This window comes from Citrus clementina, unplaced genomic scaffold (assembly GCF_000493195.1).
Source record: "Citrus clementina cultivar Clemenules unplaced genomic scaffold, Citrus_clementina_v1.0 scaffold_5, whole genome shotgun sequence".
Lineage (NCBI taxonomy): Eukaryota > Viridiplantae > Streptophyta > Magnoliopsida > Sapindales > Rutaceae > Citrus > Citrus x clementina.
Window position 1 is genome coordinate 8,887,947 of NW_006262201.1, and position 68,322 is coordinate 8,956,268.

The 68,322-nt window shown below is 32.1% G+C and overlaps 3 protein-coding genes, 1 long non-coding RNA gene, 1 other non-coding gene and 1 pseudogene across 7 annotated transcripts; 3 read left to right on the plus strand and 3 right to left on the minus strand.

The window, feature by feature from the left end:
* Positions 1-265: 265 nt before the first annotated feature.
* On the minus strand, positions 266-845 carry LOC112097856 (annotated as a pseudogene).
* Positions 846-23,000: 22,155 nt separating this feature from the next.
* On the plus strand, positions 23,001-24,620 carry LOC18040529 (BAHD acyltransferase BIA1). Its single transcript, XM_006431775.1, has 2 exons — positions 23,001-23,023; positions 23,154-24,620. The coding sequence occupies exon 2, from the start codon at positions 23,204-23,206 to the stop codon at positions 24,539-24,541; it is 1,338 nt and encodes a 445-aa protein (XP_006431838.1). The 5' UTR covers positions 23,001-23,023; positions 23,154-23,203; the 3' UTR covers positions 24,542-24,620.
* Positions 24,621-28,953: 4,333 nt separating this feature from the next.
* LOC112097651 lies at positions 28,954-32,308 on the minus strand. Of its 3 annotated transcripts, XR_002905118.1 has the most exons (4): positions 31,121-32,308; positions 30,000-30,100; positions 29,566-29,624; positions 28,954-29,082 (listed from the first exon to the last, which is right to left on the minus strand). It is a non-coding gene; the product is annotated as an uncharacterized LOC112097651 (long non-coding RNA). The 3 variants fall into 3 exon arrangements; XR_002905116.1 differs by having other exon boundaries at positions 29,566-30,100; XR_002905117.1 differs by lacking the exon at positions 28,954-29,082 and having other exon boundaries at positions 29,216-29,624.
* Positions 32,309-47,115: 14,807 nt separating this feature from the next.
* On the plus strand, positions 47,116-48,021 carry LOC112097857. Its single transcript, XM_024183449.1, has one exon. The coding sequence runs from the start codon at positions 47,116-47,118 to the stop codon at positions 48,019-48,021; it is 906 nt and encodes a 301-aa protein (XP_024039217.1).
* Positions 48,022-54,294: 6,273 nt separating this feature from the next.
* LOC112098723 lies at positions 54,295-54,401 on the minus strand. The gene has a single exon (XR_002905832.1). It is a non-coding gene; the product is annotated as a small nucleolar RNA R71 (small nucleolar RNA).
* Positions 54,402-55,553: 1,152 nt separating this feature from the next.
* Positions 55,554-56,770, plus strand: LOC112097858. The gene is made up of 3 exons (XM_024183450.1): positions 55,554-55,693; positions 55,966-56,134; positions 56,255-56,770. Exons 1-3 carry the CDS (start codon positions 55,554-55,556, stop codon positions 56,768-56,770), a joined length of 825 nt encoding a protein of 274 aa, XP_024039218.1.
* Positions 56,771-68,322: the final 11,552 nt, after the last annotated feature.

Here is a 68,322-nt window from a genome sequence, read left to right on the forward strand (position 1 = left end):
GGTAAAACTTTGAAAATTGGGGATCAATTAATGAAATATTAAAAAGATTACAACAATAGGAAAAGTCAGACATAAATCCCAAGGTAAAACTTCTGAAAAATTGATCAATTAATGAATATTAAAAAAGTCATGCTTCAGATCTGGGAGGTACCAAACGTTTAAAATTTATAAAATTGGGATTTAAACTAGAATTAGGGTTGGACAACGCTGTATACAACTTAATTCTAATTCAAATTTAGAAAATTTAGATGTCTGGACCTGAGCATCATTTATATTTATATATAACTTGTCTATTTTCAACATCACAAATCTGGTTTAAGACCGTCAGAAAAAGTGTTCATCAGTAATTTGAGGACAATGGCCTGAAATATATGTCCAGAAGAACCGGTGTTATTCAATCAATCATTTTCATGTACGTAGTTTGGAACTTTTATTAATTCTCTGTTCGTACTTGTTAAGTCATATTTACCTTCAATATTTCAATGAAAAATCTTGGGTCAAATCAGCAAGACCTTGCACAGGAAGTAAAGAAACTGATACACTCCCAAAAACCTGTAAAAACAAAATTCGAATCTCATTTCTGCGAGTCTAAAATGGATTAAATAAAATGAAAAAACTTCATATCATTCATTGTTCTGTATAAGAAGCAACTCACAATGTTAACCCAAGTGTACGAACCAACTAGATGGTTGATTGCAATGAGCTTCTTCTTGAAAACTTACAAAAAAGCTTGGAGCTGCAGCTGCTGTATTATCATCCTCAGGTTGTAATGCATAGGCATCTTGTAGCGCCGAAGGAACGAGCTGTTTGTTCAATAGTTTTTGTATCCTTCTAATTTTTTTCATATTTCTCAAATTACCCTCGTTCAAATCACAATTAATTTTATTATTTTAAATATCATTAATAATAATAATAATAATAATAAATTTTATTAACTTTATCATTTTAGTTATTATTATTAATTATTATTATTATTAACAATAAAAATAATGATAAAATAATAATTAATAAAAATAATTAATTTATCATTATTAACAATATTATCACTATTATTATTGTTGTTGTTGTTGTTGTTGTTATTATTATTATTATTATTATTATTAAAAATAATATTAACAATAATTAATAATAACTAAAATAATAAAGTTAATAAAATTTAATAGAAGGAAATAGGATCGAAGGATGGATGTGCTTTCGTTAGGTCTCAATATTAAAAACTTTAAATAAACCAATTAATGGATCGGCTTTTCCAAATTTTATAAAAAAAATAAATTACCAGCTTTGATTATGGAATTCTTTGGATCATACAATGTTCAAACAAATTTGAACGCGGTTAGTCAATTTTAATAACTAATTGATACGTGGCGTTGTTAAACCAGATCGATGCTACACAGAGTGAAGCCTTTGGACCCAGATCTGACTTAGAACAGATCAATAGCCCGCACGTTCGGGTTTCCAGCCGATATACCAAATCAGTTTTAGTTTACCAAATAAAGTTAAGTTGCTTTAAACGTGGTTGATTCTTTTTATTGGGCTATTATCAGATTTAGATTAGGTTCTTTTAAAGGTTTGGGTACATACACAGTACCAGATCCGGATCCCGGAAATGGTGCTCTGAATGAATGGAGGGAGAAGAGAAGATTTACAACTGAGGATCGAGATCCGGTCTCTTTGCCTCAGAGGAATGTAGAATTTATATGGCAGATCTGATACAGATCAGTCTGCAAGCATGCTTTGAAAAGAAAAGTGCTTTGAAAATAAATTGCTGGAATTTAAATGTGCATAAAATTAAATTGCAGAAAAGTAAATGCTTTAAAGTAAATTGCGAAAATTTAAATTACATTAAACTTTAAAAATTTAAAGAACTGAATTTAAACATACATCTTTGCTTTCTGGCTTTACAAATTTTCAAATCTTTCCAGAATGGAAGATTGAAAAACGGGAAGATTGAAGGTAAAGAATTAGTCTGATCACCCAAAGCTCTTGTGATAGAACTATTGTGTAAGCAGAAAACTTCTTTGGAACCCTTCGGAGAGAGAGAGAGGTTTTTGAGAGAAGGAAGAGAAGAAGAGAGAGAAGCTTTTTAAGAGAGAAATGAAAAACCTGAGGAGTCTAAGTCTTCCTCTCGGTTTATATACAAAATCTTTAAACTGTTCACTGTAGCGGGATTTTAAGTGCACAGTAAACTCTGGAAAGTTGCACTGTTCACTGTAGCGGGATTTTAAGTGCACAGTAACAATTGGGTCGTAGCTTTGAATAGTAGACTCTTTGTAGAAAAATACAATACGGGTGAAGAGACATGTGCGCTCTCACTTGTGTCCAGGGGACCACCCGAAAATACATCTCTTTTTTTTTTTTTTTTTTTTTAAGTAAATAATCAAATAATTATTTACAATGCTTTATCGGAGAGAAAATGCCGAAACAGTCATCTTCATTATCGTCTCCGAGAGAAATGAAAGGCTCTTCATCATCATCAACATCTTCATCTTCATCTTCAGAGGAATCTGCAGCTGAGGACTTTGATCGAGAGGCGAGGAGCTGTTCCATGGCTTTGAAATACTCATCTTCCGTTTTGGCGCTTGCCAAAAGAGACTGGGCTTTGGATTTTTGGGTTAGGAAGGTCTGTTGGGCTTTAGAGGCTTCCAGGGTTGGTTGTAGGAGGTTTTTAGAGGAGAGCCAATCTTTGATCATGTTGACAGTCAATTTGGACTGTTCATCAAATTTTGACCACCATTTGACTTTAAAGGTTCTTTGAAGGATGACTTGGGAATCTTGGTTGTGGAAACGTAGGTTCCACGAACAAACCCAAGGAAGAAAGAAATTTGCACAAAAGCAAAGAAAGGGGGGAAATCTTTTTTCTGAGACAGAGGGTAAATAATGGGCTTTGAAGAGGTTTAGGCAATTTGTAGCGTTTGGTGATAAGATTTGTGGAATTGGGCCAAAATGATTCCACCAATGCTGAAACCAATTTGGAAGGCTTTGAACGGTTATCTTTGTGTTGAAGAAAAATAACCAAGAATGGGATTTTTTAGGGTTTTGGATAAAAAAGGTGTTATACCATGCTTGTTGGTAATCCCAGTAGGAAAAAGTCCGACAATGTGGTAAACGGGTTTCAAAATTTAGAGGGAAGGTTTTAAAATTGTGGAGTAGGTCACCCCACTGATTTGGGCTCAATACTTTGAGGATTGTGGCCGTGGAATAAGCCGGTTCTGGATGGGCTTTGTCAAGAAAGAAATGTTTGAATTTAACTGATTCAGTTATTTCCAAAATGCTTTGATAATAAGACTGGGGTTTTGTCAAATCCCATGGTTTGAAAAACCAGCCTTTGGGGAAAAACTTTGAAATGCTTTGAAAAGGATCAGAATGGTAAAATCCATCTTCTAGAGAAAGAATGTTTTGAAAATGGGTTTTATCAAACCAATCGGAGGTTTTCTTTGAAGGTGTTGGCTGAGAAAGCACAATTTGGGAGGATGAGCTTTCAGCAGAGACAACAACATTTTGGGAAGAGGGTTTTGTAATTTCAATTTCTTTTTGGGGAGAAATTTGGCTTTGAGAAAGGTTTTGGAGGGCGAGCATGAGCTCAGGTGATTTTGTAATGGAACTCATCCATTGCTTTACTTGGTCATCAGAAGAAATAGATTTGTATTGGGCTCCATGTTCTTCAACCATTTCAATCCAAGATTTAATGGGCATGGCAGAAGAAAGTAATTTTTCTTTAGAAGGGGTTGACTGGGGTTCTTTGGAAGGTTCTTGGGAACCAGTGTCTTTGAGAACTGCTTTACCTTTATTCTTCTTTGGCGGCATTATCTGTTTTGAAGAAATTCCCGAGTTAGAAAATCAGGAACAGAATTTTTGTCACCTTTAATAAATTCAATATCAAAATCAAAAACACTTAAAATAGCTTGCCAACGTGCAAAAATTTGTTTTGATGCAATGTTTTGAACATCTTTTTCTAAAACATGTTTTGCAGCTTTGCAGTCAATTCTAAGTAAAAATTTTTGATTTAATAAATCACTTTGAAATTTTGTAATGCATAAAACAATGGAAAGGATTTCTTTTTTGATAGTAGAATAGTTTTTCTGGCAGTCATTCCAATGAGCAGAAACATATTGAACTATCTGTTCTTTATCATTATCCCTTTGTTTCAAAATTCCTCCATAACCTATGTCAGATGCATCGGTTTCAACAATTTTAGGTAATGCAGGATTTGCAAGAAATAAACAAGGAATGTTTTTTACAGATTGCTTTATTAATCTAACCACTTTGGTATGTTCTTCTGTCCATGCAACAGGATTCTTTTTTAACCTATCATGCAAAGGTTTAGACATCCTATTGATATTAGGGCAGAAATCAAGAACATAATTTAAACTACCAAGAAATCTTTGTAATTGGGTTTTGTCAAGAATTTTGTCTGGGAATTTATCCGCAAACAAAAGTGATCTCTCAATAGGGGTAATAGTGCCTTTGGAAATATGGTGACCAAGGAACCTGACTTTTGTTTGAAATAATGAAATCTTTGTACTTGAAAGAGCCAGGCCAGCCTTTTTTGTAACAAGATGAAAAGTCTTTAAATGTTTGAAGTGTTGATCAATACTTTGAGAAAAAATCAACACATCATCAATATAAACTATACAAAACTCGGAGTAGGGGTTATAAATGTCATTCATGATTCTTTGAAATTCCGAGGGTGCATTTTTTAAACCAAAGGGCATAACAGTCCATTCGTACTGTCCAAATGGAACAGTAAAAGCAGTTTTATAACGGTCTTTTGGATGAATTTGAATTTGCCAAAAACCAGACTTCATGTCAAATTTTGAAAAAATAAGAGCAGAACACAATTTTTGGAGCAAATCTTTTTTATTAGGTATGGGGTACCTAATCCATTTTAAGGCTTTATTTAAGGGCTTATAATTTATCACAAGTCTAGGTACACCTCTTTCAATTTCAGAATTTTTATTTACATAAAAAGCGGCGCAAGACCATGGGGACCTTGACTTGACAATGAGTCCCTTTGACTCCAAATCATTGATTTCTTTTTTGCAATGTTCCTCCAATTCCATGTTCATTTGGATTGGACGTGCTCTGGTGGGTATTTGTTTTTCATCAAAAGAACTTTCATAAGGCAAATCTACTAAATGCTGTTTTCGATTCCAAAAAGCAGAAGGTAAATCGGCGCATATTTCTTTTTCAATAAGGCTTTTAAAATCGGAAATTTTTCTTTGAATAAAATTATTTTGTAATTGACTCTCAATTCTTTGGAAGTTTAAATCCTTTTTTAAACAAAACAAATCATCTTGTTTGGATTTAAGAATGGCATTGATTTTGTGCTGATAAACAGAACAAGCTTTAACAATGTTTAGATTCCTCGTTTTTGGTTTTTCAATAAATGGGAAAACCAGTTCTTTAGATTTTGCTTTGAAATATATACCATCATAGTTGACAGCATAAGGAGTTATGAGATTTATAAAAGGAGTGCCTAAAATGATAGCATGATGAATATCATTTGTAAGGACAAAAGAAGTTTTAAATTCAATTTGATTATTATAAATCGAGGCTTCAACTTTGGAGCTAACATTCAATTTCGAATTATTAGCGGCAGAAAGTTTTTCTTTTGTTTTTTCATGAAATCTTTTGGGGACAATATCTTCTCTAATGCAATTTAAATCGGCGCCAGTATCAAAAAGGGCAATGGCGTCCATAGCAAAATCATCAGAAAAGATGAGAGTGACTTTAATCAAATACTTTCTTGTGGTGATTTGTTTTAAAACAAACAGAAAATCATTGGGTACAGACTCAATATTTTCTACTTTAATATCATCACCATCATCATCAGGATTAGATTCATTGTCTGAATTATCCTGTAACTGTTTTTGTAAAAGGAGTTGAATAGTATCAGAATCACTTTTTTGTTTTTCTTTTAAATCCTTGATTTCAAGCTTAATCTGCTTGATTTCATTTTGAAGATCTTGGATAGTGGGTGTTGACTTTTTTGTTTTCTTTTTGTCCAAAATCTGAGTAAGATCATAAGAATTCTTTTTAACAATTGGGACTTTAGAAGTCTCGGCTTTGTTAAAATCCAGAGTTTTCAAAAGTTTATCAAGATATTCTTTTTGAAGATTTGGATCAGAAATATGCTTTACAAGTTCAAGAAAAGTTTCTTGGTCTTTGGTCAAAACATTGATTTTCTTTAAAAATGAATCGGATTCAGATTCACTACTGCTAGATGCAGAGTCATCTGAGTCAAAAAGCTCATCAACTTGGTAAGGATCATTATCTCCCGACATGGAAGATTCAGAATCAGAAGATTCAACAAGGAGGGGAGCTAATTTGGAAAGAATGTCTTCATCGAGGTCAAGCTCATGAAGCCTTTTGCTCATTCTGCAAAATTTTGCAGTATGACCTTTCATGCCACATTTGAAACATGTAGCATCTTTGAAATTGAATGGGGTTCTAGGTTTGGCTTTAAGTTCTTTCTTTTTAGAGAAACTTTGTTTCTTATAAGGCCTCGAAGGTTTCTTATAAGGAAGTTTTCTAAAATCACGAAAAGGTTTTCTAAAGTGTTTAGATTTGTAATGTTTCCTGCGAGGTTTAGAAGAACACTCACCATTACAATCTTTGGAAATAGAAGTTTTAAAGGGGTCATAATTGAATTGTTTACAGAAACCGCCTAATTCTTGTTTAGACTTCTTAAGCTCCCACTTAAGTCGTTTCTGTAATTTCAAATCTTGACAAATCTTTAAACCTTCTTTGTTGACAAAACTGACAAGTTCACCATAGGTGAGCTCATCATACGGAATACGGTTATCATAAAGGGCTTTGATAGAATTTCTTACCTTTTCACCTAAAAGGGTAGGTAATCCAGCAAGAAATTTTTCTTTCCAAGTAGTATGATTTGCATCATCTCTTAGAAATAATCTGGTGAAAAAGGAGGTTTTGTAGCTTTGGAATTCACTAAGTTTCCTACATCTCAAGTTATGTAGTAGCTCAGCGTTTTTATCACGGAGGTGAGAAGGGTCACCAATGAAATGGAGGGAAATGGTCAAAATGAGAGTTGCAACAGCATCCTGGATTGGATTGTTGAACTCATCAAGAATAGGAGCTCCATTCTCATCGGTTTGGATAGAATTTAGGATGTCTAGTTGTTGCCGATTAGTGAGAAGATGATCCCACCAACCTTTCAATTGACCAGTAAAACCGGCAATGAGGATTTCCGATATAGCACGATCAGAAGTTCCTGCTTGGGTTTTATAGGCATTGGCTGCCATTGTCATTTGTTGCAACAATCCTAGGATATTATATTCAGACATGCCATCGATATTCCACTCATAGACTGAAGATGCATTATATCGGGATTGATTTAATGCACTTGGCCTATTATCTATTGCTAGATCAGGTGGAGTCTTGACAGTGGGAAGGGCTAATTCCCAATGGATTTTGTTTGCTTTAGGAGTGGATTCTTCTTGGAAGGCTTCAACATCCGAAGAGGCTATAGAAGTTTGGTCATCTTTTTCTAATACTCCAATTTTGCTAGATTGAGGAGTATCAGGAGCTATCTGGGCTTTGCTAGATGAGGAAGAAGCAGCTTCTATCCTATCTAGTTGTTCTCTAATGGCTTTAGCAAAATCTGATTTTGATTCTTGAACAAGCTTTTGGCTAGTTTTCGAAACCTGAAAAGGTTTGAAAATAGGTTCCTTAAGCTTTTTATCAGAATCTGGTTTTGAAGGAATGGGCTTTTGACTAGGAGAAACAGATATGGTTGACTGTTGGAATTGGTTTTCTATTCTAGTCAACTGTTTTCCTATAGTATTTAAGTTAGTATTACAGAAATTATTCTGTTGAATAATACTACTTAAATTACTATCAGTATCATTTGGTTTGGGGATTTTGTAAGGTGAAGCTCTGATTTCTACAGGAGGTTCGCCGTGGTCAACGGTTACGCTCCGGAGGGGTGGATGCTCAGAATCGACTGTTCTATTACTTTCGGAGAGTTTCCACTCAGTGGTCTTTTTCCTAATAGTAATAGGATTTGACTCTTTGAAGGGGTAAGAGATGTTGTTATTAGAGGAATATAAGTGGAAATTTTTATTATTATTATAAATGGCAAATTCAAAATGCAATGCATGTGATTCTGAGCACGTTCCCAATAGACTCTTGTTTAAAAAATGTTTGAAAAACCAAAGTCTTTTTTCTTTGTTTAAATCAGAATAAAAATCATTATGCAGAAGAGTTTTATCTAATTCAAATTCTTTTTCAATGACACTAATGACATTTTCTGTAACAGCAGAAAACGTAGGAGATGTTGGAGGAGAAGGTTCCTTCTCTTCCTGACTTTGAATATGTTGATTACTAGTGTAGATCGGATGAGGAACACTAGTGGTATAATCAACTGATCGGATGGAGGTACTAGGAATATCTGAAGTAGAAAACCTAGGTTGACTTTGAAAAGGAAGATTTATAACAGAAGGGACTTTTGTGAATTTCCTTTCTAATGAAGGAATACTTGAGCACGATGCTTTATCAGAAAATCTGGATGAGGTGGATCTTCTGAACGATAGTTTGACTTTACCATCTGAATACTGAGTTACGTTTTGTAACTCTGTATTTGGCTCAAGTTGTTTTGGAATCGCTGGTGGAGCGGCTCCTTCAAGAATCCATTCTTCTGGAAGATGGACATCTTTCCATTGAATAGGTTTTGGAATAACTGTGTTGGCTCTAGACAAATCAGTCTGCAAGAGAAGAGTCTCATCTCTTTTTGACTGGAATTTATGTTGCGTACTAAATGCAGTGATCATTGCCTTATATGAGATTTTAAAAATTAAGGCAACTGGGATAGATCCCTCAATCATATTATAATTGTGAGTTTTGATTTGTAAAATCATGCTTTTCAAAATATTTTTGTCTTTAAGGGAAATTGTTATATTTGGATAACAATCAAAAGATATGGGACCTTTACAAAGACTAGATTCGATGCTGCTTAGCAAAGAATCATCAAAAGAGATGAATCGCCCATCTCTTAGGATAGCAAGGATAGAAGTATCCAAGCCTTCTTTGGTTAAGGGTTTTATTCCTACTTGAATAAGACCGATGTGAATATAATTAAAATTCTTTTCTTTTAATTTCTTTAAAGAATGCTCAGAAAATAAGTGAATTGTTTCAAAAGGTTTTGAAAGAGTTATGTCACGTTCTTCAGTCTTTATAATATAATCATTCTTTAAAAAATCAAGCTTTTTTGTTTTGTAAATCTTTTCTTTAGAAATTTTTGGAAGTTCCCAACAATCAATTGCTTTATCAAAGTTCTCAATAAAGAATTCCTCTGAACTCACAACATGCTTTGAATCACTAGTCTTCCCGGAAGAAGAGCTAGAAAAGGATGATGTTCTACAGTGTATAGGATCCATGGTTAAAACCGTATGGTTAATCTTTGGTTTGGTCAAAATGGCTACAGGTATGGGTTTACAGCCCTCAGCGGAAAACTTATCCTTTAACGGGACTTACTACCAGTAAATATTCACCACAAAACAAAACTTCAAAATTAAACACAAGGCTTTAAAACAAGGAAACTTTAAACGATAAAACACTTATAATTAAATTTTATTAACTTTATTATTTTAGTTATTATTAATTATTGTTAATATTATTTTTATTAATATTTTCATTATTAACATTAATTATTATTATTATTATGATGATGATGATGATGATGATGATGATTATGATTATTATTATTATTATTATTATTATTATTATTATTATTATATTTTATTAGCTTTATTATTTTAGTTATTATTAATTACTGTTAATATTATTTTATTAATATTATCATTATTAACATTTATTATTATTATTATTATTAATTTTATTATTTTAGTTATTATTAATTATTTTTATTATTATTTTTATTAATGTTATCATTATTAACATTTATTATTAATAATATTATTATTATGATATTTTATTAACTTTATTATTTTAGTTATTATTAATTACTGTTAATATTATTTTATTAATATTATCATTATTAACATTTATTATTATTATTATTAATTTTATTATTTTAGTTATTATTAATTATTTTTATTATTATTTTTATTAATGTTATCATTATTAACATTTATTATTAATAATATTATTATTATGATATTTTATTAACTTTATTATTTTAGTTATTATTAATTACTGTTAATATTGTTTTTATTAATATTATCATTATTAACATTTATTATTATTATTAAATTTTATTAATATTATTATTATTATTATATTTTATTAACTTTATTATTTTAGTTATTATTAATTATTATTGTTATTATTATTTTTATTAATATTTATTATTTTTATTATTTTTATTAATATTTATTATTATTATTAAATTTTGTTAATATTATTCTTATTATTATTATATTTTATTAACTTTATTATTTTAGTTATTATTAATTACTGTTAATATTATTTTTATCAATATTATCAATATTAACATTTATTATTATTATTCTTATTAGTATTATTAATTTTATTTTTTAATTAATATCATTTTTATAATAATATTTATACATGTATCTATATAATGAAAATTACATTATTTAATATTATGGGTATTTTGGTAAATCGATTCTCATTCTCATTTCTCGTTTCCATTTATTTTGCCAAGTACACACATCAGTAGCATTCCAACACATTCTCATTCTCATTCCAGCTCATTCTCATTCCATGAAATAAACCCACCATTAATTCTTATCGGGATTTGGGATCCTGACTCATTTAGGATAGGGATGGTAATGGGGTAGGTTGGGGGTGGGGATGGAGAATCTCCATGTAGGGAATGATTTCTCTATCCTCACTTGATTCCCTCTTTACTTATTTTATAGTAGGTATATATAAATGAAGTAAATTAAAAGTTAGAGACTTAGGTGGCGTTTGTTTTTTTAACTTAATAACTTAAAGTGACTTAACTTAATTAATTAAGTTAATTAGAGGTGTTTGTTTTTATAACTTAATGAGACTTTTTAGATAATTTTGACTTAATAAAAGAAGCCAATTTTTTTGGCGTTTTACTTAATGAAGAAATCTGAATTAAGTCAATTACTTACTAATGTCAAAAATATCCCTGCTTTATAATTTATTTTTCATATCTATCCCAAAACTCACCCATAGATATTTACCCCACATAAAAATATCCATGTTTTTTCTTTCTTATATTATATACGATAAAATTTGAAATTTATGGTATTTTATATATTAAAATTCTAAAATAATTATGTATTCACTTGAATATAGTTTTACTTATAAATGTTAAAATATTGTGGTATTTAATATATTATTTATTTGACATTCAAATTTAATAAGGATACAAATGTAAAAGTACTTCTTTTCATCTTTTTAAGTTGAAAAAAACGAACAACTTAATACTTATTTTCCAAGATTCAGACAAAAAAATAAACATATTATTCAAATTCAGACATTTAGATCTATTCAGAATTCAGACTAATTTAGATCTATTCAGATTTCAGACAAAAAAACAAACGCCACCTTAAATAAGATCATTAAAATATCATAAATTAAAAGTTAGAGACTTAAATAAGATCATTAAAATATCATAAAGTATTTAAATTATTTAAAAAGATCTCCAAAAAGTTGAAACAATATCTTAAAATGATATCAAAACTAAAAAATATTTGAAGAGAGTAGCACCTTAAGAGAGAAATGAAAACATAATAATGTTTTAGAGTTAAATATATAATAATGTAGGGTTTTCTTTTAGTTATAACTTATTTATATTAGGTAAAAATAAAATTAAAGTTTATTAACCAATGTTGTAATTGATAAAATAAAAATTAATAAAATATTCATATATAATGGGGATGGGGATATGGATAGGGTGGAGAGTACAAAACCAAACCCCGCCTCATTAAGAATTTGAGGATTATTTTTCTCCATTCCTCACCCAATTTCCCAAAAATTATTTAAAATTCACCGCATTTAGTGTGGGACCCCATGGGGCTCCAAACTCTTAGAAAATTTTGTCATCCCTAATTCAAGATGAGATTCAGCACAAAATTATGTTTCTGATTTATTATTTAGGTTGAGATTTGAAACTCAAATTTATCCCGATCAATTGTTTGGGATGAGATTTGCGATTTTTTAAAATCTCGATCAAGATCCCAAGTGTCCTAAAATCCGAATTTTTAGAAACTCATGACAAATCAATTTGATAAATCACACATATATGACATCTCGGTAATATATGTATGACAAGTTGTTTTGATGAATAATATATATGACATTTCGATTATAAGAGTGTGACATGTTGGCTATAATAAAATCTGCAAAATATGATAAAAAGCACATGTCATCCAGAACAATTTGGGATCTCGATTGGGTCAAAATCGAAGTACATTTTTATCTTAATTTATTGTTCTGGATGATACTCGGCACACATTTTTGTCCCGTTTGATGATCACGATTGACAAATCTAGGCCCATTAGATTCCATTGCCAACACTACTAATCAATACTTAATCCGTCTTCAAGACTATTTAATAAAAAATAATGTAAAGATTTTAAATAAATATTCCTCCTCGAGTTTCAATAGATATTGCTGATATTTGTAACTGATGCATCATGTTATTCACGTTTATTAATTTTTCCGTAATTTATAATTTCATTCGTGCATGCATTTACAAATCCTTTCCACGATAACACTGTACGGCTGCAAAGTTTGACCCTATAATCTTTAAATAGAAATCCAAATTTGCCTCCATTGCCACTTGCCCTATTTCGGATTTTCGGCTGTTCATCCATGCAGCCAAGTCGGACTCAAAAGTCCAAGTAATGGAAATTTGCGACGTAAGCCGTCGATTTTCAACTGCCCACATTTAATCACGTGTATTTATATGAGTAATAAATGTCGGCGTTCGCATCATAAAATAATGAACAGAACGCAGATATTTGACTCCATTTTCAATTCATTTTGGCGCCATTGTCTTTTATCTTTTCTTGGACAGTACCACTAAATTTCCCTTAATATCTCGGATTTAGACCAGCTACTCTGACACTTGTTAGTGTATGTATTTAAAATAAATTGATGCCATAAAAAATTATATAAATATTTTTATGCACATTATATTGGCAACTTACGTGGCATGACAAGCCATTATTCATGTCATGTATCACTGTTTTCAAATTACGATTGTATCCATAATGTTACTTTAATAAAGGTTACGTCAGAGATTTACCCATCCCACTTTCCCAAAGAACATGTCAGGCCCATTCAGAGTATTTGGCCGCCCCATCCGCCGTTCCAAAGTACAATTGGAGCATATCCTTTTTGGAAAATCACTATCAAATTTTTTTCAAGTCATTATCTCGACTATCTCATAACACCTACTTTATTATTATTTTATGAGAGGCCAATTTAGAATACTTGGCTTAGTTGGCTACCGCATTGCCAATGAAAATAAATAAAGCAGGCCTACCACCAGACAGCTAATGCAACCAATACATATATAAATAAGACTTCTAATTATATATCCTTCACAAAATTTTGAAAAATTGATAATACTACTAATTATATGAAAAATAGTTATGTATATGATTCGCATGATCCCAAATCATCACACGATCCTGAAATTATAAATTGTAATAGCAACTCTTCAGAGAATTAAAATATCATAGCTAATCTTGAGAAATTATCCTCAACCTTTGAAATTGGTTCTTCAGAAAATTCTACAAGTCAACTAACCAATTTTCTTTTTGTCGGAAATGATAAAAGGACTAAATGTTGACAAAAATAGTGTATACACTGATCAAGATTTTTGTATTAATAATTAAAACCGGCCATGATTACACCATTTTTATTATCTTTTTATCTAATTTTTTGTTTGAGTATCAAAATAAACTAAACTAATCCCACAACAAGTATTACACTATAATCTCAAAACGATAATGATGTACTTAGTTGGGATATAAACTTTGTATCCCAATTAATGTAGCAAATGACGTGTTACTATCTGATTGGTTTAAGTAATAGATAAGTATTAAGTCTTATAATTATTAATTCTAATTGTTAATTTTTATAGATGACACGTTAGTTGAGAACAAATTGAGATTCCAATTAAGAAAGCATAACATCACTCGTCTTAAAATTCTAAATACCATGCAACTCAACAACCGTGTTATCAAGTAACATTAACAGAACAAAATGTATGGAAGGTACAAAACATAAGCCAATTACTTCATAAATTAAGGGAAGCATCAAGCCTTTCTTTAAAGCTGAGTTTTGCCTTGCTATGAGCATCTGTAAGAAGTACGTACTGAACTAAGCTCTGCATTTTCGTGAAATTCCAAAGAGAATAACATAATTAATAGTAAGGTGTCTGAATTAAGTAAATACCTAACTCAAAATATAAAAACTTAATGAGTATTTACCCCTATAAATAATCTGGAGGACGACAGTTTGATTCACCATATGATATGCTGCCTTCAAATTTTGTTACACCCTGCAAATTAGCAATGATAAAATTGTATATTAAAAATTAAATAAACAGCGTTGCAGGACAATGTCATTCACCATTGCGGAAAATATCAAATACTATACAAACAAATTTGACATATATTCCTAAACAATGGCATCAAGCCTTCTATGCATAAAAAAGCATACTCATCAGTACGTACAAAATTAACATATCACTAAACAACGGTATCGTCACAACAACATACAAAAGCAAGCAGGGAGTTGACACACCCCATGTTTCACTTGAATTATTTATGAACATATAATATTTTGAATGAGTCTTTAATTTTATTAAATTAATAGTTATTCACGTACGTCTTTAATTTTTTTTTAAATTTCTTCAAAAAAGAAAAAGAAAGATATTTTAAAATATTTCATGTTTATCTCTAATCTTGTCGGTCGGCCCAATGGTTAAAAAAATTTTGCTCTTTTAATAATTCAAATCTTTGGTTACTCGTAAAAATTTTTTAATTAAATTTGTTCCTTCAAGACGTTTAATAGAGACGCCATCCTAGCTCATTCTTCGAAACTGATTCCTTTCGCCCGTAGAACGAATTAGAAATTGAACAATTTGAAATAAGTTTGGACTCTTCATTGCCCACTTGCTCGTGACAGTATCTTTAAGAGAAATTATCAGCTATGCACTCATAAAAAATTATCATATTATTAAAAATGTTACAAAAGCTTAAATTTATTCAATTTTTCACTCATTATTCACAATATACATCAACTGATGTAGCGGGTATTGAAAGCATATTGATAACATAAATTTATAAATATTAGATATCGTTCTAGTACCAAACTAAACCAATGCGATTACTTTATGCTCTAACTAAAGCATAATTAGATCTCATTCGAATCTAAATGACTGAATGAGATTCTGCTACTAACTTTTTACAGCAAGATTAGATGATGTTTTAATTCAAACGGATCTACAAGATATATTTTAATAAATAATGTTAAAGGAAATTATAAAAAAAAAACTTTTTATTCAATAATTGAACTTAATTTATAATAACTAGACCTCCTATTTATAATAGGTAAATCTATTTCCTCAAATTAACTTAAAAAGAAAACTAAATCATAATTATATTGAAAATAAATGACTAAATATATACCATAATTAACTCTAATTAAAAATAATAAATATCAAATCACCTAAATTAATAAAATCCTAAAGCGACTTAATAATTTCCTACATCATTCTTCCCTTATTAAAACAAGACCTAGTCCTTGAATTTACCGGGAGGATGAAACTTGTATTGGAGAAGCAAAGCATCTTGGAACTTGAACTTATAGCCTTTCTTATCAAGATTTCTCAAAACTCGAAAATCTCCTTACTTCATCTTCTTCTTAATTTTGCTAGTCACTCCATGAAAAGGTGAAGTCTTGTGGGAGTGAACAATTCCCAAGCCTCTCATGTATTTTACCTAACTCACTCAATATTCTCGCCAATTGATTTTGTATTCGCAGCTATATCGTTTTCAAGAATAACCTTCTTTTCTTCAATGGGAATAAGCAAAACCATTTCAATCATTTTGTCTATAAAAAACTACTGGGTTTTTCGCAACTGGAATAGCCTGTACAATCTCAATCATGTCAGTAATTGCAACAAACGAATAATGGATAGTTCATATCTGTCTTGTGGCATCTCAAACGAATCTTTTTCCTCAAGATTAGGTGAACTCATTGGCAAATCTTCAGTCACTATCTCAATGTCATTTGATTTCTTTCATGTATCTTTAAATAATGTAAAGCGTATATAGTGTATGTAGGCATTTACATTTTTAATATGAAAACTTTTCTCTTTTAAAAATCTCGTATATGTATGCTCCTTAGGCTCATAATAATATTTGCATCCACAAAATTGATTAAACTCAGAAGCATAATCAGAATTAGATCCGTACCTTGTTTTACCGAACAATAATCAAGAGGAATGAATCTTGACCTCAACATTTGCGTCATACAACTTCATAATCCAATTTTAAAAAGACCTTCAAGAAATACTCTATGCCTTTGCACTTTGGTCCACCACCCTAAAGCACTCCCTGTTAATTTAAAATCAGCTACAAATTATACTCAATCATACTTCGATACTCCTATAACATGAAAGTATTCCTCAATCTCATCCAATCATAAAAGAAAATATTCAAAACTGCAATTCCCATCAAGCTTTTGAAACATGAACTTCTTTTTTATATTTCAAGCAGAAATTTGGCAATAGAGCAAGCAATGGCTCATGGTTTTTGGCTGTTTTGATGCGGTAATTTCTGGTTGTGGCTTCTAATTGCCATGGTTGGATCTTGGTCACTGGAGGATGGTAAGTCTAGTAATGGCTTGGCTAGTGGTGGTTGTTGCTGGATTGTTGAGGCAGTAGTTGTGACTAGGTGGCCGTTAGGGTTTTGAAAGTTGGCCATGAAAGTTGTACGATTGGCACAAATCTTCTCTAATACTAATTAATGCAATAGGGTGACAAAAACGGATTGATAGGGAAGATAAACACTAGATATCATTCTAAGATCGAACAAAACCAATGCAATTAGTTTACGGTTTAACCAAAGTGCAATGATCCTGTTCTAATCCAAATGACTTAATAAGATTATAATAACACTTTAGAGCGAGATTAGATAACACTTTAATCTAAATGACTGTACAAGAGATTTTTTGATAGATAATCCCAAAGAGAGTTATAAAAAGGGATTTTTATTGAAAAATTGAACTCAATTAACAATGACAAGACTTTCTATTTATAGTAAGGTAAACTTACTTTCCCAAATTAACTTAAAAGGGAAACTAAATCATAATTATACTAAAAATAAAAGATTAGAATACATAGCATAATTTACAGTAATTAAAAATAGAAAATATCAAAAGACTTAAAATAATAAAATCCTAAAATAATCTAATAACATCTTACATCAGTTGTCCACTAAAAAGATAGAATTACTCTTACAAAATAATTACCGCTCTGATTTGTGTTTGCTTTTTGTTTTATCATTTTGTAAAACTATTTATTTTTTTATGGATAATTTATACAGATTACGTAATTGAGTACAAAATTAAATAAATTCAATTTTTTATAATATTTTTACTAATGAGATAAACTTAACGGCGGATAATTTTCCTATATTAATTGGCAAGTAATTTTCATTAGCTAGCAGTCTACTCATAATTTATATCAAATTAAGAAATCTCTTCGCCCCAATAATGTTTGTTCTTACGTCGCATGAGGCCGTATTATTTATTTATTTATTTATTTTGTTTGTAGAGGCTCTACAAAGAAAGCCATGAGAAAGGAATATATTATCTTTTGGAAAGAAATATTTCATAAACATTTAGCTTGACTATGCATTTGAATCAATCTCGGAGATTCACATTTTTGTTCTGTATTTGAAAGGGATGCAGGTAGTAAATTAATAAGAAGTATATTCTTCTTTCTAGTGTGATAATTAAAATGACGAAATTTCCAATATTACGATTTAAATATGAGAGGATTCATAATTTGAGTGGATAAAAATATTTTAATTTAGTTAAATTGATATTTGTCCTCTTATGTAATTTAGTTAAATCTTGTTTTATTTATATCATGACTTACTTATTATTGACGTCCAAAAAAAATAAAGATAATGTTCGTATTTAAAACTATTCACATTTTAGTAAAATTTAGAACGTTGACTCTATTTTCAATTGTACATATATATTTATGTGCATTTAATTAATATATCTGATTAGTGTCTCTTTCAATCGTGAGGATTAGCATTCATGAAATTATGAACAAAAAATAATAACAACAGCAACAACAACAACAACAATAATAATAATGTCCATCATTTTAGAGTCGTTCTTATCACCATTTCTAAAAGGAATTTTTCAATAGAGTCAGATTTTGTTTTTTTAGAATTTTCAACTTTGAGTATTATGAGGTAGATTTTTAACCAATTATGACAGGAAATCCCCTTTTAATCTAAGATTTAGACTGATTACTTAGTTAGAACTTATATTTTTCAAAAATTACCTAAAAAATCTAGGTTACTATTTATTAAATAATAATACACACACAAACAGTTGAATAAATATTTAAATTGTGGCGGCACTTTACTGGTATGAATGGATTGAATGTATGACAACATCGCAACAAAATCTTTTTGTTGCAAAAAGCCATTTCTGTTGTGGTGTGTAATTTATAAACTCAATTTGTATAAGAAAATTTGTACTTATCTTTGTGACTGCATTTATGTTATTTATATTTTTATTCTTAAATAAAGATAGAGTTACAAACTCTTATATAAATTTATTTTATATAAACTAGTATAACAATAGATTTTAATATTTTCAAAGACGTGTGTGTATACATAGTATATCAAATTTTAAAAAATCACAGACAAATTATTTTTAAGTCATTATTTCGATTATCTCATAACTTCCATATCATTGTATTATGTCAGCCAATTCAAAATACATGGCTGCCCCATTGCTAAAGAACTTATAGCAAGTCCAACAGAAAACTGTTACAACAGATTCATAAAATACACTTCTAATCCTTCATAATATTTTGAAATTTTGATTATAATATAATTTCTTTTTTTGGGGGGGGGGGGGGGGGGGGGGGGAATTTATTGACAAGATTCAGTGGTACCTGCAAGTCTTCAAAGAATTAAAAACCGTATTTAACTTGAAAAATTAATCCTTACCTTTGAAATTTCTTTCTTTAGAACATCCTAGAGTCAACACATTAATTGTGGATGTAAATAATCCGTGCTACTCCGAGATCTAATGTGAGGATGCCCACAGCAGTTTCTGCATTAGATGCTTTGCCAATATTTTCCCTTGCCAATCCTTCTATGTTGGAAGCATAAATCATTAAAAAAAGACTAATAATAAAAAATTAAGTGACAATTCAAAAGGTTATCCAATTTAAGTTAACTACAAAATTCTAACAAGAAAAGAAAAGAAAACTAAGAAAATTAATTGTGAAAAAAAAATGAAATAATGATTAAAAAATATAGATCTTAATGTATGAAGTTACAAACGAAACCCTAAGCCTAAAGGATCTGTTTTCGGATGAAATTTTTAAAAAAATTAAATTTATATTTTCTTTTAAGGTTTTTGAACAATAAACAAAGTTATTTTGAAAAAAAATTGTCGAGAATAATAATATAAAATATGAAATTTTAAATAATATCACAAAAATTGTTAGAATTAAAAATTGTGAAATGAGGCTTTGAAGGTTTGATCTTATCGTGACTTGCAAGGTTGAGCGAAGAGAGGAACTGTATTCGAACTAAAACAAATTGCAAAGCTTGAGCAACTATTTTGAAAGACGCCATTCGTTTTGTTTGATTAATTTTGGTAGACTCATTAAGGTAAGGGAATTAAGAGAGTGTATATGCGCATATGGCGAGAAAGACAAAAGGAAAGAGAGGGATTTCGGAAAATTTCTGGCAAAAATTATGTCTGCCGCTTGTATTCTTTTCAGTTACCAACTACGATTATGGCCAATGATGGTTGAGATAAATGGCTAGGGTTTCTAAACTCAAGAATGGAATAATGTGAAGCGTTTATATTTTCAGTAAAAATTAAAATAATTAAAATAATTTGCAAATTTACACATAAAGAAATTACAAAAATGTGTAAATACATTTCCATTTAGGCAGTAGTTTTCCCGCCTAAATGAAGCATAATTCTTTTAGTTTATATTAAAATAAAACAATTAATTGAATACTATTTAGTGTAATATATTATATAATTTTTTAAAGTTTACAATTTATATGTACATTATAAACTATAATTTAATGGTATTTGATGTTCTGTATACATGCACTTTATGGTAAAGTCCAACGGTCCACCGAATATTAACTCAGAAACCTACTCCCATAAATATTATAAATATTATATACAAAGAGATACATATTTTATTTTAAATAATAATGTAATATTATAGTTACATTATTAATTATTTAGCTTTTATAATAATGTCAACAATAATTTACCATGATAATTAACAACATTTCTCAATACATTATTACAAAATTTATTACCACAAAATGTTGTTATATTTAGACCATATGCTCATTTTGATTAAAAGAAAAGTGATATTGATAAAATTATCATAACGTTGATAATGGATGTTAAGAGTTATAGTATCATTAATCATAATACTAGTAATAAAACAATATCATTAAATATTAACATTACATGTAATCATGTATAAGCTCCTATAACAATTCATAGATTTTTTGCAACTTCAAATTAGTGAGTAAATAAGACCATAAAATGTAATTTAATGAATTTCTTAGAAATTTATGTGAAATATTTTTAATAAGATTTTTCATCTTATAGTTATCCATATTTAGAACTAAATTGTACTAATTATATTAGTCACTAGTACAAATAATATTGAAAACAAAAATACTTTGAGTAATTACAATACGTGGTACTATCAATAATATAGAGTTGACCAAGGAGACACAAATTTGTAAAAGAAAAAAAATTAAAGAGGTCTCCCTAATTTTTATATTGCAAAATATTTGTAGATTTATAATGTCATAACAAAAAATGATATAAGTTGTTTATGATCAATTTCATTATTAAAAATGATTGCATTGATTTATCATTAAAATAGTTTACACTAATATAAATATTATTCGATTATTTAAAACATTACATGTTTTAAAATATATTATTACGTTAGGGGGTCTTTGATAGTCACCTAAATTAAATGAAGTCTTTAATATTTGGTTAAAAGATGAGGGAGCAAAGTGATAATTACCATGATATTAGTCAGTTCCACCATCTGGTGACCCATTTTATGCCTAAAATCACTAGAGCATCTCCAAAAGGCTCTATAAATTTTACTCTTCAAATATTCGTTTGCTTACCTATGTGGCAAATAGATAAGTGAAAAAAGATATTGTTCTCCAAAAGACTCTTCAAATAGAAATGAGTTAATATTATTTTAATTAAATAACTACTTTTTTAAAGGAAAAGTCAATAGTAATTAAAGCATATTTCTCTTTTTCTTCAACAAAAAGTAATAAAATATAAATTGAAGAGGGAGGAAGTAACTCTTCAAATTTGAAGAGAGAGGATCATTTCTTATTTGAAGAATCTTAATTGGAGTGTCTTTTGGAGTCTTAAATGTTGATGTAACTCTTCAAATAAGTAATAAAATTTTATTTGAAGAGTCTTTTGTTGATGCTCTAAGCCGATTGCTTATAAAGTAATCCAACGATCAATAAAGTTAGAATAAAAAATTGAACTTCCGCTGTATATCATGCAGCGCTACATTACAGGCGGTCCCCTCCATTTGTTATACCTAGAATTTTGTCTTCAAACGTGACATCATATTTGCCATCACGCATGGAACAATTGTCTTTGTCTCAAGGTGTGTTTTTTTTTGTTGAGGATTGATAGTTGTACTTTAAAAGATACAGTACTAAAGTATTTAGTAAATATTAATTATTGTAGTTTAAAAACTATATTGATATAATTTTTTACTTATATAATAAAAATTTATTATATCCTTAATAATTTTGTCAAAATTATTATTTAAAATTTATATTTATTATATATTATTAATTTTTATTTTATAATTACAGTTTTTTTCACAGTAATTAAACCTTAAAAAGTATAATATTATCTATTTTTATATATTATTAACTTTTATTTCATAATTTTAAACCTTAACGTCTTGCTTCAATTTATCTTGCAATGGGGGAGCTAGAAGCTGCTGGTTGCGTAATGATTTACAAACAACGACTTAAATATGCTCCATTTGTACTTTGAAAATATTAAAGACAATTGGTGTTACACGCCAAAAGTGCAACGAAGATAAGAACAAGTTTCTAAACAAAATGTTTATTATAAAAAATAGTTGAATTCTCATTGGGTCTTTGTTTTTTCAAAACGAAAATATCCTTATTATATTTTTTTTTATTACATGGGTCTAAAATACAGTATCTTTGATAGTCTGATGATGTACATATAATTACAAAATTAATAAAAATTTAATAAATTTGTGACACTGACTGTTTCTTAGAGGTAACATCATTACAGCCTCCAACCATATAACTTTTTATTTCTTTTATGCTTTTCACACTATTACATATTAGATTTGCTTTAATTAATTTATACCGAACAAATACTGTTTTATCCATGACAAGATTAAAAATAAAGATATTCCATCGACTTTTTTTTTTTTGAAATAGGTAATTGATCGAAATCCGAGCGACCAAACCATGGAGAAGTGGAAATTTTTATTATTATTATAAATGGCAAATTCAAAATGCAATGCATGTGATTCTGAGCACGTTCCCAATAGACTCTTGTTTAAAAAATGTTTGAAAAACCAAAGTCTTTTTTCTTTGTTTAAATCAGAATAAAAATCATTATGCAGAAGAGTTTTATCTAATTCAAATTCTTTTTCAATGACACTAATGACATTTTCTGTAACAGCAGAAAACGTAGGAGATGTTGGAGGAGAAGGTTCCTTCACAAGGCAGGCATTCATTTGCAAGTAAGTAATCAATACTAGTGATTGAATTTTTCGTAGTTATCAAGAATCTTGAGATGATGAGAATTTTCATTAGTTGTTGTTGACTTGGTGTATGTGTATATATAACTTTTGATGTTTTAATATTGGATAGGTACTACTAAGAACAACTCTAGATACGGCTCCAAAAGTAGCTAGCCTAAAATGGAAAGGGCACTAGAAGTGCAAGTACTGGCCAGAGAGAGCATCAAACCAGCTTACCCAACTCCTCAACACTTGAGAAATTTTAAACTCTCCCTCATGGACCAGATCAATTTTCCGGTCTACGTGAGCACCATTTTTCTGTACAAAGCAGACAATAATGTGAGAGCTGAGCAAATGTCGCAACGTCTCAAGTCATCCCTATCAAAAACTCTCACAAAATTCTACCCCTTTGCTGGGAGGGTCAAAGACGATTTCTCAATTGAATGTAACGACGAAGGGGCTGAGTATGTTGAAGCTCTTGCAAACGGCTTTTTGTTTGAATACCTACAAAAGCCTGATCAGAATTTATTACGGGATTTTCACCCGTTTAACTACGCAGAATCTCCAGTAGCAAGCAACGGGTGTCCAATGCTGCGCATACAAGCAACTTTTTTCAAGTGCGGGGGACTGGCAATCACTATTTGCACTTGTCACAAGCTCATTGATGGAGTCTCGTTAGGTATATTTGTTAACAGCTGGACCACCACAGCTCGTACAGATAATAAGGAAGTGGTTCCTAGATTTGTTGCATCAACGATTTTTCCGGCAAGTGAATCCTTTGTGCCCTTACCTTTACATATTTCACCAGTCCAAGCAAACAGGTTTGTATTTGATACAAAGAAAATTGACCAACTCAGGGCTAAAGTTTCAAGTGCAAGCGTGCCTAGACCATCACGCGTCGAGGCACTGACTGCACTTATTTGGAAGTGTGCAAGGGCGGCGTCAAGATCAAACCTCGGGTATTCAAGACCTTCTTTGTCAGTCCACGCGATGAACGTGCGTGCCGTGGCGGAGACACCCTTGCCTGACAACTCTGTGGGCAACACTGTCGCGTATCTGACGGCGCAGGCGAGTGAAAAGGAAGCTGAAACATTACAAGACTTGGTTTGTTCATTTAGGAAAGCAAAGGCAGATTTTAGCCGGAACGGTCTCAAAAATTTGCTAGAAAACAAGAGTATATTCGATATTCCACAGTCAATTAAAGCCAAGTTTGAAAAAGACGAGATCGATTTCTACACTTTCTCCAGCATTGTTAACTTTCCATATTATGAAGTAGCAGATTTTGGATGGGGAAAGCCAGTGCACGTGACTTTACCAAATTATGTGCTATCAAACTTGATTATTATAATGGACACAAACGATGGTAAGGGAATAGAAGTATTGGTGACTCTGAGCCCCGAAGACATGGCCTTCTTTGAACGTGACCAAGAACTGCTTGCATTTGCTGCTATTAATCCACCAGTACTCGATGTAAGTATAAGAAAGAATGAGTCACCTCTTTTGATTTCTTCACTTTGATTTTTTAATGTATGCATTTGCTGCTAGTAAACTCTAGTGCTCGTCTTCTTTGTCATAAATAAAATTCTTTGTTTGTTTATTTTTGTATAAATATCACAATACTGAATATTGAAACTAAAGACGCAGGTTCAAACACCGCAAATAAGAACAAAAAGCAAAGAATGCACGCACAAAACAAAAACTAAACTACAAAATTTTGACGTACAAGTAGAGTGCGTCATGCTCTTTCTTTATTAAATAATTAAACATTGGTCTACAAAGAATATTACAATCTTTGATACAAGGTAAAACTAAAAGCTTTAGAACACTGCCTAAAGCTCAGCTTATAAACCCAGAAAGTCAACTAAAGTCATCTCTACCTACCATTAGATGATGAATCTTACATTTACAACCCTGAGAATTTACAAATGAAACCAGAAACTTTACAAGTATTTCAACCACACCCCTACACTAGAAAATTGAATCATACTCAAGTACTCAACAGCCATCAGTGTGCATTTCGATTCAAATTCTGTACAAGAATAAACTCCTTCTCCTATGGGTTGTTGGAGATGAGGCTTCAATCAATTTCTGGTTTGATAAATGGGTTCCTGAGTTAATCTTATCCCCTGCGTGTTTCTCTCTTATTAATCTCACTAATCAGCTGGCTGATGTCTTGCTTATTTACTTACTTTTCCACATTTGCATGCTTCAATTGAGGGCATTATTAATTCTTCCAAAAGTTTGCTGTTCTCCTTGTGTTGCGGAGTGGATCATGAGAGTTTGATCTTTGGCAGTGACTGTTTCATAGGTTTCATTTGGTTTTTCTTATAGTTGGTTTGTGTTGTGAAAATTTTAATATACTCACAAGCAATCGAATATAGAGATAGAATAGTGATAACAAGATCGATTCCACATAGATTGTTATAAATTAAAAAGTCTAATTTAAATCTAAAATTAATATTAATCCTAACCTAGTTGATCAATTTGAATTTTTAAGAGAAATTAAACTAATTAAGCTAAGAAAATAATTAAAGCAAATGAGAAATCAATAAGACAAAAATTACCAAAGTTTCGGAATCCACCACTATTCAATTAGTAATTATCTAAATATTAATTAATCTCCAATTTTAGAGTGACAACTTGAAATCAATCTATGTCATCTCATAAATATAACAATAAAGCCCAATTAAAATTAATCTTGTGTAGGTTCTTTTTATGCTTAATAGTATGATATTTAAGCAGCTCATGTAAATATATTAAATAACAAAGAGTCAAAGTTTTCCTAAGTACTCTATGTAAACAATTTAATGAAAAATACAGAATCAAAGATAATCATGTATAAACTTTATAGATCAAAGCATAGATTTAATCGAATATTAATCCTAATAATCAATAATGCATGACAGAATTGATGAAAAGATTTTAATAACATTCAATTAATCATGTAAAATAAAAACCATAATCATCAAAGAGCATATATAAAGAATTAAATAAATAAAAAAATAATTATTTCATTAAATAAGATTTCATCTTTAACCTCAGTATAAAAAAATTAGATAAATATATTTAAATTGGGAGAAAAAAAAAATAAAACTAGTCATGAAAAGTCGAACTGCTGCAGCCGGATTTCTCCCTAGTCGCGTCTGCTCTTTTCTTTTCTTTTCCTCTGGCGGTTGCCCTCGTCTACAAAAGTCAAAAGCTTACTTTTATATTTAGTCTTTAAAATAGGCCCCACCTCTTAAATTCTAAAGCCAAAAGGCTTGGCCCTTTCTATTTGCTTTATCTCTCACACGTGCCCACCACAAGCCATAAATTGTTTCCTCTTTTAATTGCTCAACACGGGCCCCTCCACTTAAGCTAAAACCAATGTTATGCTTAAATTCTTCTTCACGTGGCTCTCCTATCTTCATGTGCATGGATGAATGAACTTGTCTTGCTCCTAAAATCAATCAATTAATACCTCTAAAATTGAGCTCTTTTATGTCCTTTTTTTATCCATAATATCCAATTAATCCCCTATTTAATAAAATAATTTAATTAATTAAAAATAACTAATAAAAATAACTAACAATTATATAATTAAGGGTAAAATATATATGTATTATATACTCATCAGTTTGGTTGTTGAATTATGGCACTTTATGATTAATGTGAATTTTGGCTCCTAATTATTGCATATTAATTTGGATACTCAGCTGCTGTTATATGCATTAAAAGTTAGCATATTATTAATATTTTGAGTTAAAAAGAGAGTCCTTCAAATTTTAGAATATTACAATTTGAGTGCAAAGCCATTTTTATCCTTATGACAACGGTTAGTTCTCCTCTAATACTAAAAGATAAGAAAGAAATGACAAATATTTTCGCTCATTGTCACTAGTTAATTTTCCCTATATTTTCTGGCCGAATCACAAGGTGTAGAGGTTACATTCTCTTAATACCTAGATTCTTATTTAAATTGATAATATGGGATAATTTAGGATTTGTGACCTTATTTATTTTTAATTCCCAAATTAAAGTCTATATTAATTGAGAGACTTCTTAATTTAACTATTTTCCTAAAATTAGGATTTACCTACTTCAATTAAAGGAGATTATATTTAGGACATAAAGAGTTATATCTTTTAGAAGTAAAAAAGAATATGATCTCTACTATGAGTTGTATAAAAGTATAATATTTTTCTGTAGATAGAGATGTATTCTACACATTAAAGATATTTGAGTACAAGCAGAGAAATAGAATTTTCGTGCAAGTGAATAGTGCCATGAACAATGTTGGTGAACAGTACCTATCGTAACTATTCATGGAATTTTAATTTTCATGTTTAATATTCATCAGAATGTTTGTTGATTGGTCTCTTTTGGTGAAAGGGTTGTTTGTAGCAGTAACGAGATTCATATCAAGGTTACAAACAAGAAAACTTGTGGTGCTTACTAAGAAGATTCAACTAAGTAGGGTCAATTAGGTGGCGACAAAAGTAGGAAGGAGCTTGAAATGTAATCTTCCTATATTTGAGCATGGCATCGTTGATGAAGGACTGGAATTCGAACCAAGTAAAAATCTACAAGTGATTTATTTTCCTCAACTTTTATTTAAGGTTTATAATTGACATACATCTACATCTAAATTTTCTAACACGTTTTAGTAGAATATGTTATGTTTTGATCGAGTCACCAAGAGTACAAGGGACTTTCACTAATACAATTTTGTTTTGTTACACAAAAGATATAATATGTTTCTATTCCTGTTGGGCCACCGGAAGTTAAAAAAAAAAAAAAGGGATTTCATGCACCGTATTGGGAAGAAAAGCAACAATGTTGTTTCTATATCTCTACTCATGCAAGGAGTCCAAAAAATTTATATTGCAAGCTTAAGCGGAATGATCGGAATTGCTTGAAGTTGCCATTCTACATGCTCACCTAGTGGGAATCAATACCGTTATGTAGTCCACTTGTCGCAAGTATCAAAATTATTGTGTGATGCATGTTTGACTCTAATTAAGATAATCATGTACTTGCGCATTTAGAAGATAAACCATGATTTACAACGTTTTAATTTTTTTTTTTATATAATTGAATTTTGTGCAGAAATATGAATTCGAGTTGTTGGGGGTCTTAATGTAGAATTTCTAGATATCTAACTCAAAAAATTAGTTTACTGGGTAGAGTAACCTATCTTACTTATAAGTCCAAGTAACTCTTTTTTACTAACTAACGTGGGACACAACTCAACAATCCTCTTAAGATGAAACCACCGCTGGGATGAATCCAGCACCAGATCTTGTTCCTTTCACTTAAAAATATGAAACACAACTCAACAATCTCCTCAAATGAAACCACCGACGGATCTCGGTTGTTTTATCCAACAATGTGGGACACAATTCAACAATCCCCTTGGAGGAAACTACCGTCGCTTCCCGATTCTTTCATCTGACACACCTCAGTTGTTCCATCACCACATTCCGTCTACTATGGTCTTACTCTGATGTCACTTGTAGGGTGGAGCTTAGCTTAATGACGGTTCTTTTTTTCAAACCGTCATTAAATATATACATATAATGACGGTTATTTTAATAAACTGCCATTATATATCATATGCACATAAATTTTAATGATGGTTATTTTAATAAACGGTCATTATATATCATATGTACATAAGTTTTAATGACGATTTAAAAAAAAAAACGATCATTAAAAATCACATTTAATGACGGTTCTTTAAATAACGGCCATACATTGCACTTTTCCATTAATTTTTTGACAGTTTTTATTCATAACCGTCATCTTTTATAGTAAATATACTTATATTTAATGGCGGTTCTTACATAATAACCGTCATCTTTAGCATGTTAATTTTAAAAAAAATATTTACAATAATCCTTTGAAGCCCCAATTTCAATTACGCTATTTATAATTTTTTTACAATTGTACGTTCTACAAATGTTTCATATCAAAAGTTAGTTATACAAAAAGATTTGATAATTCCTTTTCTCTTCACAATATCTTCAATATATCTTTAACTTAATAACATGCTTGCTTGCTGCCTTGAAAAATTATATCTGTTTATAGCCAAAAGGAAAAACAAAAACAACCTAAGAAAAAACCATTAGCAAGAAGATAAAGAGCAAAGAAGTAACAAAATTTAAAAAATAAAAATAAAAAGAAACGTTTTTTGAGTGTTGTTTTCTTTGTAATACAGTAGCAAAACAAATTCTAGGCACCACATACAACAAAAATAATAGTACAAGTATTTGCCTCAAACGTAATTTTAATTTAAGAGATGAGGAGAGTTCAAACAAGTTGATCATATGTCAAATAAATTAAATTTAAATGCTCGAACTTCTCATTTCATGAAATTTTAATAAATTAAACTATAAAAATCATAAAATAAGCATTTATCCGTCTTCCCATGGTTTCTTTCAACAAGCGCTAAATGAATTTATTGCTATCAAATTAATATAAGCTGCCAAAGTAAATAAATTAAGGTCTAGGAATTTTAAGGTCTAGGGATGGACCTAAATTTTAAGGTCTAGGAATTGAACCTCTTCATATGGCCCATCAATTCAATGAATGTCGCCAAACTTGATTGTAAATTCTTGACCTATAGAATTTTGAAAGAATATATGATTAGAAAGATCCTAAAAATCACCACCATCTGCTAAACTGAAATTTTGAAAGAGTAAATTTATTACGTTTGCACATTCATATGCTTGTACTATATTAATTTAATATAGTATCCCAGTTTAGTCGTCCAAGAGCATTAACACATATACACTATAAGCTAAACAGTTAGAAGACTATATAGGTACCTTGACATGAGTGCATATCTAAAAATATTTTCAGAACTCATGTTCTAAAGCAAGAAACATGAGAATGGATTGTAGATACATAAATATATGACCATTGTAGATGTGAATGGTGAGTAGTATAGTTGTAACGCCATACAGGCAATTAAAGCACAAACTGCAAAAGTCACCTGATACTACTTGTATTTTGTCAAATCATTTAACTATTCAGCAAAGAAGAGGAGACCATTGAAGTCAAAATATGCAGTTGCTTTGTTGTCTTCTACATAATCTGCATTAATAAAGTCATATTACTGATAGAACTAATAATTTTGAATGAACTAAAATGAAGAAAGTTGTTCGAAAGCTAATTTAAGAAAAGGAATTACTTTCAAACTACCAAGAAATAGAAGCAAGGAAAGCAATAACCAACAACAAGTTTAGAAATCAACTTGCTTTCATGCTTTTGTTCTTTAGGCTCAAATTGTATAGAATCCTAAATAACTCCTTCCAATTCCTTAGTTTTTATCTTGAAAGCAATCAAAGCATCCATTTGCTCACTCAAACTTTCAACCTAAGCATAATTTCTTTCACTTTAGTCCCGTAAAACTTGTCAAGTTTATCAAACTCATCATCAAGCCTTCTAAAAAACTACTGCTCTCATTCCCCTCCTTCCTCAACAATCTTCCAAAATATTTTCAATACAAAATAGACCAAAAAATTTCTAGGAGCCTTTTTGATTGTAGAACAGCAACTAATCAACACCTGCAGATTTCCAGTGGCTGTTTTGCTACTGTTCTGCAGTGAAAACAGCCAATAGAAATCTGCAGGGGCTGTTTTACTGCTGTTTTGTAGTGAAAATAGCCCCTGCAAATTACCAAGGGCTGTTTCACTGAGAAAAGCAGCAAAACAGCCGTTGTAAACTTCTAGCAGCTATTTGACAGCAAACCTACAGAAAAACAGCCCTTGGAATTGTCCATTGCTGTTCCAGCTTGATGAAAAATACAGTAAATTGAATTTTTAAATACGAACATAGTAAATAAATGATTCAACAACCATGGGAACTTATCAAAGGAACCCCAAATGGGAACAAGCAAAGTTATCAAGCAAAAACAAAATAGATAAGCCTTATTATCAATTTCCTTTCTGAAATTTTTATACCAATAATCAATAAAAACAAACTACAGCAAATTAAAGCTTTCAATGATTTGGGCAAAAATTGAAAAGCCCAAAATAGAAAGAGTGACAATTAATACTTATATGATAGAGGTCAAATTGAAAAAAAAAATACATTGAAAAATGAAGAGCACACCTTCCATGAACTTTCTACAACTCTTCCTCATTAGATCAGCTAAAACTTCCGCTGAATGTTCAGTTGATTTCTTGGAAGCTTGGCTGTAAACAAAATAAATCCCACATTTTGTCACCACGTAGCAACACTTTATGTGTTTAAGATACAACTGGAAAAAGACCACAGTATTTTCACAATACTCACTGTCCCCATTCAAATCAAAACTACTGAAGAAATTCTTGCCCAAAACTATGTGATCTAATTCGAACTAAAAATAATGTAAAAAAACCTGAGGTGGATAACAAACTTGTAAAGTGGGAGAAGTTGGAAAATTGCAAAACAAAAACCATGGCAAGAGAGAATAGAATCATTTTCCATTACCACAACACAAAAGATTCCGTTAATCAACAGACAACAATATAAGGAAAAAAATTAAGCAGAGTAAACAAATCAAGTAATCAAATCCATTGAAGAAATTATTGCACAAAAGGATTAAGGATTACGACAAAGAAACAAACACCTTCAAGATGTTTTTGATCTGCATCAAAAATTACAAATCCAACCAAGAAACCGACTCCCAAAATCACAGTTAGATATGAAAATATGAAATTAAAAGTAAGTAATTAATTACTTAATCACAGAGAACCAAACCAATCGAAGCGGTGAATCAAGGTGGTCATGTTACAGCTTCGGACAACAAAGAAGATTAACATTCAAAATTGGTTAATTTAAGTAAGTAAATCAAAATCTCAGGCGATGCACATAAGTTATCGAACAACAGAGACTTATATGGTAGAGTGTTTTCTTCCGCGAGTGAAACGGGGAGTGATGGCGAGGCTAGGGTTTATCTGGTTCGATGGTGATTGACAGTGAAGGCTTTAATTTCAAGTAGTTAATGATTGGGTTGTCTTCGATGGCAAGCGTTTGGATATGGGTTAGAGTTTTCTTGGGTAAGAGGGGTACAATGTTGACTCCGGCATAGTAGAGAGCAAGCATGAGAGAGAGGGGCTGCTGGTGCTGGCCTGCTGCTGTGTGTGCATGAGAGCATGGTGAAAGAGAGGGTGGCTGCTGGTGGCCTGGTGCTGCCATGCTCGGCTACTACTGCACGGGCTAAGTGTGTCGACGGCGTGTGTGCTGCTGAGAGAGAAGGGTTGCGTGCGTGCGTGCGTGCGTGCGTGCGTGCTTTTAGAGTTTTGAAATTATCTGTAATTTTAGGGATTTGGTGTTTAGTATAGGGCCGGTTAATTTGGGATATATATATCAATGACGGTTCTATAATAACCGTCATTAATTTGGGATATATAATGACCGTTGATTTGCACAACCGTCATTAAAAATTAAAATTATTTTAACTACATATATAATGACGGTTATATATAACAACAGTCATTAACAGATATCATTTTTAATGACGGGTTTTGAGTAACCATGATTAAAAATTGTAACTTTAAAATTAAAAATATTTTTTACTATGCATACAATGACTGTTTTATGTAAAAACAGTCATTAAAAATCAAGACATTTTAACTACACATATAATGACTGTTGTATATAAAAATCATCATTAAAAATAAGATTATTTTTAACTACACATATAATAACCGTCGTCATTAAAAATGGTCATTTTCAATGACGGTTTTTATAAACGAACCGTCATTAAAATTATGTGTAGATTTTGCTTGACATTTAATTACGGTTTTATTACATAACCATCATTAAAAGTACTACATATTATGACTGTTCACATAATAACTGTCATTAAAAATATTTAATGTTTCTTTCAACATTTTTGTAACTCATAACATATGCGTCATTGTTTAACATTTTTGTAGTAGTGGTTTTTAAAAACTATCCAAAGCACACCTATTAGATGTGTTTCCAATTTTCCCTTATAACAATATGTAAATGTCTCTTTCAATTTTAAAAACTATCCAAAGCACACCTATTAGACAATATGTAAATGTCTCTTTCGATTTCGAACAATAGTGAACAAAAACAAAATGTCCTAGTATTTCACTCAACTACTTGTTCGGGAATCATCTGTATCATGCTTTTTGACAGGAGTTTTCTAGTATAGTGCCAGACATATTTTTAGAGCTTTCATATTTAAGGAATCATGGGGGTAAATCCCCTTTTAATACCTAAGATTTAGAGGCTATTTGTTTTTTAACTTAATAATTTAAAGTGACTTAACTTAATTAATTAAGTTAATTAGAGGTGTTTGTTTTTATAATTTAATAAGATTTTTCAGATAATTTTCACTTAATAAAATAATTTTTTTTATAGTTTTTTTTACTGAATATAGAAATATAAATCAGTCAACTAATTTCTAATTTCAAAAATATCCATACTTTATTGTTTATTTTTCATGCTATCTCAAAGCACCTACATACTGAAATATAAATGTGCAACCCAAGAGGGGGGGTGAATTGGAAATTTAAAAATTATCCTAGCAAATCCACACAACAAGCAATCTAATGCCTTAATAAAAATTGAAAGCAATAAGTTTAATATAGGCACAATAATTAAAGAGTAAGGGAGAAGAGAAACAAACACACGGATTTTTACGTGGTTCGGCAATCCCCGCCTACGTCCACGCCTCCAAGCAATCCAAGCTTGAGGATTTCACTATCCAAACCTTTCCGAGGCTTCAACCAATTACAATTGACTTCGAGGTGTCAATAAACCTTTACAACAAAGAGATTATCTCCAAATCTCTTCACTCAAGTGTCTCACACACTCAAACTCTTACAAATGAAATGAAGAAATGAAAATTACAATGAAACTCACTCAACGAGTAGATATTCAAAGATGAAGAACAATGAATGATTCAATGATTTGTGTTTTGCAAGTTGAAAGGCTCAAGATATCACGTGTGCTTTTTGTTTTTGCTTGTTGGAGAGCTTCAAAATGAGTTAGATTTGAGTTCTTATAGTTTGAGCTCAAAAACTAGCCGTTACTCACATTCCAGGCGTATCCGGTTTGCCGTTTATGGAATCCGGTAAGCCGGATTTATGTTACCGTTAAGGCAAAATTCAAAATTTTCCCTAACCGGCTTGCCGGATTCGGAATCCGGTAAGCCGTTTTCGTTCTGGACGCTTGCTGCCCGTATCCGAATTTTTGATTTTTAGAATCCGGATAGCCGCTTGCTACAGTAACCTGCTACAGTGAAATTTTTCCTAAATTTTCAGTTTGACTCTAAAACTTTATAAAACTATAGTATGGCCCAAAACGTTATGAAAATTTGTAAATAAGTCCAATTTCAGAATTTCTAAATAATTCTTCGTTAATCCCAAACTTTCTGAAATTATGATTTCGCCCAAACTTGTGAAATTATAGAATGACCCAAAAACATTTAAATAGTTTCAAATAGGTCCAAATCCCAAATTTAAAACACTATCAAAGATTTTGAAATTACTTTCATTTTAGTCCAAAATACTTTAATTCCATAACATCATTTTCTTATTATAAAAGCACAATTCATAAATCTTTACTTAATAAATACATGTGGTTTGTTATCATCAAAATCAATATTTATAGTCATATAGGCTAACACATACACATTTACTCAATAATAATCTCATCTTTATCTTTTTTTTTTAATCAGCCGTCATGGAATCCCTTCTCATTTTGGTTCTCTAATCAAGTTTTTGAATCTCTCATTATCAGTAATTAAAGATGTTATTCTTAAGCTTTTTTATGTAATTACATAATCTATTTGACTAAAAAACTTTATATATTATAATTCTAAAATCATTATGTGTTCACTTGAATATAATTTTGCTTATATATAGTAAAATATTATGGTACTTATGTTCTTTGAGATATATATATATATAGACATTCAAATTTAATAAGGATATAAATGTAAAAGTACATGTTTTTTGTTTTTAAAGTTGAAAAAAATTAATACTTATTGTTAGAGATTCAGATAAAAAAAAATATTATTTAGATTCAAATATTTAAGTCTATTAAGATTGCAGATTAATTTAAATCTATTCAGATTTTGGATAAAAAAAACAAATGCCACCTTGAGAACCCTTTATTTTTCAGACATTGTCTTTTTTTTTCCCTTCTTAATAATTGAGTAAAAGAGAAGAATCTTCATCTTTATCTTTTTTCCCAAAGTGTAAAATGAAAATAAGGAGGCGTATGTATTACTAAAAAAAAAAGTTAAAAATATAGTTATGTATAAATTTTATTTTTCAGAGAAAATTCAAATAAATCTAGTAACACTCCACATGTGAAATATAGATATATTTTTCTTTTTCACAAGTGGAGTGTTAGCTAGATTTATTTAAACTTCAATTTTTTGGAAGCTCAAACATCTACCATTTTTGATAGCTTTAAAAAAAAAAATCAAGCACAAATAGCTAAACATAAGGCTGAACTTTTCATCATTCAAACTTCCAAATTTAATTTTTTTTTTAAAAACAAAATCTCGAGTTTTGGGAGTGCTATCAGTCTATCAAAATTTTAAGAGTATATATTATTGTCAAAATAAAAAAAATGTTATCTTTAACTTACGGGTCCTTCATGTGAGAGGGATGTATCTTACATGCATGTAAGATAGGGATTGCCTTAACTTTAATATAACTAATGACATTAGTATCTTAGCGTATTTTTCAAATTTGAAACTAAATAAAAATTTAAACTCAATCCTTGGATCATCAATAAAGCTGTTATTGTTGGATTCAGCTGTGGTTGTAGGTCTTGCAAAAGAAACGGTTTAACGACGAATTTCAGGCTGATTAATGGAAGAACTATAAATAAAAGGACCAAGATCCCCAATGAAATATAAAATATTATTCATACATGGCATCCTCCAAGCGAACCCTCAATAATCCAGAATGTACAGATGACAGCCATGTGTCCCCTGACTATTATAATGAACTGAAACTAGAGGTGGCAAAAATACCCGCCCGGTCCGGACCCGGACCGTACTCGGGCATTGTGGGCTGGGTAATATGAAGCCGGGTCGGTCTTGGGCATCACTTGATAAACCCGGAACCCGGATTTTATTAAAAAAATATTATAAAATATTTATTATTTTAAATATTTATATTTATTTGACTCATTTATTATACATATATAAAGTTTTAAACACTTAAAATTTATATTTTCGTGTCAAATTTTATTAAAATAAATTTAAAACTTATAAAATTACCAAAAAATAAAAAATATATACACATATAATATTAAAAAATATAAAATTCTGGTACCCGAATTAAAATCCGGCCTGAACTCGGACCGGGACCGGTTGCATTTGGGCAGGGTCCGGACATTGCAATACCCGGACCTGGCCTGGGGTTTTGCCATTCTTAACTGAAACACTTTAAGAAATCACGAGCTTAGTCACGTGAGTTCGTTTAATTCGGTTATGATCAAAACGCAGCATAAGGACACCCTCTTTGATTTAAGTAGTCATGCTTCTCACACGTGACTACATTAACACAATCAATAGCACTGAAATGCTGCTGTTTAGTCGCTGGTGTTTGTATTCACAGCGCACCCAACAGATCTAAAATTAAATCTCTTTGTATCCCATGTAATTCTAAATCTTAACTTGACAATTCATCTCCATGGTATTTTTTTTAAACCTCACTTCTACTCATTAGCGATTGATTGAAATAAAATTTGGAAGAGTTTTCTCCAAAGTGTGAAATTTTAATTTTTATTAATATTTTTCTCCGTATTAATTCTTTAACTTGCAATTTTGGAGCCTAAATTTGCTTTGTTGAGTTTTGGAATCTATGAACTGTTAACAAACTGTAGGTTTTCTCTACAAAGCAAGACCGGCGAAGGGCGATTCTTTTGAGAAGATTGAAGTGAACTCCTTCCGAATACTAGACAGGCAGGTACGTGCTCCGATAGAAGGGGGTCAGCTCGGCAAGTAAAGGATATAAGGAAAAAAATTATATATGTTGAATATGAGTAAATTCTTTTCTTTTATTTTTGTCCTTTTGCTTTGGTCTTTTAGCATGGATCATGAATCGGTTCATAGTAAAGCAAAGAGCAGTAAATTAAAAGCGATGAAAGAGAGTTCTTTTTTTTTTTTAAGAAATATGTAAAATTTTTATTTACTAAGGGCAATTGTTGACTTCATATTGGCTTCTTCTACTATTGTTTCAGTGGCTTCCTTCTTGGAATTTGTATCGTCGCCTTGTTGCCCTTTACTATATTTGGAAAGCACGAAATTGTCTTCGACTTCATAATCATCCTTTGTCTTTTATACGAGAAATTCTAAAATACCTCAGATGTATTACAACCAATTGATGCATGCATGTCATGTGTAATTGAATTTAATACAATCACCACTTGCATGATAGTTTTTCAAAATAAATACACACATATCATGGTATTATTTACTTATTGTATGACTGACATATATAGTACCTTAAATGTATTTTAGAATTTCTCCTTTTATACATGCAAAAAATCTAATTTCTAGCTACCTTAGCCTTTTTCGTGTGGCTAGTCCACCAGACTGGTAAAAAATCTCAGCCTATATATTCGGCCTTGCATTTATCTTACGCCAGTCGTCCATCTTCATCTATCATCATCTGGCATTCGCCAAAATCGACACTGACGATTTGACGAAGGGAAATCCGGCTCTTGCAGCTTGTGGTGCCGTGTTTCGTGGTTTCAATGGTGCTTTCCAAGCTTGTTTTGCACAGTCCCTTGCCCATCAAACGTCTTTCTATGCAGACATATATGCTATTTTAAAGGCTATTGAGCTGGCAGCTTCAAAAGATTGGAATTTTATTTAGTTAGAGAGTGACTTGGCTTCGACTTTAGCTTGTCGTACAAGTACCAGATTCAAGCAGCTACGGCATTTGCGTATCAGATGGTTAGATTGTTTGAGATTTATTAGTAGAATACACTTTTCTAGTTCACACATCTGTAAAGAGGAGAATTCAATGGCTAATAGTCTTGTTAATTTGGGGTCAATTCTTAATACTTATGATTGATGGGATGATCCTCCTATTTCTGTTTGTCAAAGTTTGCATGAGGATGCTTGAGGTCTCCCCAAGTATCATTTCAAATGAGTGCTCTGTATTCTTTCTTCTCCTTTTTCCTCAATAAAATTCAGTATCATTTGTTAAAAAAAAGAATAAAAATTAGCAAGAGTTTTTAAAAGAGTTACAGAGAGGTGCTAATGGCACCACTCAAATATAAATATAGTAAATTTCAATTTACCCCTAACTACTGTTATTTTTAATAATGGATTGTTTTTAACTTGTTAAAGTACAAAAATATCCTAACTTGTAAAGAAATATGTTATTAATTCTAGTGTGTTGTTCAAAACAACTGTTGATTTGAAATGTCTGCAAAATATATTCCAAAGAACACAACAAAATGCTAAGAAAAAAATATTAAAAATAAGTTATTTATAAGATTTAAAGATTAAAGAATTGAAATGACTTAATGGGCTAAAAATAATAATAATAATAATAATAATTAAACATTTGGGATCAAGATTTCCTTTACTTCTATATGTGGCCATTTAGAATTGTCAGGTAAAGGATGAATCATACTTGAATAACACTTAAAATATGCCTTCTTTGAGTAATAACCAAACATTGCAAGAATGTAAGCCATTAATTTGCCACAGCCTATAGTCACATATATGCTCTTGAAAATTGATAATCCATAACTTTGTAATAGTTTCAATTTCAGAAAACACCTCACTTGTAGATGTAATTCAACTCTTCCTACCCTTCTTCAGTGTTTGGTTTATATTATAGTTAATGAAGGTAGCAACATCAATTCTCTATTTTGACTAGCTAATTATTTTATCATTTGTTGTTCTCATTATCCTTTTTCTAATGTGCTCCGCCAAATTGATTGTAGATGCATTTCTCAATTCACTAATTTATGCATTATAATTCTCAATTATATTATTTATTGTGTTATCATATTTGACAAACTTATTAAAAGCATGGACTAACCAGTACTTGGAATTTAGTATCTTTAGCCACTCAAATGCATTATTATCAATATTTTGTGTGTCTTTCATTAATGTAGTGAATGCATCCTTATTTGATGCTCTAGCAGCCCTCCATACTTATTTCTCAACTTAACTTGAGGGAACCTTGTCTTAAAGTCTCAAAGACATCCTTGCAAAAAATATGTTCTGTAATCCACTAAATTCTAGGTTCAATGATGCAAGAATACCTTTATGCCTACTAGTCGTGAATATAAGTTGTACTGTGTCAGCTAAATACTCTTGTAAATACCCTAAAAACTAGGTCTGATTTGTATTAAGTATGACTCATAAATACATATTACAATTAGAAAAATACTATGATTTGTATTAAGTATGACTACTGAAAATAATTACATTCAAAGAGACCTTTTAAATGAAAACTATCCAGCCTAATAAATGGCCTACACCCATCTTTGAAGTCAACATTGAGACTTGGAAAACTCACCATTAACCTCTAGAATCCACAATTATATATAGGTGTGTCTTCTTTTGTTAATTTAAGCAATGCTAAAGCCCCTAACATTTTTTGTTTGATGATGCTAGTATAATTTTAAGCTTTTAACATGATCTCCATTAGTAGCTAACTCTAATATCTCTTTGCTCTGCATACTTTTTGAAGTAACTCCATATCTTATCATAAGATCATTAACAAGAATGTCCATATCAATCCTTACCCATCACTTTATTTTTATACTTCTTTGCAATCCAACCAACAATAACTCTGAATTATTCAAAAGATCTTCACATTTGTTTACGTTGTACAAGGTCCTAATATGAAAGTATTGTTCCAAATCTCTTAAGTGTTGCATATACTTTGAAGGGGCATTTATCTATACAACACTTACATACAACATTTCTCTCAAATTTGGTCTTTTCACCTCTGAAACCCTCTTTTATACATTAATCTTTCAAACCCTCTTGTATACATTAATCTTTTAAATGATGACCTAGTGATCCTTTAAGAAGTGTAACAACTAGGTCATCATTTAAAAATACTTGTCATTATACTGCATTCATATCTCAAATTGAACCAAAATCCTTTTTGGATATGGAAAATGATGAATCTAGGATTATGGCAATGTAAGAGGAGTTAAACTAATTTGAGAGAAACAATATGTGGGAATTAGCTCCTAAACCCGAATATCAATCCGTCATTGGCACTAAATGAGTATGGATGAATCTGGTATGGTTGTAAGGAATTAAGCTATATTAGTGGCTTAAGATTACAATCAATAAGAAGGAATTGATTTTGATTAAACTTTTGCACTAGTAGCTAGATTGGAATCTATTAGGATGCTATTAGCATTTGTATGTCATAAAGATTTCATTTTATATCAAATGGATGCCAAGAGTGCATTTTTAAATTGTTACATTATGGAGGAAGTTTATGTGAAACAACCTCCTGCTTTTGAAAATGAGAAATTTCCAGATCACGTTTATAAATTAGTAAAAGCATTGTATGGTTTAAAACAAACATCTAGAGTATGGTATGATAGGCTTAAAAATTTCTTGTTGGATAATGGTTTTTCAATGGCTAAAGCTGATACAACTCTCTTTATTAAGCATAAGAATCAAGATATTCTCATTGTCTAAATTTATGTTGATGATATTTCTTTTTGGTCTACTAACGAGTTTTGTGTAAGGAATTTTCATCTTGTGTGAGCAAAGAATTTAAGATGAGCATGATGGGAGAATTAAACTACTTCATTAGACCGCAAATAAAACAAACTGAAGAAGGAATCTTCATCAATCAAGCCAAATATTTAAGAGATTTACTCAAGAGATTCGGACTTGAAGATGGAAAGATTAAAAGCACCCCAATGAGCTCAATAATCAAGCTTGACAAGGATGAAAAAGGTAAAGAAGTTGATGTTAAAACATATCGAGGTATGATTGGATCCTTTCTTTACTTGACTACTAATAGACGCGATATTATGTTTAGCGTATGCTTGTGGGCAAGATTTCAATCATGTCCTAATGAATCTCATTTGCTTGCAGTGAAAAGAATTTTTCGTTACTTGTGTGGAACCATAGATCTTGGCCTTTAGTATCCTAGAGGAACACATATAGACTTAACATGTTCTTCAGATGTCAACTTCATCGGATATAAGGTTGATAGGAAAAGTACTATTGGAACATGTAATTTTCTAGGTCACTTTCTAGTTTCTTGGTTTAGTAAGAAGCAAAATTCGGTTGCACTATCAACTACCAAGACTGAGTATATTATAGCCGGAAGTTGTGCTAAAGCCTTATGGATGAAACAAACTCTTAGAAACTATGGCATTTACCTTGATAAAATACCTATCATGTGTGATAATACTAGTACCATAAATCTTTGAAAAAAATCCTATCCATCACTCAAGAACTAAGCATATAGAGATTAGGCATTATTTCTTAAGGGATCATGTTAAAAAAGGAGACATTGCATTAGAGTTCATTTCCACTGATAATCAGCTTGTAGATATTTTCACAAAACCCCTTAATGAAGAACAATTTACTAAAATTAGGCATGAGATTGGAATGATGAATATTGCACAATAGCATAGCTTTATATGATATCAAGTCTATTTTGTTTTCAATAATGTGATTACTTATTTGAATTATGTAAATTAATGAATTATGCATTAAATCGGCCTTTAAGATATTTTAGATCAATGAAATGATCTTTGAATAGATTAATTGCTGGCCAAAAACTAAAATAGATGTGCGAAATCATAAGTTGAAGAAATCGGATTGCCGTTTACCTAATAAACGATTAACCATTTTTGGACAAAACCAAGGAAAACATTCTAGAAACTAATGGTTCCCTGATATCATAATAACAGCTCACGATTTTTAAAGACATTTTTGGCATGCATTCTGGATGCTAACGGCTCGCCGATATCATAATAATGGCTCCCAGTTATCGCGCAATAATAGAATAGTGAACCGTTTATTCTTCATTTTCACTTGCAATTAATTTTTGTAGTTTTTATATTTTATTTTTATAAGAAGTAGAGAGTGAGCAAGATTTAAATTAATTTTATAATCTCTATCCTTTTAGAGTTTGAATTACGGTAATGAAGATAGGCATGAAAGAAGCATTTCTTTTTTCAACATTTTCTTAGAAGCGAACTTCTGCTCTACGAGTTAAGAACATCATACCAAAAGTCAAAAACTTTGACCAAGTCCACTATTTGTCAAGGGCAGCAGAGTAGTTTGATGGCCAATTCCATTGAATTAATTGTCTGCAACAGACTATTCATCCTTACTTGGTCAAGATAATGAAGCAGCTGAAGAGCTTCTTCTTGTTTTCATGGAGTTGACATTTGAAACAACAATTGAATAATAGATTGAGAGTTGAAATAGTCCAATATATATAGAATTAATTCACCAATTAATTCAATTAATTAACCCATCAATTATTAGGGAACACTTATAATTCCAAATTGATGTGCATCAACAAGGTGGGGAATGTGATCGAATTTTTAATTTGATTTTTTTGGTCCATAAAAGTTATGCGACAGAAGATTTGGGGAAGAAATTTTAACTTCTTTAGTTGGATAGAAGCCGCCGAACTCCAAATAAATTTGAGATCATGCTTAGACGCTAACAATTTGTATAAGGCTTCCAAAGTAGTTTCCTCCGAGCATCAAAATTAAGGTTAGAGGTAAACAAACGCCTCCATGATTTCATGCATCAAACTATTAAAATTAATACGATAGACTAAACATACTTGACCTCCAACCGAATCTTTGCATTGAAGGCAGCAATTTGCAACCAGGTCTGGAATCTTCATTGTGGTTTCAATGCCTGAAAATTTTAAGGTCGTGGAAATTTGAATCTTTATACAGCTATTAGTTTATTTAGATTTTATCTTTGGAATTGTTAAAGTTAACCGAAATCATTGAGCTGACGCACCAAGTATTCATTGACAGGGAACAATAAGAACTGATGCAGGCACATATATTCTGAAACTAGTAGAATAGTTTAGTTTAGTTCTAATAGCCAATAAGTTTGTTTTACTCATTTAATATAGAATTGTCGTCTTGACAGATTCTCTAGCTAACCGAGCGCGAGCTTTTTCTATTTCTTTTTGTCCAAGGTAACTAGTTTCCTTTTCTTTCTCGCCTTCAAAAACATCTACAGTTTTCAATTTTCGAGTTTGGAAGCTTGCTTCAATGGATAAATAAAACAGTTTTTCAACATATTTAAACAATATCAAAGGCAAATTGATCTTTTAACAAAAAATTATTAACAGATGTTAACCGAATTCTCAGAACAGTGGTTGGCTTATACAAGTTGAAAACTAAAGGTTGCTGAGAGCTACGGTAAAAAATCATTGGTGGTTACATGTACTTTCTACATTTTACTGGTTCCCAGATAATTTTCTTATTTTTATTAAAACTTGTATGGGTTTTTTTTTCATTTTTTTAATAAAAATAATACATCAGATATGATGTTGAGGACGAAAATTTTAGACTAAGATGCAATATGATATTGAAGCAGTGTGCTAGATTTTTCAATTAAATTGTTCATAATACTAAATACATTCAACATATAGTTTGATTAAAAAAAAAGTTGTTAATAGCAAATTGTAGGATCAGAATCAGAATAATGAGATTATTTAATTGTTGGCTTTTTTGGCTTTGTAAAGCGCGTGTTAACAAAGATCTAAGCTGCTTTTAATTTGATATGGCGACAGAAAAAAAATATTGAAATTGAAGACGTGGTAGAAGTATGTACTTGGTCAAGTCAGAGTATGAAGTTATTTCTTGTTGTTTTTGGCTATCTGATTCTGGGATATAAACTCTAGCTTTGATATGTAGCTACAGGTTGAAAATTAATTAAATACACTTTACAGAAGTACTGCGTCAAGATAATGAGCCGTTCTTCTTGTTTAAGTAATTTCTTGGAGTTGATTTTTGAAACAAACAAATCAACAGATTAAAAAGAGTTGAAGCAGTCTATCCTCCTGTTATATACTTAGTGAATTCAAAGTCATCGAAAAATGAATCCGTAAACCTTTACCTAGTAGCCAGCTTGTTGATGATGATTAATTATCCAATCCATCAATTGTTAGAGTACAATTTATGCACTAGTTTTGCATTGTTTACTTCCTTTAATATCGATGTTTTGCACTTAATAATAGTGATTTACTTGTGTTTTATTTTTGTAGGTGCAATTCTATTGATTGGTGCTAAAATTGAGCTACAAGATTATGTTTGAGGATGATTGTTATCCTGATGAAATTATGAGCTTCAGAAGAATTTTGTTGATAAGGCGTGGGCGCGTGCTGTCAACTACGGACCTGTAGTTTTTAATTTAACGTGCTTTGTCTTTTTGGTTATTTTTGTAATTACGAATTTAATATTTAGATAATATTTTAGATATTAGTATTTTATTTTAAAAAGAACTCTAGAGGAGAAGAGAGGGAAGAAAATTTAAGAGAGGAATCTATTGTCAAAAAAAAAAAAAAACCCTAGATCCAAAATTTTCTCTTCTCTCTATGGAGAACTAAACCTATTATTCTGGTTGAAGGTTAATGAAGCTTTGATTCATCATTACTGTGAGATCTTTCTTATACTTTAATTGTTTTATTACTTTTTGAGTATTTGTTTATTCTCTGAATTATTGTCATATTATGTTTGTTAATTAGATAATTGACACTATTTAATTATCAACTTAATCTATTGTCAATTAAAAGATTTATCGTATGAAAATTTTAATGTTTGTGACAAATAGCATAGTAGTGCATTGTGTTATGAGAATAAACTATCTAATTTAAATGAACCATTGTATGCGTTTGTTGATTAGGATTTGGGTCTCTTTGGTTTTTCAGGCTGTCAATTGATTAAATCCTATGATCGTATCTAGGGTTGTCTATTGATTAGGGAAATAACCAACGGTCGTACCTTAGTTATCGACTAATTAAGGAGAGATTGGCTATTAGAGGGTCTCAGTAGCTATAACCAGTCTATTCATAAGTAGTAATGATTTATATTTGAATCAATAATCAGTAGTCGAATTAAGCTGAGTTAATTCCTTCAACCAGAGCTTTCCCCAATTTGAATTACAATTTTGAATTTGCATTCTTGTTATTTTAATTTGATTTTTATTATTGTCAACAATCCCCCTATTTTGCATTTTATATTTTAAAAGGATTTAAATAATTACCGATCTCTATGGACACGACCCTGCTCAATCACTATTCATAATTTATTTAGATTTATTTTTGCTGGCTTCGACAACCATCAAATTTTGGCGCCGTTGCCGGGGATTGGTGTCGTTTATTTAATCATTTTTACGTTTTATTGGGTGTATGGTTCGTTCTTCTTGTACAGGTACACTTTCGTTTGATCCTAAAATTGAGAAGACAGCTCGCCAGCTGAGACAGCGAACGAAGTGAGCTAAGCAACGATCCTCGTCGCCTTTGCTTTCTGAAACAGATACGGTGCCCGATTTGGTTGAATCATCTAGCGATTCAGGAGAACAAGTGATGGATAGAGCTGCACCTGTAGAAAGAACTCTTAGAGAGTTAGATGAACCAGACTTGAATCAGCAACCACTCTGCATTCAATATGTAGACTTGGAGGTAAATTTTGAATTTAAATCTGGTGTTATTCATTTATTACCCAAGTTTCATGGTTTTGCAGGTGAAGATCCTCATAAACATCTCAAGGAGTGTCATGTTGTATGTTTAAGTATGAGACCACAAGGCGTGATTGAAGAGCAGATTAAGCTGCGTGCTTTTCCTTTCTCTTTAGATGGGCTAGCTAAAGACTGGTTGTACTACTTGCCTCCTGGATCGATTACAACATGGAATGGTTTGAAGAAGCAGTTCCTCAAGAAGTACTTTCCTGCTTCAAGAGCTGCCAACATCAGAAAAGACATTTGTGGGACCAAACAACTTCCTGGGGAGACTTTGTATGATTATTGGGAGCGATTCAAACAATTGTGTGCCAGCTGTCCTCAACCTCAGATTTCTGACCAACTTCTTATTCAATATTTTTACGAAGGACTGTCATTGATGGATAGGAGTATGATAGATGTTGCTCGTGGAGGTGTGTTAGTGAACAAGACCCCTACTCAAGCAAGGAAGTTGATCTCAAATATGGCTGCCAATGCACAACAATTTGGCAGCAGGCAAGATCCCACTTCAAGGAAGGTGAATGAGGTAAATATTTCTTCTGTTGAACAACGTTTAGATAAACTTACTTCTCTTGTGGAAAAGTTTGTTGTAGGTAGTGTGCAACAGGTAAAGACTTGTGGCATTTGTTCCAATATAGGTCATTCAACTGATATGTGTCCTACACTTCAAGAAAAACCCGTTGAACAAGCCAATGCAGTTGGAGGATTTCCAGGCATACCTCAGAGGAGGTATGACTCTTATGCACAAACATACAATCCGGGATGGAATGATCATCCCAACTTCAGTTATGGAGTTAGGCCGTCAGGATTCCCACAACAATACCCACCAAGACAACCAGCCCATCCACAGTCAAACTCTAAGTCAGGTATATCTCTTGAAGAAATTGTTAAATCACTTGCGACTAACACTTAACAATTTCAACAGGTAACTACAACAAGCATTCAGAATTTGGAGAACCAAATGAGTCAATTGGCGACTACAGTGAGCCGTGTGGAGTCTCAAGTATTAGAGAGATTGCCTTCACAATTTGAGGTGAATCCAAAGCAAAACGCTAGTGCTGTCATCCTTAGAAGTGGGAATGAGTTGCAAGAGCCTAGTAAGAAAGTAACAAAACATGAAGAAGATGAGCTTGAGAAGAATGAATTGATGCCTAAATCTTAAGATGCACAACCCACCAGAGTGAAACCCCTACCTGTGGTGATACCTCCTCATTTTCCAAGGGGGTTTGCAAAATCCAAGAAGGAGGAACAAGAAAAAGACATCTTTGAGACATTTCGCAAGGTTGAGGTAAATATTTCCTTATTAGATGCTATAAAATAAATACCTCGATATGCTCAATTCCTTAAAGAACTGTGTACCTCTAAGAGAAAATTAAGAAGAGATGAAAGAGTTCACATGTGGGAGAATGTTTCAGCAGTTCTCCAAAAGAAACTACTTCCTAAGTGCAAAGATCCAGGTATGTTTACTATCCCTTGCAAAATTAGCAGTGTTAGAGTTGAGAAGGCTATGTTAGATCTAGGAGCTTCTATTAATGTTATGCCTCGTTCTATTTATTCATCTTTGAATGTTGGTCCATTAAAAGAAACTGGCATGATAATTCAACTAGCTGATAGGTCTAATGCATATCCTGATGGGGTATTAGAAGGCGTCTTAGTACAAGTTAATGAGTTGGTTTTTCCTGCTGATTTTTATATACTTGATATGGAAGAGGATAACTCCTCTAAGTCTATCCCAATTTTGCTAGGAAGACCTTTTCTTAAGACTGCTAGGACTAAAATGGATGTACATAAAGGGACTCTCACTATGAAGTTTGATGAACAGGTTATAGAATTCAATATGAATGATGCTATGAAATATCCTAGTGAGGAACATTGGGTATTTTCTGTGGATGTTATTAACCATATAGTGCAGGAAGTTTTTTATTTGGATATTAAAGATTCATTGGTAGCTGCTTTAAATAACAGTTTGTGCCTCAAAGGATTACAAAAGGATGAAAATGAGTTTGTTTTAAATTTTGTATTGCAAGAGACGATTTATGAATTAAATTCTTTGAGAACTTTAACTCATCATATGTCTTATATTGAACTACCTTCATCTCATGCAAAACTTCTTCTATCTATTTTGCAGGCACCGAAAATAGAGCTTAAACCGTTGCTAAGTCATCTAAAATACATGTCTTTAGGAGATGGTGAGACACTTCCGGTGATCATCTCTTCAAAGCTTAGTACTTTAGATGAAGAAAAGCTTATTAGAGTGTTGAAGGATTACAAAAAGGCTATTGTACTATGCGTAGCCTTGTGACAAAATTTCGTAACCATATTTCATAAATAGATGCCTCATAACTTACTATGAACTCTGTTGGCATATAAAGAGGCTACAAGGGATTGTTTAGCACTCTTCCAAGATATAACAAAACTAGCTAGAGATAGATGTAACCCAACATGGAATTCAGCTGTCTTAGCATCCAACGAAATCGGAGTCAGTATACCTAATGATCTCAAGTTGACCTGACCTCAGATACTTAAATGCAGTCTTTTGTTCTCTGTAAACTCCACTAACTGATTTGGCTGTTTTCCAATAGCTTACTCCTGGGTTTCTTAAATATTTGCACAACATTCTAGTAATGTATGCAATATCTAGTCCCATATAAACTTAAGCATACATCAGACTTCATACTGTTGACGTATATGGAATCTTTTGCTTTTTTTTTTCCCTCTAAATCATTCTTAGGGCATTGATTGATATTAAATTTGTCTCCCTGAGCCATAGGGGTATCATCTATTTTAAAATCTTACATGCCATATTTTTTAGAACCGTTTCGATATAGCTCTTCTATGATCATCTAAGAAAATCCCAAGAAGGATCCCACTGTATCTATATGCCTAATACGAAAGAGGCGTCACCAATATTTTTTATATCAAAATTCTTAGCTAAAAATCTTTTGGCTTTATACAATAAACCTATATTGTTGCAGGCAAGCAAAATATCATCAATATATAAAACTAAAAAAGTATACTTGCTTCCACAAAACTCATGGCATATACAATCATCGATCAAATTTATGTCAAAACTGAATGAGATGATCAATTGACAAAACTTGAAATACCATTGTCGAGACATTTGCTTAAGCCTATAAATGAATTTATTAAGTTTACAAACTCTATTCTTTGGGCCTCTTGACAAAATTTTTTTTTACTGCAATATAAATTGTCTCATTAATGTTACTATTGAGAAACATTGTCTTCACATTCATTTGATGTAACTCAAGATTAAAATCTCTTTATAGTTGATGTATTTTTTCAACGTCAAGCCTATTGCGACAAGATGTGCTTTGTACCTCTCCACATTACCTTTCAAATCCCTCTTGGTCTTGAATATCCATTTGCAACCAATAAGTTCCACATGCTTTGGCGATGAGACATGATCCCATATGTCATTGTCCTTAATAGACTTTATATCCTTATTTATTGCATTAATTCATTTTTTAGAGTTAGAACATTGCATAGCTTGACGAAAATTGTGAAATACTAATTAGGCAACCCAAGAGGGGGGTGAATTGAGATTCTAAAAATTTAACTAAAACTTAATGCAATTTAAACTAAGCAACCAAATTCGAAATAAAAATTAACGTGCAATAAAAAATAAAGAGATAAGGTAAGAGAGAGCAAACATGTGAGTTTTACGCAGTTCGGCTAATCGTGCCTATGTTCATGCCTCCAACCTTACCAAACTTGGGGATTTCACTAAGAAAGCCTCCAAGGTTTCAACAACACTTACAATTGACTTTCAACGTGTTAATAGACTTTTACAACAAGATATTGCCCCCAATCTCTTAACCCAAGTGTATCCCAACACTTACAATCTATCAACTTGATTTTGCAAAAAAGATTACAAATAAATTTCTCTCACACAATGTGTTTAATTACAAATGAAAGCTCAATGCGTGAATGAATAACACAAAACAAGTTTAAAGCTCAATAAGAATTGTATACTCAATAGCAAGCTCAATTATAACTCTTGAATCTCACTTTGTTTGAATTTGATTGAGCTATTTTAAAGTTGGCGCCAAAAACTAGCCATTGTTGACTATTTGCACATAATCAATCACCGTTAGCTTTTATCGAATTGTCGTTTTGACTTGAAAAAGTGACCATTGTGCTTTAATTTCAAATTGTCAGATCACCATTTTCCAGATGCCAGTTTGCTGTCAGTGTCTAGAAGCTAATCTTTAATTCTGTTCGATGTCGGTTAATTGTTTTCTCTTAAACGGTTAGCTGTCTGCTACAGTGAAACTATTTTCTAAAATTATATTTCAAACGTTTTGTAATTATACTATAACCCAAAACTTTATGAAAGTTTTCAAATAAGTCCATTTCCAGAATTTCAAGCAATACTTGTTGATTTCAAAGTTCTCAAAACTTTTTCAATTAGACCATGAACTTGTAAAACAACAAATTTCATAAAATCATTTTTCTTTTAAGTATAAAATCTTTTATATTATCAAACTAATGATTTATTTAAAATGTATGAAAAATAATTTAAGCTTTTAAAAACTTAATAATTCTTAATCTTATATGTTATCATCAAAATCATCATTATAAACACATACATGTTAACATTCTCCCCCTTTTTGATAATGACAAACCTTGCAAGATAATTAGAAAAGAATATGTAGTTTTATTCCCCCAAATATTATATAATTTTACTCCCCATAAATATGTGCTCCCCCTAAGTATATGGCCAATCAATTTTTTTAACCAAAAGTATATTTATCCAACAACATCATATCACAACAAATATTATATATCTCCGCCTTGGTCATCAAAACGAAAAAAACTGAAAAAGACTAAAGAGATAAGTTCAGATATTACCTATTTTATGTGAACAAAAATTCAGCAGAATCTCCCCTTAAAAATGAGCATAGCTGCAAATAGAAAAGTGGTTAAAAAAACTTCCATATATTCTCAAACTAACTCAACTCCAACAAAAAAATGAAATTATCTCAACTTCAACAATCCAACAACACAAAAGAATGTTCAACCAAACAATCAACATGCATACAACCATCAATCATCAAAATCATCAAGTTAAATTAGAAATAACCATGCCATCCAAATATCATCATAAAAAATAAAAGAGTACATATGACATAATGATATCATCTAAAATATAAAATGAGTGCAGTGATGTATGTGTGAAAAACATAAAGACATGAACTAATGAAGGGACTATGATGAAGATCCAGCGGGAGGGAAACCAAGTACAGTAAGGATGCATCTCTGGCCATCCAGAATCTCCTGCTGCTGATCGAGAACAAACTGCCGGAAATCAATAAATCAAGACTCAAGCTGCCACTGTTGTAAAGAAAATGTTCGAACCTCGCCAAGTATATGTTGCATTAAGCCCTCAGAAACATGAGGCTCATCATGCTCCGCTGGCTCCTCAGCCTAGGATGGTGCTGGTGCAACTCTACGAGGTGCTCATGGTCTAGCCCCTAGTCTAAATTCTAGCAACTCCTTCTCATAATAAATATCATTAAGCATCTAATTATTTTTAGGAGCTACCAAGGTGTCCTTATTTTTAGAAGATGTAGTCTTGACCCACTTGATAATTCTATGAAATGGGAGTTATTATGGTACTTTTACACTTAAATCAATAATACTTAGAGAGTAAATGATGTGTTTTCATTGAATTTTTGTTATATTCTACATAAGCATTCATCTTAGTTTATTCTTAATAAATTTTGTTTGATTTAAGATAATTTATGCTTAGATTGTGTGCATAATTGTAAGTGATCGGAAGCTCAAATTTCAAGGAAGAAATGTTTATGGAATAGGCTTGTAAAAATAAGGAAAGAACTTGGCTATAAAAGAATTGAAATAAATCTAGAACAGTGTAGTTACTGTAGCAATCGTTGCTGTAACAACATTGCCATTGCTGTTGCAATTGTGGAACAACGACAGAGCGAATTTTGCAGGATATTGCGATCTGCAGTTTCCTAATCAAGAAGATACGAGACCTAAACTTCCGTTTATCCCAATTTTCAACTATAAAAGAAGCACACATTATAAGTTAAGAGAGCCGTCAATCATGATAAAAAGAAAAACAAGAAAGAAACAAGTGAGAAGATTGAAGAGAAGGACACAAGTCTGCACCAATAACAAAATCTGCAGAATATTTGGGATTCAACCTTTCTCATTCGATTGTTGTTCTTTTTCTTTATTCTTTGGTTGAAAATATGTACTTGATGGCTGAAACTTTGACCTTTTTTTTTTCTTTTACAAGTTATGAACTGAATTTAATTGTAGTTGAGTGACAAATTATCTAGATGGGTTTTTTACTGTTCATATGAGTTGCTGCACATCTGCTGTAGCATTTTACTCTAATAAATTATATTACACTCATTATTTCGGTTGACCTCCCATTTAATGACACAAGTTAAGAGAGAGACACAATATGGCCTGTCTTAGTTGAACATATTAGAGTAATATTTGGTCTTAAATTGAGTTTGTTGGATTGAGTCTCAACTTGAATCCCAAAAGGGTTGTGCTTAATTTAAGATTTGCGATGAATTAGATATAGGGATTCACCTTGTAGGGTAAAGAGAATCTAAGTTTGTAATGCCATATTTTATGTTGACATAACAACTGGTCACTGTTAGGTTGCAGAAAGGTATGAGATATCTAACATGCGACGGCTGAGAATGCATGAGAATTCTACCTAGTGCTGTGGAATATGTTGTAGCAATTGAACTTAACATGCACTAAACAGTCAACCCCATAAAGAGAATTTGCTCACTCAACTACCACTTGTTCATTGAGTGAACCGTGTGTTTAACGTGAATTTTAGTTTTAATATCTCTACATTTTGTGTTACTGCATTATTACTATTTCTAATCAATTTATTTATTTTTTAGTTAGAAAAGAGATTACATTGTTGAGTTTGCTGTAGCAGCTCTAGTAGCATCAATCCCTGTGGAGACGATTTTGATTACTCATCACTTTATTACTTGTTGTGTACACTTGCACATTGACACCAATAGCACTTGAGCTAAAAATATACAATAAGTTTTTGGTGCCGTTGCCGGGGATTGATTGTTTATTCTTGAGTTGTGAAATCAAATTTACGGTGCTAATCCTTGAACCTATTTTGAATTGTTTACTTTGTTAACAGATCACTCTTGCATGCACAAATTGAAACTTGTTGAATTTCAATTTGATCTATAAATTCAACGAACTGCAAGAAGATTGAGAAGAGAGCAAAAAAACTTAAAAGCTATTGTAGCAATGGATGACATGCAAAACTTAGGAAACTTAGAGCTTCATGGGCCAATACAGCCTATCAACGTAAAAGAAGGGCAAAATGGGCAAGTTAACCAGAGGTTACTAGGAAATAACAACATTATCTACATGGCAGATGATAAAGACAAAGCCATTAGAGATTATATTGTGTTAGCTCCTCAAGTTATACATCCGAGTATAGTGAGACCGGATGTGGAAGCTGCGAATTTTAAACTCAAACCAGTGATGTTTCAAATGCTGGAAACAGTGGGATAATTTAATGGATTGCCATCAGAAGATCCTCATCTCCACCTTAAGTTGTTATTTTTTTTTTTTGAGAAGACCTTAAGTTGTTATTGGAGGTGAGTGATGCTTTTAAAATCGCTGGAGCATCATAAGATGCATTGAGACTTAGGTGGCGTTTGTTTTTTAGCTTAATGACTGAAAGTGACTTAACTTAATTAATTAAGTTAATTAGAGGTGTTTGTTTTTATAACTTAATGGGACTTTTTAGATAATTTTGACTTAATAAAATAAGTCAAATTTTTTGGCTTTTTACTTAATGGAGGCATCTCAATTAAGTCAATTACTTTCTAATGTAAAAAATATCCATACTTTAAAATTTATTTTTCATGTCTATCCTAAAACTCACCCATAGATATTTACCCTACATAATAATCTCATCATTATTTTTTTAGCTGTCATGGAATCTCTCCTCACTTTGGTATCGACTCCTCAAGTATTGAAGATCAAAATTACATGCGACAACTTCGAGATGAAATGTCAAATCAATTGTTTCAAGCATCTTATTAGTTTTTTCTTTCTTATATTATGTACGATAAAATTTGAAATTGATGGTATTTTATATATTAAATTCCAAAATCATTATGTATTCACTTGAATATAGTTTTACTTATAAATATTAAAATATTGTGGTATTTAATATATTATTTATTTGACATTCAAATTTATTAAGGATACAAATGTAAAAGTATATATTTTCAGTTTTTTAAGTTGAAAAAAACAAATAACTTAATAATTATTTTCTGAGATTCAGACAAAAAAACAAACATATTATTCAGATTCAGACATTCAGATCTATTTAGAATTCAGACTAATTAAGGTCTATTCAAATTTCAGACAAAAAAACAAACGCCACCTTAGAATCTTTCTTTACCCCTTAAGAGATCGAGCTAGAGCATGGTTGAATTCTTTACCATCAGACTCCATCACAACATAGAATGACATGGCTGACAAGGTTTTGATGAAATACTTCCCACCAACCAAGAATGCAAAATTGCGGAATGAAATCACTTATTTTCATCAACTTAAAGGTGAAAGCTTGTACGAGGCTTGGGAGAGATTTAAGGATTTACTCAGAAGATGTCCTCACCATGGCATTACCTGTTTTATATAGTTAGAAACCTTTTATAATGGGTTGAATCCAAGTACTACATTACTGGTCAATGCTTTAGCAAATGGAGCTTTATTATCTAAATCTTACAATGAAGCCTATGAAATTGTGGAGAGAATTACTAATAATAATTACCAGTGGCCATCAACTGGACAAACTATAGTAAGATGAGCAGCATGAATACATAATGTAAATGTATTTACAGCACTATCAGCCCAAGTAACTTCATTAACCAATATGGTGAAAGTTATGACTATTGCTTCAGCAACAGTCAAGCAAGTTACTGACAATTCCAGTGTGTATTGTGGAGAAAAGCATTTGTTTGATAACTGCCTAGGAAACCCAGCATCAGTAGATTATGTTGGCAATTTCAACTAACAGAACCAAAACAATCCATATTCTAATACTTACAACCCTGAATGGAAGCAACACCCAAACTTTTTATGGAGCAACCAGAATCAGCATGCTACAACATCCAGTGGCTAGAATAGACTTGCTCAACCACCTAGTTTTCATCAGCAAACTCAAAGGAAAAGAAACAGTAGCAATGATCAGCTCAGCTCCTTGGAAACACTGATCAAGGAATATATTGTAAAGAATGAAGCAATTGTGCAAAGTCAAGTTGTATCGTTGAGAAACCTTGAAAACCAAATTGGATAGCTTGCCATAACATTAAGTAGCAAACCTCAAGGATGTTTACCCAGCAATACAGAAGATCCAAGAAGAGAGGGTAAGGAACACTACAAGGTGATCAACTTAAGATCTGAAAAGAATGTTGATAATCATGTTGGTATGTCAAGAAAAAAATTAGACCTTATTTAATTACAAGAAGAGTTTCAAGTTGAGATGGAGTTACAATAAGCCAGTGATCAAGATAATGTTGAGAGTTACCAGGTTGCTACAACTCTAGAATAAAATCCTTCAATACCCGCTGAAGTAGATGCTGCAACACCAGTAGTGACAACTCATAGTCAACCAAAAGAGAAACATGTACCCCCTATGATAGTGCAGCAATTTAGGCACCACCTCATTTCCTACAAAGATTTCAAAAACAAAGGCAAGATAAACAATTTGGCAGATTTTTAAAAGTGCTAAAACATCTCAATATCAACATACCTTTTGTGGAAGCCTTAGAACAAATGCCTAACTATGTGAAATTTCTGAAGGATATCTTAGTAAGGAAGAGAAAATTGGGAGAATTTGAAACTGAATGTCAAGAGTCACGTACTTTGCTGGAAAAGATTCGGCGAGTTAGACCAGCCAAGCAGAATAAGGGATTGTGAGTCTTATCGTTTGTTGATCAGGCGACACCCAGATTTGAACTGGGGAAAAAGGATTTGCAGTCCCCTGCCTTACTGCTCGGCCATGCCGCCAAAATAATACAAAATAGATGAAAAAATTCCCCCCTTTGCTTGTTTTGTTTGGGGGGGTACTGGGAGAATTTGAAACTGTAGCCCTAACATAAGAATGCAGCCTTATGCTTCAAAATAAAATTCCTCAGAAACTGCAAGATTGAGGAAGTTTTACAATACCATGTTCTATTGGCAATAGGTACAATGGCAGAGCACTTTGTGACTTGGGAGTAAACATTAATCTAATGCCCTTATCTGTGTTCAAGCAGTTGAGAGTTGGAGAATGTAGACCAACAACAGTTACCTTACAACTTGCTGATAGATCTCATGCATATCCTGAAGGAAAGATTGAAGATGTACTGATGAAGGTAGAAAATTTCATTTTCCCAATGGACTTCATTGTGTTAGACTTTGATACAGACAAAGAAGTACCAATTATACTTGGAAGACCCTTTTTAGAGACATGAAATACCATAATTGATGTACAGAAAGGAGAATTAACTATGAAGGTAAATGACCAGCAAGTCACCTTCAATGTATTAGAAGCTATGAAAAGTCCTGATGAGATAGAAGACTGCAATTTCATAAGTGTTATAGATCTTATTGTAACAGAAAGAATAGACAAGTGCTACAGTAAAGAGGTCATCAAAGCTGCCACTTTTGAAAGTCTGGAAGAAGAGGATGTTGCCGCAATTTATATAGCATGGTTAAAAGAAAAGCAAGTTGAAAGACATCACATACATTTCAAATCTCTAGATCTCTTAAACAAGGAAGTAAAGCCAAGAATGCCATCTATTGAATCACCTCCTACTCTTGGATTAAAACTTTTACCTTCACATTTGAAATATGTTTATCTTGGCAAGAATAATAAACTCCCTGTAATCATTTCATCTTCTCTAAATGCAAATCAAGAAAGAAGCCCGGTAGATGTGCTGGGAAAATACAAAAAAGTAATTGATTGGACTATGGTAGACACTGAGGGAATCAGCCCATCCATATGGTGAAGAAAAAGGTCATCAAAGAGTTGGATGTTGGAATTATATACCTGATATCAGACAGCTGTTGGGTGAGTCCAGTACAGTGTGTTCCAAAGAAATGAGGAATAACTATTGTAGCAAATGAGAAGAATGAATTTATTCTTACAAGAACAGTAACTGGATGGAGAATTTGTATGGACTACAGGAAGCTCAACAAAGCCACGAGGAAGGGTCACTTTCCATTATTATTTATAGATAAGATGTTGGATAGACTTACTGGAAAACATTACTATTGTTCCTAGATAGGTATTCAGGCTACAACCAAATTGCTATAGCACCAGAAGACTAGGAGAAGCTTACATTCACCTGTCTTTATAGAACTTTTGCCTTTAGACGAATGCCCTTTGGTTTATGCAATGCTCCAACAACTTTTCAGAGGTGTATGCTATCAATTTTGAGCAAACATTGGATGTTTTCATGGATGATTTCTCAGTTTTCGGAGAAACATATAATAATTGTTTACCCAATCTGGAAGATGTGCTTAAAAGGTGTGAGATAACTAACTTGGTACTTAATTGGGAAAAATGGCACTTTATGGTACACGAAGGCATAATGTTGAGGCATAGAGTATCCAAAAATGGGACAGAGGTGGATAAGGCAAAAATAAAAATGATAGATAAACTGCCACCTCTAACTTCAGTCAAGGGTATTAGAAACTTCTTGGGACATGCTGGATTCTATAGAAGATTCTTTCCCAAAATAACTAAACCGTTATGCTCACTACTGGAGCATGACAAGCCTTTTAACTCTGATTAAGATTGCCTCCAAGTTTTTAGTGAGTTGAAGAAAGCTTTAGTAACAACACCAGTTGTTATAGCACCAGATTGTAGTCTACCATTTGAACTGATGTGTGATGCTAGTGACCATTCTGTTGGAGTAGTACTGGGGCAGAGAAAGAATAAAATTTTTTACTCCATCTACTATGCTAGCAAAACTCTTACTAATGCTCAGATTAATTACACCACTACAGAGAAAGAGCTGCTAGCAGTGGTGTTTGCTTTTGATAAATTTAGAGCTTACTTAGTAGGCACTAAAGTAATAGTTTACACAAATCATGTAGCAATAAAGTCTTTACTTTCCAAAAAAGATGCCAAACCACGATTGATAAGATGGATCCTATTGTTACAAGAATTTGATTTGGAAATCAAGGACAGGAAAGGGATTGAAAATCAAGTAGCAGATCATTTATCACAGCTAGAAGCAGATGCCAGCACATTAACTAAGCACGACATTACTGAAACTTTTCCTGATGAACAACTGCTTATGTTACAGCATGCACAAATGTTCCAGCAATATGGACTTCCATGGTATGCAGACTTCGCCAATTATTTAGTAAGTGGATTGTTGCCACATGAGCTGAATTATCAGCAGAGAAAAAGGTTTCTTTATGATGTTAAAAGCTACCAGTGGGATGAACCTTATCTATACAAGTTATGCTCAGACCATGTGATTCAAATATGTGTCTCAGATGAAGAAATTCCACACATAACGCATTCCTGCCATGCTGCAACATATGGAGAACATTTTGGTGGCCACAGAACAGTTGCTAAAGTTCTGCAATCAGGTTACTACTGGCCTACTATTTTTAAAGATGCTTATGAGTTTTCTAAATGCTGTGACAAGTGCCAAAGAGTAGGAAACATATCTCAAAGACATGAGATGCCATTGACAAATATTTTGGAAATGGCGATCTTCGATGTATGGGGGATAGACTTCATGGGCCCATTTCCACCATCTTTTGGGAACCTATATATACTAATTGTTGTATATTATGTGTCTAAATGGGTGGACGCTACAACATTACCAACAAATGATACCAAGGCAATAGTGAGTTTTATTTAGAAAAACATCTTCTCAGGGTTTGGGACTCGAAGATCAATCATTAGTGGTGAAGGCACTTATTTTTGCAATAAGATATTTGCTGCAGCATTAGCTAAATATGAAATCAGGCATAAGATTGCTACAACGTATTACCCACAATCTAATTATCAGGCAGAAGTGTCCAACCGTGAGATAAAATGAATTCTGGAGAAAGTAGTGAATCCCACCAGGAAAGATTGGTCATTGTGATTATATGACTTCTTATGGGCCTATGGGAAAACATACAGGACACCACTTGGCATGTCTCCATATAGAATTGTATATGGAAAAGCGTGTCGCTTGCCCCTTGAGTTGGAACACAAAGCATACTGGGCATTGAAGTGAATAAACTAGGATATGTATGTTGCAACCAAATAGAGGAAACTTTAGCTATGTGAGCTTGATGAACTCCGATTGTTTTCTTATGAAAATGCCAGGATCTACAAGGAGAAAACAAAGCTATGGCATGACAAGCACATCCAGTAGAGACATTTAATTCCAGGCCAACTAGTTTTACTCTACAATTCAAAATTAAAACTATTTCCAGCAAAATTGAAATCTAGATGGTTTAATCCTTTCAAGTTAATCAGAATTTATCCACATGGGGCTGTCGACCTTTTAGATGAGAGAACAGGCCAAGAATTCAAAGTTAATGGGCAACGAGTAAAACATTACATGAATATTGTTATGGACCATGCAAAAGAGGTTTTACTCCTCAAAGACCCAACATTGTGAACCATTACAGGATCGTTAGGCTGAAGAACCAAAAATCAAGCGTTATTGGGAGGCAACCCAACAATTAAGAAAGTCACTTAGCATTTTCTTTTTCTTTCCTTTAATGTACTTATGTTAAAAAAAAAAGGGAAGCACAACTGTTGGGACTCCAGTACTGACTGTTGCAGCATTATGCTTAGCAATCTAACTAGATAGCACTTCTCAGACCAGCATGGAACCTTTCATCAGTTTGCTGCAGCAAGCAAATTGAGTGTTGCAGTAGAACCATTACCGTTATAGGGACACATAAGGAATTAATTTTTTTTACCATTGCAGTCACACATTAATGACAACTGGTGTTGAGAATATGGATAAGGATTTGAAGGGATTCCAATCCCTACATTACCGCATAGTAATCATTTACTTGCCCTATTTAATAGTGTTTTAAAAATTTAAAACTTCTTTTAAATTTTATCTCATTTCCTAATTTAACTCCTCTTTTGTATATAAATAATGGTTTTACTATTCAATGAGAGGGCATTCTAATCGTATTCTCTTTCTCTTGTAGCATCTTAATCGACCCTTTTCCAACTCCTTGTAGCAAATACCCTTTCATACCCCTGCCGGCACTCTCAGATTGCTCTAGCAATACCTAAGTACAAGATCACATCACAATGTCTTAAGGATCCCTCTTGTTTCCAAAGCTATAAAGCAAAGGAGAAATTTGAAGAATTTATAGAGCCGTGGAAATTGTTGAAAGAAAAAGGCTTTCAATTTTCGCCTAATCCATTGGGGATTTTTCAAACCATCCACTCTGCTGTAGCAAGGCGAGGATGGGCAGATTTCTACCAACACCCAAGGGACCTTGTGCTACCTGTAGTCAAGGAATTTTTTGCTAACATGCTAAGACATGATCAATGCAACATTTGGGTAAAAAACTCCCCTTTAGATACCCGTGTCATTAATGTTTATTATAACTTGCCTGCTAACATAGAGTGTGAGTATTTCAAATTGGTTGCCAACTTGAATAATAAACTATGGAACCAAATATTCAAAACCCTTACTGTGGAAGAAAGGACATGGGCTAATGAGGAAGGTTGGGTTGTTAATCGAGTTTACCTTACACCTATTGCTAGAGTATGGGTGGAGTTTTTAAAGTCTTGCTTAATGCCTACAACCCAGACTACAACTGTGTCCCAAGAGTGATTGGTGCTCTTGTATGTCCTTATTCGAGGACTCCCAATTGATGTGGGAACTATTCTTGAAAGGGAAATTAGAGAATGTGCAATGAAACAACACAAAAACATAGCCCTCTTGTTCCCATCATTGATTACGGGTATATGTATTGTATCTGGGGTTCAGGTTCCTAGTAAAGATGAGTTAATTAAGAATACATGGGCTTTGAATGCCTGAGCAATAAAGAGAATTGCAGGCGAGACTGCTGCAACACCAACCAAGCCAGTGGCTGTCACAAGTACTCGTAGAGCTGTGGGGATGAAGAAAAAGCTGCAAGAACTTAGTGCCAGCATTAACCAGTGTGTTGTTGCCCAGCAAAGAGAAAATAGAAAATTCTGGGCATATTTAATGCATTTAGACAATCACCTCCACTAGTTTGTTGTATACATGAAAGATCACCACATGGACTTCCCAGAATCTCTACTGCAGCAATTCAATTTTGGAACCCCTGCAGCTGAGAGTGAGGAAGTTGCAACAAAATTAGACAGTGCAGCTGAACCAGAAGAAGAGGACCAGCCAACACAAGAAGTAGCTGAAAGTCCTGTACCAGCGGCCCATAGCTCCACTGAACAACAGGACGAAAGAGATTCAGGAGATGACCAAATCGAGCCATCCCAAGTCCCACCAACTAGGGAACAATGTTAACATACCATTGGCGATGATAATGAAGATGATATTTAGGAGGATCCACCAATACCAATCCTATTTGTTAAGGGCAAGGAGAAAATCTTCCATGATGAGGAATCTGAGAAGCTGTCCAAGGATATTGACGCACAATTCAAAGCAGCTGCTGAACGGGTTACTCATACACTCGCAGCAAGGAAGAACTTACTTAACATCATCGCTGAGATAACTGCTGAGGATGCTGCTACAGCCAAATCCACTCCTGCTGTTCCTCCATAGCTTCCAGTCAAATCGCCTTCTGCCACCAGCAAATGGCGTGGGGCAACTTCTGGAGGCACTATAGAACCAGTGGAACCAGAGCCCAAACGCACAAGAGCTACTCAGGCCACCCCTTCCATCAGTCTACCCCTTCACCAAAAGAAACCAAAATATGTCACCACACCTCGAAGTTCACCTAAAGATCGTTTGCGGAGTGCTGCGAAAAAGAAATGAATCATTACTGCAGCATATTAGATAAGACCCCTTTAAGCTCTATTCACTTCTTTGCTTTTCCAAATCTTTTCTTTTCCTCTTAAATGCTTTTATCTTTCCTTGCATTTTCCGTTTCATTGTTTTTGTGTGCATGTGAGGATACATCACCTCTTAAGTTTGGGGGGTTGTGTTATTATGTAATGTGTTTGTGAGTGCATGTGCTTGTGCTGTGTGTTATGTGAAGCTCCGTTATCTAGTATTTGTGTATGGATTGGAAAATCTAATGAAGAAAAAATGAGTGTTATTCAGTACTTGTGACTGCCATGTAGGGATAGTTTATAGATGAGGGTGAAATTCTGTTTCAACACTTAAATTGTGATTAAGTTTCATGAGTATGCTGTAGCAGAGCCAGGAAAACCAAAAAGGGTAAAACATATCTCAAATTTGGAGGGAGAAATTTTTGTTGAATTGTCCTTGTTATAAAATAAATTTTGTTCTAATGGCTTAAGTTGCTGAGTAACCAGGGCTGAGTATGCACCCCATATACAGACTTGAGTCCAAAGGCAATAAGAGTTATGAGCATTGCTGTAGCAACTATATATATATATATATATAAAGAGAGAGAGAAGAAAGAGAAAGAGGTCCTCTGTCTAGGATATTGAGTAGCCAGGTCTGTTCATGAGCCTCATGTTCAGCCTTGAGTTAAAGATGTCTTTAGATAAGACTATGTTATGAGTATTGATGCATCACCTCTGATCGGTGCATTGGTTGAGTAATTAGGTGTCATCATTACAAGTGATCGATATTCACATGAAAAATCAATGATACATTGAAGAAAGACAAAAAAAAATGGTTATTTTTATTATAGCACAGTTTGAGTTTATTTGTGAATTATGCTCCCCTATATGTGAATATAGTTTTGTTCTACCTCTGAATTATATACAATGCATGTGTAATGCTATAGCACCTTTAGAACTTAATCAAAGGGGCACACACACACTCTGAGCAGAATGAGGCCTAAGTCTAAAACTTAAATTGCTATGGTAATTTTGTATGATTAAGAGTGTGATCTGATGGTTGAAGAATCCTTGCACAATTTGATGACAGAGCTAAGTTATTTGTTGCATGATTGTGTGATTGAAGTGTTAGTATTGTTGTCATTACTTGAGGACAAGTGATGGTTGTCGAAGCCAACAAAAATAAATTCATACTCTAAATAAATTGTGTATAGTGATTGAGCAGGGTCGTGTCCACAGAGATCGGTAATTATTTAAATCCTTTTGAAACGTAAAACGTAAAATGGGGGAATTGTTGACAATAATAAAAATCAAATTAAAATAACAAGAATGCAAATTAAAGTTGTAATTCAAATTAGAGAAAGCTCTGGTTGAAGGAATTAACTCAGCTTGATTCGACTACTAATCATTGATTCAAATATAGATTATTATTACTTATGAATAGACCGGTTATAGCTACTGAGACCCTTTAATAGCCAATCTCTCCTTAACTAGTCGATAACCAAGGTACGACCGTTGGTTATTACTCTAATCAATAGACAACCCTAGATACGATCATAGGATTTAATCAATTGACAGCCTGAAAGACCAGAGAGACTCAAATCCTAATCAACACATATGATGATTCATTGAAATTAGATTGTTTATTCTCATAACACAACTCACTGCTATGTTATTTGTCACAAACATTAAAATCTTCATACGATGAATCCTTTAATTGACAATAGATTAAGTTGATAATTAAATAGTGGCCAATTACCTAATTAACAAACATAATCATGAAACTAATTCAGAGAATAAACAAATACCCAAAAAGTAATAAAACAATTAAAGCATAAGAAAGATCTCACAGTAGTGATGAATCAAAGCTTCATTATCCTTCAACCAGAAAAATAGGTTTAGTTCTTCATAGAGAGAAGAGAAAAGTTTAGATATAGGGTTTCTTTCTTTTTCTCCAATCCCCCATTTTCACAATAGATTCCTCCCTTAAATACTCTCTCTCTCCTCTCTTTTAGAATTCTATTTAAAATAAAATACTAATATCTGAAATATTAAATTCGTAATTACAAAAATAACCAAAAATACAAAACACGTTAAACTAAAAACTGCAGGTCCACAGTTGATAGCACGCGCCCACGCCTTATCAACAAAGTTCTTCTGCCGCTTATAATTTCTCCAAGAGAACAATCATCCTTAAACATCATCTTATAGCTCAATTTTATCACCAATCAATAGAATTGCACCTACAAAAGTAAAACACAAGTAAATCACTATTATTAAGTGCAAAACATCGATATTAAGGGAAGTAAACAATGCAAAACTAGTGCATAAATTGCACTCAAACAACAAGTAATGGTTTAAGTTTGGGGGTGTGATAACTCTATGAAATGAGAGTTATCATGGTACTTTTAGACTTAAATCAATAATACTTAGAGAATAAATGATGTGTTTTCATTGCATTTTTGTTATATTTTGCATAAGCATTCATCTTAGTTTATTCTTAATAAATTTTATTTGATTGAAGATAATTTGTACTTAGATTGTGTGCACAATTGTAGGTGACCGAAAGCTCAAATTTCAAGGAAGGAATGCTGATGCAATAGGCTTGCAAAAATAAGGAAAAAACTTGACTATAGAAGAATTGAAGCAAATCTAGAACAGTGCATTTGCTGTAGCAATCGTTGTTGTAGCAACATTGCCATTGCTGTAGCAATTGTGGAACAACGACAAAGAGAATTTTGCAGGATATTGTGATCTGCGGTTTCCTAATCAGGAAGATACGCGACCTAGACTTCTGTTTACCCTAATTTTCAACTATAAAATGAGCATACATCATAAGTTAAGAGGGTTGTCAATCCCGATAAAAAGAAAAACAAGAAAGAAACAAGTAAGAAGATTGAAGAGAAGGACGCAAGTCTGCACCAATAACATAATCTGCAGAATATTTGGGATTCAACCTTTCTCATTCTATTCTTGTTCTTCTTCATTATTCTTTGGTTGAAAATATGTACTTGATGGCTGAAACTTTGACGTTTATTTTTCTTTTACAAGTTATGAACTGAATTTAATTGTAGTTGAGTGACAAATTATCTAGATGGGATTTTGACTGTTTATATGAGTTGTTGTGCATCTATTGTAGCATTTTACTCTAATAAATTATGTTACACTCATTATTTCGGTTGACCTCCCATTTAATGACACAAGTTAAGAGAGAGCCACAACATGACATGTCTTAGTGGAACATATTAGAGTAATATTTGGTCTTAAATTGAGTTTTCTGGATCGAGTCTCAACTTGAATCCTAAAAGGGTTGTGCTTGTTTTAAGATTTGCGATGAACTAGATATAGGGATTCACCTTGTAGGGTAAAGAGAATCTAAGTTTGTAATACCATATTTTATGTTGACATAACAATTGGTCACTGTTAAGTTGCATAAAGGTACAAGATATCCAACATGCGACGGTTGAGGATGCATGAGAATTCTGCCTAGTGCTGTAGAATATGTTGTAGCAACTTAACTTAACAGGCACTAAACAGTCAACCCCATAAAGAGAATTTGCTCACTCAACTACCACTTGTTCATTGATTCAACTGTGTGTTTAACGTGAATTTTAGTTTTAGTATCTCTACATTTTGTGTTGCTGCATTATTACTATTTCTAGTCAATTTATTTATTTTTTAGTTAGAAAAGAGATTACATTATTGAGATTGCTGTAGCAGCTCTAGTAACATCAATCCCTGTGGAGACAATTTTGATTACTCATCATTTTATTACTTGTTGTGTACACTTGCACATTGACACCAATAGCACTTGAACTAAAAATATACAACACCACTCTCCACATTTCCTATGGAATGCAATTCCATAAATGATCTCTCTACCTAGCTTCATTGTCTCTGTATAGACGGGCGCAATGACGGGTACATTAAAATGCCTCAGTATTCTAGAAATGATGTTGCAATAAGGAAGGGACCGGTTAGTCACTGTGGGTATGGACAACATATGATGTAGGATAGTATATGATAAGCTCACTCGCCTTCTTCGGATGAGAGAATCTAGTAAACCGACATCAAGCCTAGTTACCTTATCACTATGACCTTGTTTAGGTGTGACCATGTGTTGGAGTATAATGAAGAATGCTGACCTGGAAAGGTAGGACCTGAGACCAAAAGGACAATAAACATAGGTCATCGGAAAGATCACGATGCCTACAAATGTTCCTCACACCATCTACGTGTTGGAAATCATTAAAGTTAAGCTCTTTTCTAGTCGTGTAAATGTCTAAACCCTCATATCGTATCTCAAGAATGTGACTCAGGTCATCCTCATCAAACTCAATACAAACTCCATCTATATGGGTTATTATCCTATTTTGTCGGGTACCGAAAAGTTCCATGTTGGAGTAAAACACCTGAACGAAATTTTCATAGACTCTTTCTTCTACATTTAAAGCTCTTTACCATTGAACTATAATATCTCTAATGGTACTCCCATATACAGTTATATCAGCAAAATCATTAATGTTAGTGTGATAGGAGGGAGTTACAGCTTTACCTATGAAATGCTGATGAAACCGAGTAATCAAGTGAGGTAAAAGGAAGTGGACTCGTTTAAATTCCCGAGTAGTAGATCTAGATGTGTCACATAATCCCTGACCAGTTTGTTTGACTCTTTTCCTTCTCTCTACGGTTTTTGTCCTAATTTATAAATAGTGGTCCAATTTTGATTCCTTCTTTTCTTTTAGTACCCAAAGTATGATGATTTTGGCAAGCGGGTTGTTTTATAGATCGGTCCTAATTTTGGATCTTTTCTTTAAATTTTCTAAACGTACGCCCTAGATATTTTTTATGACTCACAATCATACGAGTGGAATGAAATGATGATTCCCATGCGTTAGGTGCAGAGTTCTGCAACTTTTTTTTTTTTTTTTCATTGAACATGTAACAAGTACGTCTCTTTTTTGTTCATTTTCATAACACTTTTTTCTCTCACTGATTGACAATCGCAGAGCGAGCCAGCAGAGGATCTCTGATTCTCAGTCATCCTACAAATGTCCAAGCCACAGAAAATTGTGGCTACTTTCATTTAAATATTCCTTATTCCTCTGAAAATACTAACAATATAAACTCGTTTTACATGAATATACCTTAACAAGGTAAACAAAAACCAACCCTAGTTGAGGATTCTCGACTTTTACGATAAGGTGGAGTAATAACCAATAAGCGAGTCCAAGTATGTCGAACAAGCCAGCCACGTCACAACTCATGCTCTCACAATTGTGAGAGCATGAATTCGAGTTGTCATATTGTAATACGGGCACTTAATTTCTCTCTTAATTAAGTGAAGACATTTTTTTGTTTACGAAGTGTGAGTAGATTAAAAATACGTCTCTTTAATATTAATGAGAATAAAAATTTGAGTAAAGTAGTAGTAGTCTAATATGCGAGTAAATTAAACGTCTTTTGAATATTAGTGAGGGTAAAAATCCGAACATAGTAGTAGTAGTCTAATTTGTAAAAATCTGAGCATATTTTATAAGATTTAATGTATATAAAGTAGTTTAATTTGTAAAAATCTGAGTATACTTCATAAAATTTAATGTATGTAAATTAGTCTTAGTAGTGGTCTGATTTATAAATAATAACTTTTTTTTTTAAATAAGGGCATTTTTTAAATATAATTTTTCACATAACTTCTCATACATGTGCAACAAAAGACAAAGTCAAATGATTAGAAGCCTATATTCGGTATTTTGAGATTATTTTTGCATATGAGCATATCTAGTACAATTACCTCAAAATGTTGGTTGCATTATATAAATAATAAGCTATTTAAATGTTTGATAAATTTTATTTTGAAAATTACTATGAATTTTAATCAACATTATTTAATCAAACTACAATCAGTTATATTTCTTAAATTTGAACATAAAAAAAAGTCTAATGTGCTGTAAAATCTCAAAAAAAATTATTATAGTAATGATTATTTTAAATTTTATTTTCTAATTGAATAAGAATAAATTTGTGTATGTAATATATGTGAGAGAATGAAAATGTATTAAAGATAAAACTGAATTTGCAAATCACCAAAATCAACTTTTAAGATCTCAAAATCATTTTTAAACCTAAAAAATAAACCTCAAATGAACGCTAAGAAGTTAATCACACGCTAACAATGTGACAATGTCGGTTAACAAAATTGGTAATTACAAAAACGATCGGTGCCAGTCTAGTATAATAATTTACCTTTCCAAACTAAGGGTATATATGCGTCCAGCAATAAATTTGTGCAGATATTTTTAGCATTTTTAAGCGGTTCCATACGAGTTGTATATGTGTGCATAGCTTTCATAACAAATAATTATATCAAACAAATAATTATACATCAATTATTTATAGTGGATACCATTTCACAAGAATTATAAACCCAGCTTTGTTAAGATCATTAGATTCTCCTGAAGAGTCATCATAGACTGGCATTTTCAAATAAACATAAGTATTATTTAAGCAAATGATACTTGAGACGTACCAGTCACCAGAATGATAATAAACATGGCAATGATATCAAAACTTTCTTCATAATAATGGTAATTATCT

Excerpts from the sequence above, each read along its gene's own strand:
- LOC112097857 (XM_024183449.1), top strand. The coding sequence starts at position 47,116 with ATGTGGGAGAATGTTTCAGCAGTTCTCCAAAAGAAACTACTTCCTAAG.
- LOC112097858 (XM_024183450.1), top strand. The coding sequence starts at position 55,554 with ATGCCTAACTATGTGAAATTTCTGAAGGATATCTTAGTAAGGAAGAGA. Across the intron at positions 55,694-55,965 it reads GCCAAGCAGAATAAGGGATT|GTACAATGGCAGAGCACTTT; the intron begins GTGAGTCTTATC and ends TATTGGCAATAG. Across the intron at positions 56,135-56,254 it reads TTGAAGATGTACTGATGAAG|AAAGGAGAATTAACTATGAA; the intron begins GTAGAAAATTTC and ends ATTGATGTACAG.
- LOC18040529 (XM_006431775.1), top strand. The coding sequence starts at position 23,204 with ATGGAAAGGGCACTAGAAGTGCAAGTACTGGCCAGAGAGAGCATCAAA.